This window comes from Nicotiana tomentosiformis, chromosome 1 (genome assembly GCF_000390325.3).
Source record: "Nicotiana tomentosiformis chromosome 1, ASM39032v3, whole genome shotgun sequence".
Lineage (NCBI taxonomy): Eukaryota > Viridiplantae > Streptophyta > Magnoliopsida > Solanales > Solanaceae > Nicotiana > Nicotiana tomentosiformis.
In genome coordinates this window covers 157,028,431-157,089,378 of record NC_090812.1, presented here as the reverse complement: position 1 = coordinate 157,089,378, position 60,948 = coordinate 157,028,431, and the positions used below count along the sequence as shown (strand labels likewise).

Below are 60,948 nucleotides of genomic sequence, written 5' to 3'. Positions count from 1 at the left end.
CCAAGTGCCAGCGCCCCACCGCAGGCAGATGCAAATAGTGTCGCGCGCGCCGACAACACCACACACGCAGACCCTGATGCTAAAGACAAAGTTACCGCCAACGGACCTATTTCTACTTTGTAGAAAACTAAGTCCTTTTCATTGTAAATATAGAGTAGTTTTACTTCATTTACTTTCAATGTGCTTCTATAGCTTAGATAGGTCAAGTCATATAATTTTGATTTATTTTTTTAAGCATTATTAGGGGATCAAGCATTCAAACATTCAAAGCAAGCAAACATTTCTCTATATTGGTCTATCCCCCTCGACGCCGTGTAGCCTTTTGTAATAGCTTTCATTCATTAATGCAATCAACCTTCAATCTCAATTGCTCATTTCAGTTCTCTCAATTGCTCATGACATTGATTTTCCCGTACGGCACTGACAATCTCGTCTAGCGTACGGAGGGGACCTCAATTGGCAGACAATAATCGCACTAACATCGGTTGCTTAGCCTTACGTCGCCCTTCCAAGAAATCTCAGGAAGGCGCCGCGTAACAGTACGCATGCACCAAGCAAGCAAAACTTTCAAACACAAACTGGACATTATATTACTAATAATAGACCGCATCACTGTAAAATAGATGAAATGACTAAACAACATCAAGATACTATTTAAAAAGAAAAAGTTACAAACTATGTTGCTAAAACCTTCAAGAGAGTCTCCAACAAGTCTAACACTTGTCATAGACATGGCTAATAGAAGTCTTCTAGACATAACAAGTTTACCAGATCCACATCATAGAGTCATGGAAAATGCAATACCCACAATGGCCTATTCCTAAGCTGCATTACTCCATAATTAGACAGAACAAGAATTAAAATACTCACTTAGGAGAAGCCTTTAAAAATTCTTCCATCTCTTTCCTGCAAATGCCTGTTAAAGCAAACATGTTGGGACAATTCCTCTGAGTTAGATCCAACCACCTGTACACAGTTCATGGTAAGTTGTAATTAAAATCATGCTCTTAGTCCTTATATGCAGGGAAACCTGGATCTGCAAAACTCATAAAACATGTAAGACTAACTTCCGAAAGCAAATTTCAAAACAAAGAATAGTTGGGAAAGCAACTAGCCTGGATGTGCTCTGGTCAAGGAACCTGACTGCATATACAAGCATTAACACATTTGCAAGATAATTTTAATATATTATCAATGCATGCGGTTCTCATTACAAGACATTCTTAAACAGACCCCTAAACCAAAAAAGAGGACAACCCCCAAGAAGATGAAAGAAACACTTGGGATGGACAACCAAGAAAAAGACTTAGGACAAAAAACTTTAAAATGGCATAGAATTTGCACAAATCTGAATCAATTCAATGATATATGATACCAATGGAAATCTGATCGGGAAGTCCTAATAATCATGGAAAAGTGTGTGAGGTGAAAATGGTAGGCTTAGAATAATCTCCTTTGGTTCCATTTGTTATAACACTTCTTTCATTTTAGTTTGTTACAGAAAGAGTGACATCTTTCTAAGAGAACCTTTGGTATATACCAAAAGTCCTTATTTCTTTTCTAAACTCCGTGCTCAATTAGATACCGAGTAAATGAAACAAAGGGAGTAAAAGATAAAGCTCTTGAAAAGCAAAACTTTACAATATATTGTCCTACTAGGCAATTCTATGAGCAATTCAGACATTTCGTTTATGTAACAATCACGTACAGACACTTCCAGGACTAACATTAGGGAACAAGCATTGACTCAACTGGATAAGGTTACAGTAGCGTGACAGTACATATAAGTGATAGGCTGACCGAAAGAACCTACAACAAATAAGCATCTCAAGTACTCAGGGAGTAATATCATTATGTGTATTTGACAAAAATATATAAATTATGGTTAGTACTTAGTATTAACCAGTATACTATGAGGTACACGTAGACTTACTACACTCATACTAATTTTCTGTAATTTAAAAATGTTCTTCCAATAATATAACCATATAAAACATCTTCTCGTCACATAATAATGGATATGGATGGTGAGAATTAGAATGGGCCAGAAATATTACAGAACTCTAATGTAATTTTAATTTATGACCATTATAATGTCAAATCAGAAACGTTACTCTTAGACCTTAAAGAATACTTATTACTGAACTCCCAACAGATCAGAATTAATAACCAAAAACTGTTCCAGACAGCCACAAAGCAAAAAAAGGACAAGTTTGTCAAAAGACATGAACAAGCAAAGAGCTTCATAGGACGAAGTAACGAACTGAAGGAAGGACGACCAAAATAAAATTTTGGCAGGAGAAGTGGCAGAAAGGTTACAAGGGTAATGATATGACAGATAAAATGCATAATGCACAGAACAACATGTGAGAACCAGAAAAGCATAAAACAAGGGTTGAAATTTCACATTTGATAGCACAGAATTGAAAACCTGCACCACCTGCACAGTGGAAAATGGTAGTAAGGTATATCTCATGGCAGGTGGCCTTTCCTAAAAGACAATGACTTTTGGGAGAAATCAAAAGATCAACCATAAGAAACAAGGAACCAACCTATCCAGGATATACTCATTAGTTTCCATAACCATCCTGTAGTGATGGCTGCTGATAATTATACCCATTACCATTTTGTGCATATCCATGCTCGTTGCTTTCGTCGTTGTAATTAATACCAACTGCATTGGTCTTGCTAGTAAGTTCTGCCTCTTCTTTTTCCCTGTTCCACTGCTCTATTCTTGCGCGCCTCTCTTCACTACTATCCCGAGTTGGACTTCGATCCCTCCTGCCACGAGGGCTCCTGCTCCTACCCCTCCTATGTCCAGGACTTGTAGTATGCCTCCTACTCCGGCTCTCATGATAATAATCTCTATCATCATACTTTCTACTATGACTCCTGTGAGAGCGCTCGTCATAGCTACGATGCCTGTAAGGACTTCGACTTCTGCTTCGGCTTCGACTGTGCCTTCTCCTGTACCTCCCAAACAACTGGTGTCTCAGCTCCCTAAAAATTGTCAGCATAAAAAGGATAAAAGTCAGCAACAATTCAATTTGTAAGACACTGAACAAATGGTTAACAAGTTCTCCAAACAAAGTGAATAGCAGTAACCTGCCGATCCTCTTAAGATGCATAAAGTTGCAATATCCACCACGGTTGCAGCTGTTCTCTTCGTACTGTCTACAGGTGGCTTCACGGAAATCAGTTACAGGAGAGAAATCAACAATGATGGGCCTCCCTGCAGTTTTTATTACCAGCAGAAGTTTGAGGATCATACTTTGAAATATCTAAACCAGGAAAAAAACTAAATAATAGGTGTTGACAAGCCCATTAACCATAATACAGACAAACTGGTTCTCAGCCTTTTTACCATCTTAAGAAATCCCACTTAGTCCAATACTTCTACAAGGAAAGCATTAGTTAAATGAGAAAGTTACCAGCATAAAATCTTCCTGTAAGATTCTTAAGAGCATTTGAAGCCTGCTCTTCTTCTCTAAACTGAACATAAACATTGCCCACCTGCATGCACACATAATGCAAAAAATAAAATGCTTACCAATAATCTAAATCAGTGGAATAAATCCAACAAAAGCACAGATAGCTTACCATGTGGTCCGCCAAATTATCACAAACATTCAGGCTCTCAATCTCTCCGTACTTGTTCAATTCTTCAAATAAATCTTCATAAAAATCCTGTAACAACACCATAATAAGCATATGCCTCAAAACATCCGACTAATGACCCACCGATAAAACATTACCAAAACATGAAGCATGAACCAGTTCACAAAGTCAGTCTTTTTTATTCTAATATTCATAGGATTATGGAAAAGAAGTGACAAATTTGCTAGTTCTTTAGGGATTAGGCAACTCCAAGCCTAGAAACATCCAAATCACAAATCATTACTCAATCAATTAATCAACACCATCTCAGTCCCAAACCACTTGGGATCATCGATATAAATATTCTACGTCTGCTTCGCTCTATTCGGGCATATTTCACTAATTCTTAAAATAACCAACTTAAATGGGCAGACAAGCAGAAAAATTAAGCTAGTTTTCTGAGGATTCTGTAAGAGTTTTTAGCCAAAATTGTCCCTTATGTTTTGGGGTAAGTTTAACTTTGTCCTTTATCTATTGCCCTGAGCACTTATTGTCCTTTAAGTTTGCTAAACTTGAGCAGGTTTAGTCCATTTAAGAGTTTTTAGCCAAAATTGTCCCTTATGTTTGGGGGTAAGTCTAACTTTGTCCTTTATCTATTGCCCTGAGCACTTATTGTCCTTTAAGTTTGCTAATCTTGAGCAGGTTTAGTCCACTTAACAAAAGACCCAAACTAGTGAGTAAAAAAACTTTCAGTACTCAAATTTTGCAGAACCAATGTAGTAAACCTAAAACCTGTTTAACGGGTCGGATTGACCCGGTTCCGGACCGGCCTAGACCGGTAGTAAATCGGACCGGCCCGGACTGGTGGAAAGGGACGGGTAGGGCTGAGTTTGGGGGATTTGGGAGTTAATCCGTATATATTGTTTTACCGATTAATCGGACCGTTCAAACCCGGTCAATGAAAATTACTGTTGAACCGGTTAACCGGACCGACCCGGTTGAGAAAAATAGTGACCGGTTGGTCACCAATCCTGGCCGGTTGCCAAGTTTTTAAAATCGGGCTTAACTAGTCCGGGCCCATCCGATGAAAAATTGAACCGGAACGGTTCCGGGCCTAAGGGCTCGGCCCACCCCTTTGTCACCTTTAAGATTGTAGAAACAAGTGTGATAATTTTAAAAAAATAGTCGTTGAACCGGGTCGGGCCGGTCCGATTAACCAGTTCAAAAGTAACTTTCATTGACCGGGTTTGACCGATCCGGTTAACCAGTAAAAAAATATATACGGACCTACCCCCTAACCCCCCAAACCCAACCCTACCCGGACCCCTTCCAACGGGCCGGGCCGGAACCGGGTCAACCCGACCCATTAAACAGGTTTAGGTTCATTACATCGGTTCTGCAAAATTTCAGTACTGAAAGTTTTTTTACCCACCAGTTTGGGTCTTTTGTTAAGTGGACTAAACCTTCTCAAAATTAGCAAACTTAAAGGACAATAAGTGCTCGGGGCAATAGATAAAGGACAAAGTTAGACTTACCCCCAAATATAAGGGACAATTTTGGCTAAAAACTCTTAAATTGACTAAACCTGCTCAAGTTTAGCAAACTTAAAGGACAATAAGTGCTCAGGGCAATAGATAAAGGACAAAGTTAAACTTACCCCAAACATAAGGGACAGTTTTGGCTAAAAACTCATTTTGTAACTCCAATCCCAAAAAACATCCAAATCATCAAACGTTAATTGATCACTCAAGTAATCAAATAAGCCTCAGCCAAAAGTAGTTGAAGCCAAGTATATCAATAATTCTATATCCTGCTCCACATTATACAGACCCGTTTCACTAAATCATAATATAACTGAAAGAAATCCAGAAATGAGCAAAAAGATTTCCTAGCTTTACTTCAAAATGTTCCAGAATTGAAATATCCAATTCGTAAAATATCAATTAATCAACTAAACCCCAACCCAAACTAACTCAGTTCGACCATATAACTCCTCTATATCTGTTCCTCTTAATTCGGACCTGTATCACTACCAAAACCTCAATGAACCCAAATCAGTTCGCAAGGGCCAATCATAAATAATCAATCATTTATTATATCAGCAGCACTGCAATCCCAAACTAATTGAGCTTAACCATATAAATCCTCTATATCCCTCTTCTGTTACCCATTTCACTAATTCATAAAACATCTCAATCAAATCCAGCATGATTTGCAAAGTCACCATAGTAAAATCACAAAAAATTGATCATTTAATTGACCAGCTATGCCTAAATCCGATAGACTAGTTTAAGTCGAGTACGTAAATCCCCTGCATCCATTCCCTTCTATTCAAACAAACAACACCTATGCCTCAATCACAAACAAGTCGGATTTGGCTATATGAATTCTCATTGACCATATTACTCCATACAAACTCATTTCAGGCTAATATTATAAAAATAAAAATAAAAAGTACTAGAAGTTCATTATATTTTCTGCTGAATCATAAATAAAAGAAATTCATTAACAAGCAGAAAAATTCACAATTTTTAAAATCATATAGATCATAGAATATCAATCAATCAATTAATCAACTATGCTTCAATCTCATAGTACTTTGGGTCTGCTAAGTGAACCCTTCTATATTTATTTATTTGATAACCGAGAAATCCCGAGGGCCAGTAGCACACAGTTTGAAGCTCGGAGGATAGTTGGCCCACCCTCTACTCTTCTCTACTTAAAAAGATCACAAAAAATAATCACTTAATTAATCAACTACACCTCAATCTTACTCCTCTACATCAATTCTGCTCTATTTGGACCCGTTTAACTAAACAGGAAAATAACTCCATAAAATCCACAAACAAGCAGAAAATTTGATAATTTTGATTTTTTACCTCAAAAAGTTCCTGCATATAAATACTCAATATATGTTCCTCTCTGTCGGACTCAATTCACTAAAACATAAGATAACTTAATGAATTCATTAATAATCTTAAGAAAACATAAGATAATTAATGGATTCATTAATAATATTTAGAAATCAATCATTTAATAAATCAACTACAACTTCATCCCGAACTAATTAACCATATAGATCCTCTATATCAATTCCTCAGAACATTACAATAAATCACAAAATAACTCAATGAAATCCAGCAAGGGTCGACCATTAAAAATCAGAAGAAAAAAAATGGATCTTTTACTTTACTGTTACTCATTCTCAAACTAGTTGAGGTCGACTATATAAATTGTTTATAATTGTCCCTCTATTCGACCACATTTTGCTAAAGCATAGCAAATAATTCAAATAAAATACGCAAACGAGCAGACATTTTGCTAGTTCTAAAAACAATAAGATCACTACATATCAACTGACCAACCACGCCTCCATTTCAATAAACCACAAAATAACTAAATAAAATCTACAAACAAGTAGTAAAAAATTTCATAATTGTTTTTACCTCAAAATGTTCCTGCATTTTGCGAGGATCAATGGGCTGACCATGAACATCAACACCAGGAGTAATCATATCGGGCCTTTGATACATATTCGAAAGGAGAAGCGTTGGGCTAATACTGGGCTTTGTATGAAGTCTAGAACAACGATCTCCATGTCTACATGCACCAATTTTAAAGTAAAATGGACAATTCACCCTGTCTTTCTCTGTACCGAAAATCGATGCTAAGTGCTCCGCCATTATTACCGAATTGGATTGTTATAAGTCTCTTCTGCTAGGGTTTTTTGGGTATCAATGAAGGAAAATGGAGGAGGAGGAGAATTTTTATATGGAAAGAAGAAAGTTTCCGCATCTGCTCCTTCTGGATAGTTCTAAAGCGCTGAGTTATTATTCCTACTACTTAGGGTGTGTTTGGTTGGAAGGAAAATGTTTTACTTCCAAAATACTTTCTTACTTATTTTTTGGTGTTTGATTAATTTAGACAAATTCAATATAAGACGAAATGAATAAGGCAAAAGAGGGTGGTAGGTCAAGATCTAGGGATCGTAGCAATGTTTAGGGGGATGAGGGGTGGTAGGGGTAGGCGCAAGGGTGTGGAATAGGGTGAGCATTTAGATGTTAAAGATTGAGAGAGATGAAAAATATTTTATCTTTCCTATTAATAGAAGTCATTTTCCTTTAATTGAAGAAAAATAAATTTATAAAGAAAATATTTTATAAAATATTTAAATCAACCAAACATGAAATAATTATAAAATATTTTCTTTTGTACCAAACAACCCTTAATCTGTTTCAAAAAAAGATTAAATATATTGAACCTCCGATATTGAACCAGGGGCGGCCCAACCCTAAAGCTTTAGGCCCCAAATATTTAAGGGCCCCAAAATTACTAGTATTTCTCTAGATATAGTAATATATTATTTATATAATTTTCTTTTTATTATTGATAAATTTATTTCTTTATTGTCATATTAATTTTTAATAACTCGATTTTTTCATCTAATTAATATAACTAAAATAGTTTTCTGTCAATCTTATTTTACTTTTTTTACTTAATTATATTTCTCTATTCATTAGTTGGTCACGCAACTATATCTAATAATCTAACTTATTATTTATTTTCCTTACATAAATTATACTCTCTCCGTCCCAATTTATATGAAAGTGTTTGACTGGACATGTATTTTATGAAATAAAGGAAGGCTTTGAAACTTGTAATCTTAAATAAATCATAGAAGTTTTTGGGCTAGAAATCATCTCATTAATGGTAAAAAAAAAAAAATCTAAAGTTGAATTGTTACTAAATATAGAAAGGGACTTACTAAAAAAAAAAGGAGTCACTTATGTTTTCTGCGTTATCCCATTTAAGTTGTGATGCAATCAACGTTAAATTTATTTAATTTTCTGTATTTTATAACACTAAGTTCTCATTTTTGTAAATTCCACATCCTCACTTGTCTAATTTTTTTAAAAACGATGTTCATTAATATATATATATATATATATATATATATTAAAGCCTCTTATTAAGATTTTGTTTTAGGCCTCCGATGAGATTGGGCCGCCCCTGTATTGAACCCATACCACTATTAAAGTCTGTTTGAACTGAAAAAAAGTTTACTTTCTGTTATTACAAAGTCTTTTATTAAAATAAAAGTAACCTCTTTTAATAAGATATTGTCATTGAACGAAAAGTCAGGTGGTTTGCCCGAGTGGTAAAGGGGAAGACTAGATTTTCTGCACAGAATTGCGCGTGGGTTCTCGAACCCCACGGCCACCGTCTCACTCCTTCCATTTTTTTATTTCTTCACCTTTACTCCAAGAGACAATTTTTTTCGTTTTCCTAAGAGAAAATAATTCAATCCCTCTATATATACGATAATTCTTATTAAAGTCATTTTTAAATCGTATAATTCTAATATAATTATAGTACTAATATTCTAAAAAGCTTACAATTATAAATTATAACCATTAGGTTTACCGTCTATTAGTGCCAATAGGCATCTCCCACACAAAGGTATATGCGGAAAATTTTGCGCTGCCTTCATTTTTTGAATATACTAGTCTTAAGGTATGCGCATTGGTACACGTACAGTGCGCGTACCCTATATTAACGAATAATTTTTTTTATAAAAAAAAGTATAAATTCTTTAGTATAACGAATGTTATTCCTATTCAGTTAAGTGTACCACATTCTTTTGTATCCCTCTGGTATAATAAATTATTTTGTCGTGAAATTATAAACTCATAGTTATTGATTGTCTTTGTTGCTTAATTGGAATAAAGAATGGTAATTCGGACTTCCATTTTGTGAGAGACAATAAAGAGAATGTTGTACCCGTAAATTTTTTATTATTTTTGGTGAGAAGGAACTTCTTTGCTTTGGCTAAAGGAATTATCATTTTTTAAATTTCAGAAATTTAATGATTAATTATTTTGAAATCCAAACACCATAACTAATTGTTTAACTGTTTAAATTGTCATCTCCTTTCATTTTCTCGAAAATCCAACCAATAATATTTAAGAAAATTTCTCATGTTTGCTAAAATTTCATCCTTCGTTTATCTAGAAAAATTTCATCCTTGCTAAAATTTCATCCATCTATTATTTCCCAATCTTACGGAACTTTAGGAATTAAAAAAAACTTTTCAAGTAAAAGAAAATTAAATATATAACAATGCCCTCTTTATATTGGAAACAATTGTCAAAAAGTGCAAGAATAATATTTGAAAGAAAAAAATAAATATTATATCTAAAATAATGAAATATGTTTGAACTTTTATTGGCAGAACATACATAGATTTTTTACCTCAAAACTAATATTATCCGACACTTCATCCTCTCTTGTAGGATTAAAATAGGACACATGAAAAATGATACTGAAGACATGTGATACTGAATTAGATGCAACAAATCTTGATTATAGATTTAAAAAAATACTCAAACAAAAAGTAAACGAATGAAGATAAATTTATATAAATACACCGTAAAAGAATAAAATTAAGGGAGAAAATAAAAGGTCCAAAAGAAAATTTCAATAGTGGAAGTCCCTTGACGAAGGAAACAAAATCTGCTATATTACGTGCTCTTAGTAAGGAAGAATTTAATATATAAAATTTAATTGATTTCGAAATTTTAAATATTAGAAAAATAAAAAAATGATTATGTTTAAATATGAAAAAAATTAATAAATGACTATTTTATCTGTAATGACAAAAAATATCATCTTTAATTTAAATTTTTATTTCTCTATTCTAATAATTCGAAAATCACTATTTATCATTTCTCGAACCATCCGTATAATTTTCAGAAAAATTTATTTGCACATACAAAACAGAGAGAGCTAGAACATAGAAACGGACAGAGTGAATACATAGAGCAGAAAATTGATCTCCTCTTCGTAACAAACGCACACCTACTCACTTTACCCTTTTCTTACTCATTGAAAACAACCACTCACATGGAGAGGCTAGAAAAGAAAACACTAGATAAATTAGGAGAGCTCCATCGTCCAAAATTCCATAGCTCCCAACTTCAAAAGCCACGAAACACCAAGATCTAAGGAGTTTTTCATAATTTCAAACCGGGTAAGTGTTCTTTATCATATAGTGATTATATTTCATAAATTCATGCTTATATTCATCGTTTATTTTGGATTTAGATGGAAGAAAATTGAAATTTTTGTAAAACTTTCCAAAAATGAAAACTTAGGATTTGAAAGCTAATACGATATCAGAATTCGATAATTTTTGTATGGTTGAACTCGTATCGGAACGGGTATTCGGATTTCGTAAGTTTTTTTGGGATTCGAAATGTGGGTCCCACTGTCGATTTTTAAAATAAATTTCGAATTTTTATCCGAAAATTAGTAATTTCATATGAAATTAATTCCTACGATTCTTTGTTGAGTATATTGAATTGTTTATGACTAGATTTGAAGTTTTCGGACACGATTTTGCGGGGCAAAGTTTTATTGAAAATTTGGAATCTTGAATTTGGTTGCAAAGCGAGATAAGTGTCGTGGTTAACTTTGAGTTAGAGAATAGAACCCTTGAATTATTTGTTAAGTGAATTTCATCTGTAATGACGTGTAGGCGGTGACAAGTGCCTATATGTCGTCAAAATTGATTGTTTGCATAATTATCTGAAAATCATAAATTATTTTAATCATGAATTAATTATTACATTCATTATTTTTCTCATATTCCTTGTCCAATATTATGTTTTGAGTTCATGCTATAATTACTATATGCTTATTTGAATTATGTGTCTTAATTGCTACTTGACATTTAGCATATTAAATTTCCTATTTTCTCCTTGATTTTCACAATTAATTGCTACTTGTCATTACTTATTTTCTAAATAAATCATAATAGTTGTATGCTTTGTTGTCTAATAATTTCTTATTAAATATGATATTTATTGGAGTATTTTTACATTTAAGAGTTACTTAATTATATTGTTGGAGCGGGTTGCACGCCGCAACGGAATTTAATTGAAAGTTTATATTGTTGGAGCGGGTTGCACGCCGCAACAGATTTTATTCTAAGTTTATATTGTTGGAGCGGGTTGCACGCTGCAATGGAAATTAATTGAGGGATTATGACTGCTGAATTGACTTCAATTATTGATATGATCTATCGATCTTACTTTTATTCTTGTTATTATTATTATTATTATTATTATTATTATTTTATTATTATTATTGTTATTATTAGTATAGTGTACAAGTTAATGTAAGCGACATGCCTTAGCCTCGTCAATACTTCACCGAGGTTAGGCTCGACACTTACAAAATACATGTGGTCGGTTGTACGCATACTACATTCTGCATTTCTTGTGCAGATATCAGAGTTGGTCCCAACGGCGTACCATATATTTGCCCAGATTCAACTATCAGAGGAGACTTGAGATATAGTTGCACAACGTTCGCAACTCTGAAGTCCCTTTCTACTTTATCTTAGGTGTGTGTTTTCTTTCAGACAACTTTATTTTATTCAGACCCTTGTTTGTATTATTCTAGAAGCTCGTGCACTTGTGACTCCAGTTCTGGGATGGTATTTAGATATCGTATTATTTTGATTTGCTCATTTAAATTCAGATATTATTTCGCTTGTTGGTTTCTTTACTATTTAATTAAGATAAATTGTCAAAAATGATAAAATTATTCTAACAGTGGCTTGCCTAGCAAGTGAAATGTTAGGCGCTGTCATGGTACCGAAGGTGAGAATTTTGGATCGTGACATTATCCCATGTGAAATATATTTTTAAAGGATAAAAAAGGCGAACGATATTTTGTTAAACGCCTTCGTGCTTTTAGTATAGTATAGATAATTGAAAGAATTTTTATTTTGCTACATATTAACAAACTCTTTACAAAATCATATTTAAATATTTTTCTAGTAAAATCTTTTGTTGTTCCAATAGGTGGCTATTAAAAGTATCTCTGTAACCACCCTACTAAACTTGGCAAATTTTATTACTAATTCAGTTATAAATTGATTACAAACTCAATAGTATGGGATTTAGCAAAAACAAAATTATAAATCAAATTTTAGTTTTTAGGGCAACTGTAAAGAAAATGTTTACCCTTTTGTTTCTTTCCTTACTTGATATATGTACATATGTCTTTTGGGCACGTTTTCTTGTATATGTTATTCACACAATTCAGTAGTTTACTGTCAGACATTATGCATTTCCTACACTTATTTCATGTTTTATCTTAGACATATGCATAAGGGTGTTCGATAGGTAGGCTCGGGCACTCTTCATGGCCCATCAGTTTGGGTCGTGACAAAAGTAGTATCAGAGCAGTTCTGTCCTAGGGTTGTCTACAGACCGTGTCTAGTAGAGTCTTGTTTATGATTGTGTTATGAACTACATTTATAAACAAGAGGCTACAGGACATATAAGATGTTATCCTCTCTTCTTATCTTAGATCGTGCGATATAAGGATTTATTTTCCTAACGATATGTTATGTTTTCAGCGATGTCTCCGAAGGCTACAACCGCTCATAAGGGAAGTCCGTGGCTAACGAGACTACTAGTCGAGCGCCACGAGTTACCAAGGCTCGGGGAGAGTCTAATAGTGAGATTCCATCTTAGACTTCACATACCCCGCCCTCTCTAGAGGAGCTCCGAGGGGCACCAGCTCCAACGCCTGCCCCTATACACTTAGTTCCTCAGCCAGATACGCCAGGTCAGGAGATGAGAGATGCTCTTCAGCTATGACTCAATTAGTAGCTGCACAATCTCGGCATCAGGAAGTAGGTATTGGTCATACAGATAGGTCCATCAGTGCGAGGGTTCGTGATTTCATTAATTTGTTCCCTCCGGCATTAACTAGATCAGATCCAAACGAGGACCCTCAGGTATATATCGATAGGATACAAAAGGCTTTGAGGGTAATGAAGGACACTGCGACTGAGTTAGTTGAGCTAGATTCCTATAGACTTCGGGATGTCGCAGTTAATTGGTATGAGTCTTGGGAGTTGTCCATAGGTGAGGATGACCCTCCAGCGGTATGGCAGGAGTTTACAGAGGCTTTTCTTCATCATTATCTTCCACCAGAACTTAGACGGGCCAGAGTTGATAGGTTATTGACCCTTCGACAGGGTAATATCAGTGTTCGGGAGTACATCATTCAGTTTGATTCTCTGGCTAGGTATGCTCCCACTATTATAGCTAAGAAGGAGGATTGGGTTAATCGGTTCATGATGGGGTTGGAGCCGCACCTGCTTAATGACTGTATGTTAGTCTCACTTCAGCCAAGCATAGATATTTCTCATATTCAGGTATACGCTCAGGGTGTAGAGGAGCGTAAGCAGAAGAAAAGGGCTGATCGTGAGCATTATAGGGGCCAGAGTAAGAGAGCTATATCTTCAGGTCCTTATAGTGACTTTCGAGGTGGTCAGCGACAATAGTACCTGAGGTATCTAGCCCAGCCATCGTCTAGTGCACCTCCTCAGTTTGCCAGTAGGAGATTCGATCGTTACACATATTCAGGGCCCAGTCAGAGTTCCAGGGCCTCTAGTTCTCAGTATAGGGGTGAGTCAAGTCAGATGAGGCCACCCTTGCCACGATGTGCTCAGTGTGGTAAGCAACATGCCAGGTAACGCCTTGTAGGGTTGGGTATTTTTTTATACTTGTAGTTATCGAGGCCACATTATGAAAGATTTTCCAACTAGAGATGGTGCATGTATAGTTCAGTCAGCGAGATATGAAGCCAGTTCATCATCATCAGTACCCCCCTCCCCCTCCCCCCCGGGCAAGGTTCACAGGCACCAGCTGGTCGTGGTAGAGACAGAAGTGGAGAATCTAGCTAGAGCGGTCTTCAGAACCATATTTGTGCATTAGCGGGTCGACAAGATCAGGAGTCATCACCTGATGTTGTTACAGGTATATTATCAGTCTCCTCATATGATGTATATGCATTGATTGATCCAGGTTCCACCTTATCGTACGTCGCTCTGTTGGTTGCTAGTAAGTTTGGGATAAAACCTGAGTTGATTGAACCTTTTGAGGTCTCTACACCTGTTGGGGATCCAGTGATAGCTAGACGGGTATATAAAGACTGTATAGTAATAGTTCATAGTCGTTCTACAGTAGCAGACCTGATTGAGTTAAATATGGTGGAATTTGATGTTATAATGAGTATGGATTGATTGGATTCTTGTTATGCTAACGTTGATTGTAGATCAATGATGGTTCGGTTCCAGTTTCCAGGGGAGCCAATTCTGGAGTGGAAAGGTAATACTACATCGCCAAGAGGTAGGTTTATTTCCTATCTCAAGGCTAGGAAGATGATCAGAAAGGTCTATATTTATCACCAGTTCGGGTACAGGATGTGAAAGTAGAGTTATCGACCCTTCAGTCTATCCCGATGGTTAATGAGTTTCCCGATGAGCTTCTAGGCCTTCCGTCAGAGCGGGAGATTGAGTTTCCTATTGACACATTACCAGATACCCAGTTGATATCTATTCCTTCGTACAGAATGGCACCTGCAGAGCTGAGAGAGTTGAAAGAACTGAGGGATTTGCTTGAAAAAGGCTTTATCAGACCCAGTACATCATCGTGAGGAGCACCTGTGTTATTTGTAAGAAAGAAAGATGGTTCCTTGCAGATGTGTATTGATTACAAGCGACGATCAAGAATAAGTACTTGCTCCCGAGAATTGATGATTTATTTGATCAGTTGCAGGGTGCCAGTTGTGAGCACGTGATTTTTGCCTGGCGAAAAATACTCCTACAAATTCAAAATAGGTTTTTCTAATTATTTTATTTTTTATGGAAGTTTTAGGAATTTCTTGTTAATTGTTGCTTGCATTTAATTGCATATTTAACATTTTAAAATCATGAGAAAAAGACCAAAAATGTCTAAAATATTTCATGCATAGCATTTTAGGTCTTAATTGCATTTAGGATATAATTATATGAGTTAATTGAATTATTAAACAAAAACAAAAAAAAATGGTTGTTTTTTCATATTTAGCTTTTAGTTTTAAAATTAGTATTTTCCTTTCATTAGTTTTAGGTTAATTAATTATTTTAATGTTAGAAATAGATAATTAATTCAATTCTACAAATTAGATTGTTTTAGAACTTAACTTAGGTTTTTAATTAATTTTATTAGGATTTAAAAATTCAAGAAAACAAAATGAAAGAAAGGTCTTGTTTGGTTCCGGTTTGGGACAAAGTCATTTTTTTAGTAGCCCAATTTCCCTTGACCCATCAGCCCCTATCAATCCCTCAGACCCGCCTGTCCAAACCCGCCCCACTCCCTTCTTCAATCTGAGCCCTTCAATCCATCCTCATCCAATGGACACAATCAACTCCCACACACCATATAAAATACCGATTATAACACCCACCAAAAAACCAAAATCTAATCCTTCATCTCCAACGGCGCCCCCACCCCTTCTCCGCCTCTCTGCTGCCAAACGACCCCCAAACTCACGAGAAAAATCAACCCACTCGCCTCACGTGTTCCCTCCTCTCTCCTCTTGCCACGTAGCGTAACTAACTCTGACAATAGAATTATTCCTTCCGGATTTTTGCCTGTCTAGAGTCTTTTTGAGGTGATTTTTAGATTAATGGGAGCCATAGATTAATTGACAATCGATCCATGCCCTCTATTTGTCCCAAAATTGTCCACACAAAGAGTTGAGGATTTTCAGATTTGGAAGGAGGGCAGGGCTATATATATCTAAGGTCTTGAGGAAGAAAAGGAGAAGAAAATCAGAGACAAATTTTCAGGTAAAAATATTTAGGACAAAATTTGAGAGAGGTTATTTTAAATCAGTGAGTTTCTTCTACTTGTTTTTGGTTTCACTGATACAAAAGGGAGAGAGAAAATTTCACTTTAGTTTTGGTCTTTTTCTTGCATTCCGAAAAAAAATTCTGTTTCTCGCTTCTGGGTTTTGTTTTGAGATGGAGATTTAGTTGAGCTGAGGTTTTTCCGGTCGCGGTCCAGGTCATTTTTCTTTTCAAGTTCCGTCATCAATTTTGGATTTTGGTTCCATCTCACAGCTGGTTTGTTAGAGATTTTACTTGGATATTCTTATTAAATACAAAAGGTCTGATTGTTTCCTATCTTCTCGGTATTAAATTTTTCTTAGTATTTTTCTTCAATCTTGTTTGTTAATGTTGGAATTTAAATGTTGTATGATTGAAGTAACTGATTCATGAGTTCAATTTTAATACGATATTTTAGTTCTTTAGCTTGTTGGTTTCCATGTTAAGCAGTTACATCATTTGGGTTAAACTTTTGAATTCTGTGAAGTAATGACGTGATACAGGTCCAGTTTAGTCTTGAAAACTAACATGTTATGTTTTATTGATAAAATCATGATCCTGCTCATAAGTGGAGTAAGAGATTTATTAGCTTTTGTTGATGAGCCTATATGAATTTTGTTTGGGTCTGATTGAGATAAGCACAAGATTATGCATATACTGCTTTCGTTATATTGTCTTTATTTTCGTTTAATTTGTCAACCTCTCACTTTAGATTTTATTCATTCTTGAGCTAAAAGCCACAATGGTCATGGGCCGTTTATGATTATAGTGAGAGTTCTGTGGAGTAAAATCGAATGGTACATTTTCCTTGGCTAAGGAAAAAGAGACCAATTTACATGAATCTATCAAAAGCAGAATGCCTTTTAGCTTGATTGCTTTAGTTTCGAAAAATGTACTGAATATTCTTATTGCCAATCCATCTAATTACCATAGCGATGGGCCTTACGAAAAGTTCAAACCGCATACTTTGAAAGTAGTTGAAGAAATGAATAGCGTAGCTTGCTTTAGGCGCGATTGACAAATCCTCGTGGCCATGGGTACGGTTTCCTTGGCATAGTCACGATACGTAAATCCCATTCAGGTGTGTATTTCATGTGACCCGACCATAAATTCAAACAATAATAAAATAAGCATGTCGTAACTCGCGGGTGCATTTCATGTGGCGCGGTTTACGACGTGCGCCAAAATGACAAGTGTACGACATCGTGACTTGTTCCAAAAATAATTTCATAAATAATTAAAAGTGGTTGAAAAGTAAAAATGCACAATAAGCTTTAAATATATAATAAATTAGATAATTAGGTAAATTAATAATAGTTAAGCGACCGTGCTAAAATTACAGAACCCGAGAATGCCTAACACCTTCTCCAGAATTAACACAATTCCTTACTCGGTCTTCTGATTTTCGCTGACTTTTAACAGAGTCATTCTTTCCTCGATTTGGGATTCTAGAATTAAATTGGTGGCTTGGGACACCATAAACTATCCCAAGTGGCGACTCTGATTAAAATAATAATCTCATTTTGAATAATATCACTTAAATTAGAAAAACTCTCCTTCCCCTGCGGAAAAAGAAGGTGTGACAGCTCTGGCGACTTTGTTGGGGATCGAACCCAGAATCTCTGGTTTCGCAGACCAGGGTTCAGAATTCGAGCTTAGAAAAACTGTTATACTTGGCATTTGTCTATTAAATGATTTTTACGTGTTTGAACCTAATGTGCTAAATGTCACTTTTTACCGCTTTGATATTATGTGAACTGTATATAAATTGCTACGAAACCCTCCTTCTCTTTGAGTCTTCTAAATCTTCTGGGGAGCGTGCGCTTTGCGTGGCTTCTTTTCTGTTAGAGTCATATCCTAATCTTGGAATGAGGTTCAGACAAGTTGCAAAGCCGGTAAAGCTTCTGTATTCCCGATACGCTACCCCCCCTCCCCCGACTCGAGTTGTCCGCTCGGGTAAGCCAGGTCTAGAACAATACACCCAGGATTTAAACTTTGAATAACACAGCCTCATGCCGGATCCCTAGTAAGTACGTTTGCTTGCATCACATGCATTTGACTTAGGGGACTCAACACAGGGGTTGGGTCCGTCTAGGATAGATGTACCCGAAATTAAAGGACCATCCTGATGCATTATTTACGTGCTACTTATGCATTAATTTGCTTGGCTTGTATGTTGATCAGCTTCTTGATAATCCCGGTATTCAAAAAAATCTCATTACTCTGTCAAAATGTTAAAAACAAAGAGAGAAAAGCATTTCAAAACAAATCATATTTTTCTGTGCATCAAAATTGACCGAACTACGCGGGTTTGATTTTCACCGAATGTGAGATACGTAGGCAACCCTCATCGGGTCCGGCCCCGTTTTTGCAAAAATAACCAAAAAATGTGAAAATGCGTCATTTTGTCATAAATAAATTTATGGGATGTCATTTTCTGTCCAAATAGCCAGAAACGTCCCAACGGGGCGCCGGAAGGCTGTTTTGCAAGAATAGCCACCTATGGCTCTTTTTCTAATTTTGGCCACTTAGCAAGTATAGCTTTAAAATCTTCATTTCTGATGAGCTGAAGGGCCGTATTTGCAAAGGTGGCTTTGAGTTGTTTGAGTTTTATTTTGCAAAAATAATCTTTCTTTTGGGGTCAAAATATTCTTTTTTTAAAAAAAATCAAAAAATCACTTGTTTTTAACTAGTCGCCTTAAATTAAAATGTACAGGATGAGCATTGTTGAAAGTATACCTTTTCGAGTCGTAGACGAGATTCCACTAGGAGTACACATGTGGTGGAACGACCTAGGGGAGGTCAGAAAGCGTTCTGTGACAAAGGCTTTAGGTGGGTTCACTGGTCTTCTGGAGATTAAACCAAGGGTTGATATTATCGAAGCTTTGATACCGTTTTGGGACCCGGCACACAATGTTTTCCACTTCTCTGATTTCGAGTTGACCCCCACACTAGAGGAGATAGCAGGTTATGCTGGTTTAGAAGGGAAGCTAAGGCATCAATATCCAGTAGCACCAAGAACTATAACCTCTCATAAGGTTTTGGACCTTCCGAGTATTAGCCGGCAGGTTAAAGATGAAAATTTGGCCGGAGAATTCAGCACATTCCGTTTCTTACACATTCGGTATGGGGACCCCCACAGGTTTGAGGCTCCGGACACTGGTTTGAATCATCAGGGAAATAAAGACAAATGGGAAACACGTAGGGGTTTGGCCTTTGTGATGGCATTTTAAGGCACTCCGATATGCCCAAGGAGTGACGGACATATAGAATTGGGGCTCGCAGGAGTAGCCGACTTTATGGTCAAAAAGGCTAATGGCACTATCATACCGATGATTCTCACATAAATTTATCGAGCTTTAACCGCTTGTCGAGCTAGGACAAAGTTTTTTGAGGGTTGCAACTTGCTTTTACAGATGTGGTTGGTAGAACATCTTTGCCATCGCTCAGGTTACATGAACTACAGTATGACCAGACTCAATTGCATCGAAGAATATGAAAACCGAGTAAACGGTCATGAGTTGCCAGAAGGTACTGAGGCATGGCTCACGTATTTGGGTTCTTTAAACACAAATCGAATTGAGTGGACTTTCGGTTGGCTCTCGATCGACGAAGTTATTTACTTGTCCGCCAGAGTGTACTTTCTTTTATTAATGGGCCTTCGGTCTATTCAGCCATATGCCCCGCATCGGGTCCTACGCCAATTGGGCAGGTACCAAATAGTCCCTTATGACGAAAATTTGAGTCCACAGGTTATTGAACTATGCCCAAAAGCCACATTCCTAGAAGAAAGAGTTCGCCATATTTGGCACCAATGTAGGTTCCTAGAGCCACAGACTCAAGTACGGGATTTTTCCACAGGTGAAGTAGGATCCAACTACGCCACATGGTATGGTAAAAGAATTTGGGTCGATCAAGAACCAGAACAACCCGCCAAAAGGCCCCATGTCCAATAATTCACCGATGGAGCGCGAGAGCAATGGGTTTGGTTAGCTAAAGAAAAGGAATACCGGACTACTATAAGCAAACTAGAAGAACAAATTGAAAAAAATCAAATTTGATAGTAGTTTGCAGGCAGTTGAAGATGAAGGGGAAAAGAAGAGGTTGGCTAGGGAAAATGAAGCCCTTCGAGCCCAAATCCAGAGAATGAAAATAGACGCCAAGACACCGGTAAGAAGTGAGAGAGATGAGGAAATTATAACCAACCTAAGGCGAAAAGTGCATGATTATGGTTTTGACTTGACAAAGGCCGAAAGAGACTTGTTAAATGCTCAAGCAAAGTTGGCCAAAGGTGCGGAAGAACAGGCTAGATTAGCCCACCAGTTGAAGCAGAAATATGACAAAGAAGTAGCAATTTTACAGAAAAAGCTGGTTGCCCTGGAGAATGAAATGGTCAGGCAAACAAAGGATTTTAAGGTAGAAAGAGAGCATTGCTACGCATTGATTTACCAACTACAAGAAAGCATGCAGTAGTTACAAGACCAAAACAACACAGATACACAAGTGTTGGAGGCTCGGGCCCAGCAGATTGGACGTTTGCTTCAAGAAAAGGTGTCATCAGAATGAGGATTAAAGAGATAGCTGATTATGTTGTAATGAAATGCCATGAATGTGAAGACATGACCAGGTCTATATTTTTTGCTTCTGTGATGACATTCGTTCGCCAGGTGATGGTTGACCTAGACTACCTTCAAGAAGATATTGCCCGTAGGCCCGTGCGGAGACCGGCTGATGTCCCGCAAAACCCCCGGAGTACCAGTGGAGGCTCTTATGTATTTTTGAGTCTGTATTTTACTTTTTCTCGAGTTTTGTTCATCTTTGTCAAGGCTATTTATTGCTTTATTTCGAGTCTGTAAATTTTATTTTGTAGTCAATACTACTTTTAAGTCCTTGTAATAGAAAATCCAAAAAGATGTATTTTATTAATGAAGTATTGAAAACCCCCAAAAAAATTCTTTTCTTTCCTTTCGCATTTATAGCTCTGAACTACGTAATAATCTGATTCATGCGGCGTCATGATACATATGCAATCCCCATAGGATTCGATCATAGTCTTAAAATAAAAAAAAAAGAGGAAAAAAATTAGGATTTGAAATTTGGGAAAAGAGCCGGGATGAAACACATAAGCCGTCGCAAAGCACTTAGAAACGTTTAACTGCTCAGGTGCATTGCATCCCCAATATGTGATTCCCTATCTGTCAAATGCTTCAAAACTGACCAAGTTATTGTGTGTGCATTAAGACAGATTTTGTTTAGGTGGTTAGTTTGTTGGCATCCTGACAAGTCACCCCTATAACACCAGATCAAAGCGCAAGGCAGTCATAACTAGAAAAGAATCAGACATGGGAGTTGTTGACCCACCAAGGGAGATGGTAGAATCTGAATCTGGACTGAAAGAAGAGGTCCACAGGTTGAAGCATCAAATGGCAGAAATGTATCAAGCCTGGATCAGGGGGCATCCTCCACCTTCATTCCCTGCTAACTACACAAAAAACCCCGCTTTCATCCCACCACTGTCACAATCCCAGGATCCCATTATCATTGATCTTTCCCCTCAGTATGCACCAGACTTTACCCCTTACCACCACTACTCTAGAACCTTATCCCAAACTTTCCATGCTCTACCAGCCAAAACAACCGCATACCCTGCCCCGACATCTGCTCCTATTTTCGTAGCTCCTCCGCGAGTTACCGTCCACCGATCTTCTAGTGAACCTGTGTTCGAAGCTCCAAATACCCAATATTCTGCTCCAGAACCAACTTTCAAAGTCACAGATCCCTATACCCCTCACTTTGAACCTCCTGTTGAAACTGAGAAACCATCCCGGAGCATTGAATAGGATGAGATATTCAAGAAAGTGAAGAGTTTAGAGCAATCTTTGAAGAACATGCAAGGGATAGGAAGCCAAGTAAGTGTGGCTTACAAGGATTTATGCTTATTCCCTGATGTCCAACTGCCCCATGGGTTCAAGATGCCCAAGTTTGACCTGTACGATGGACATGGAGATCCTGTGGCCCATTTGAGAGGCTTTTGCAGCAAGATGAGAGGCGCCAGTGGGAAATACAAATTATTAATGGCATATTTCAGTCAGAGTCTGAGTGGGACGGCTTTGGAATGGTACACTTGCCAAGACGCTAGCAGGTGTTACACATGGGATGACTTGGCTCAGGCCTTTGCTCGGCACTTTTAGTGCAATATAGACATTGTCCCGGATCGCCTATCTTTGACCAAGGTAGAGAAGAAGCCCAGTGAGAGCTTTAGGGAATATGGTTTCATATGGAGAGAACAAGCTGCACGGGTCAATCCTCCAATGGAAGAAGATGAGATGGCCGAGTACTTTCTTCAAGCACTAGAGCCTACTTACTTTCGCCATTTGATCTCAGCCATAGGTAAGTCCTTCAACGATGTGGTAAAGATGGGAGGAATGGTGGAAGAGAGATCAAGTCAAGAAATAGCATGAGCTACTCCTCCATAAAAGCAACCACACGGGCAATTCAAAGTGGCACCGGAAGCCTTTTAGGCAAAAAGAAGAAAGATGATGTCGCTATGTTTGTCTCTGGATCATGGCATGGCCCAATGGGTTCACCTCACCAGTACACCCAACCTCGACCCCAACCTTAAGCCTATACCCAAGCTCCATATAATCCATCCCAAAATTATTTCCCACTGCAAAACCCTCAATATTCAGTCAGACCACCCCAATACCATGTTCACCATGCACAGTCATATGCGCAACCCCCTCCTTACCCGCAATGGCGTGCTCCAACTCCACAAAATCCTTATCCACCCCCACAACCACACCAAAACCCTACTGGTCTAAGCTTTTGACCAAGGCCGGATTATAGAAAAGAGAGGCAGCAGCGCAAAGAAACCTTTATCCCTCTTGGAGAGTCGTATACCAGTTTGTTTCAAAGGTTGAGGCAGTTGGACGTTTTGAGGCTGATTGAGTCAAAGATACCAAATCCGCCTCCAAGGAACCTTGACTATTCCCTCAGATGTGCATATTGTTCTGATGCCCCAGGGCACGACACAAAGAAGTGTTGGCATTTGAAGAGGGTGATCCAATAGCTTATTGATACAAAGCAAATTGTGGTCGAGAGCCTAGAGGTGCCAAACATACCAAAATCCTTTGTCTGTCCATGCAGAGACACATATGATTGAGATAGTTCATAAGGATGGGGAGCCCAAGAATTCTTCCAAGTCTGTCATGATGATCCGTGCTAGCGAAAGAAATTCAGTTAAGGCTCCAGAGTCAGCAAAAGCAATGCCCTTGACAGTCTAAGGGATGACGGATAAGCTAACCACGCTCAACATCAAGCCACCTGTATAAGTCGTGAAAGGGTTCCCGAAAGATATTGGAGCAAAACAGAAAAAGCCAAAAGTGGTTGTGCCAGGAATCCCAAGCAAGCCTGTCATAATCGTGGAAGGGGCTCGTATTACCCCTGTTGTTATTAAACCAGTGACCCAGCTGCCAGTAGTTGATACCAAGGTTGTTCCGTGGAATTACAAGCAAGTGATAGTAACGTATAAAGGGAAAGAAGTGGAGGAAGAAGTCAATGAAACAGGAGGACTGACTCGTTCCGGGAGATGTTTTACTCCAGAGGAATTGAGGAAAGCCAAGCCATGCAAGGATAGCCAAGTCCCAATAAAGAAATCAGTCACCGAAGAAGAGGCAGAAGAGTTCCTGAAAAAGATGAAGGTGCAGGACTATTCCATTGTGGAGCAGTTAAGGAAAACACCAGCTCAGATTTCTCTTTATCTTTGCTGATACATTCAGACGAACACCGCAGAGCCGTCATGAAGATTTTGAATGAGGCCCATATTCCTGATAAGATCACGGTGGACCATTTGGAGAAGATAGCTAACAAGATTTTCGAAGTAAACAGGATCACCTTCTCAGATGATGAGCTTCCTATGGAGGGTATAGAACACAACCGAGCTTTTTATCTCACAGTGAAGTGCGAGGATTTCATTATTTCAAGGGTACTGGTTGATAACGGTTCTAGCGCAAATATTTGCCCTCTGTCCACTTTGCAAAAATTAAAAATTGGTACTGAAAGGATCCACATGAACAGTGTATGTGTTCGAGGTTTTTACGGAGGAGGGAAAGATTCTGTTGGCGATATAATTCTCGAACTGACAATAGGGCTAGTTGAATTCATTATGGAGTTCCAGGTGCTAGATGTGGCTGTCTCCTACAACTTATTGTTGGGCAGGCCCTGGATACATGCTTCCAAGGCTGTCCCGTCTTCTCTGCACCAAATGGTAAATTTCGAATGGGACAGGCAAGAAATAGTTGTGCACGGTGACGAGAACTTATCTGCTTACAGTGACACATCTGTCCCGTTTATTGAAGCTAAAGATGATGAAGGGCCTTGGGTCTACCTGACTTTCGAAACAGTGTCAGTTGAGAATATTCCTGAGGGAGAATGCCTTCCAGGTCCGAAGCTACCCTCCACGTCCGTCATGGTAGCAAATGAAATGCTGAAGAATGGTTTTGTGCCGGGAAAAGGTCTGGGTTCATCTCTACAGGGTATTATGCATCCAGTGTGTCTACGTGAAAGTCTTGGCACATTTGGTTTGGGATTCAAGCCCACAGGGAAGGATGTGAAGAGGGCTAAAATGTTGAAAAGGAAGGCATGGTCACTTCCTAAGCCTGTTCCACACATCGCCAAGTCTTTTGTCAAGCCAGGGGTCGCACAACGCCCAATATCAGTGGTCCCAAAACCTATGGTCGACTTTGATGAAGAGCTGATCAAAAGGTTCGAGAGTCTATTTGATGAGATTAATATGGTAAAAATCGGGGAAGGTTCCAGTAATGCCGATGTGCAGCTTGTTGGGCCAAATATGAAGCTTAGCAATTGGAAAGCTACTCCTCTCCTCACCCGGAAGGAGTTTTGGTAGTTTGCTTTGTTTTCCTTTCTGTCATATGGGTTATTCTAGGGTTGTAATCCAGATTTTTATTTTTGCTTGTTTTAATGTACAAACCCTTCTATCCTTTTATTTTCAATGAAATACAATTTTTCGTTTTCCGTTATTCTTGATAACGTTTCATTTTTGTTTCTTTTTTTCTCTCTGTACAGTTCTTTTTATGCTGGTTTCAATGACATGACATGCATGAGAAATTTTCAGCCAAATCTTAAAAGCCAATCTAATTCTGAAATAACAATCCAAGAAGTACAGTGTGATGATGAAACAGAATATGATGAAGAAGCGGCATTTGAGGAAATCAGTAGAGAACTAAAACACTTTGAAGGAAAACCCAAGCCTAATTTGAATGAAACTAAAGCAATCAATTTAGGAGATCAAGATAATATTAGGGAAACCAAGATAAGTGTGCAACTGCAACCGCAAATCAAGGAAGAAATAATCAAAGCATTGTTTGAATACAAAGATATCTTTGCATGGTCATATGACGATATGCCGGGTTTGAGCACTGATTTGGTAGTTCATAAATTGCCAACTGATCTTACATTCCCTCCTGTCAAGCAAAGGTTAAGAAAGTTCAAGACTGACATGAGTGTGAATATTAAAGAAGAAATCACAAAGCAACTTGGGGCAAAAGTCATTCGGGTCACTCAATATCCCACTTGGTTAGCTAATGTGGTGTGAGTACCAAAGAAGGATAGTCCAAAGGATAACTTTCCATTGCCGAACATCCATATTCTGATTGACAATTGTGCCAAGCACGGGATCGGGTCTTTTGTGGATTGCTATGCGAGATATCACCAGATCCTGATGGATGAGAAGATGCAGAAAAGACAACATTCATCACGCCATGGGGGACATATTGTTACCGGATAATGCCATTTGGTTTGAAGAATGCTAAGGCAACTTACATGAGGGCAATGACTACCATATTTCATGACATGATACACAAGGAAATTGAGGTTTATGTAGATGATGTGATCATAAAGTCAAAGAAGCAGTCCGACCATGTTGGAGACTTGAGAAAGTTTTTCCAAAGGCTCCGCATGTACAACCTCAAGCTCAATCCGACAAAACATGCATTTGGTGTACCATCCGGGAAACTATTGGGATTCATAGTCAGTCGATGCGGTATTGAGTTGGACCCGTCAAAGATCAAAGCCATCCAAGAATTACCACCGCCAAAGAACAAAACTGAGGTGATGAGCCTTCTCGGAAGGTTAAACTACATCAGCAGGTTTATTGCTTAACTCACGACAACTTGTGAGCCCAACTTTAAGTTGCTGAAGAAGAATGCTGCGGTTAAGTGGATTGATAAGTGTCAGGAAGCATTTGATAAGATCAAGAGTTACCTATCAAACCCACCTGTGCTGGTCCCGCTGGAACCTGGGAGACCTTTAATTCTCTATTTGACGGTCTTGGATAATTCTTTTAGTTGTGTGTTGGTTCAACACAACATCACGGGCAAGAAAGAGCAAGCCATTTATTATCTCAGCAAGAAGTTCACCCCTTATGAGGTAAGTATACTCTTCTTGAAAGGACATGTTGCGCCCTGACTTGGGTGGTACAAAAGTTGAAGCATTATCTGTCATCCTACACTACTTACCTTATTTCTCGCATGGATCCTCTAAAGTATATCTTTCAGAAGCCTATGCCCACAGGAAGACTGGCAAAGTGGCAAATTTTACTCACAGAGTTCGACATCATCTATGTGACTCGGACCGCGATGAAAGCCCAAGCCCTAGCCGATCACTTGGCCGAGAATCTAGTGGATGAAGAATATGAGCCACTGAAGACTTATTTTCCTGATGAAGAAGTGATGTATGTTGACAAGGCTGATCATGATGAAAAGCCAGGTTGGAAACTCTTCTTTGATGGAGCTGCTAACATGAAAGGTGTTGGAATAGGGGCTGTACTCATTTCTGAAATAAGGCATCACTACCCCGTAACAGCTCAGCTTCAATTTTATTTCACTAACAACATGGCTGAATACGAGGCATGCATTCTGGGTTTGAGGCTAGCTATAGATATGGGAGTTAAGGAAATACTAGTTTTGGGAGATTCAGATTTTTTGGTTCACCAGATTCAGGGAGAATGGGATACTCGAGATTTGAAGTTCATACCGTATCGACAATGTCTGCATGATCTTTGTCAACGATTAAGGTTAGTAGAATTCAGGCATATTCCAAGGACTTGTAATGAGATCGCCGACGCTTTGGCTACTCTGGAGTCAATGTTACACCATCCAGATAAGACTTACATCGACCCTCTGCATATCCAAGTCCGTGATCAGCACGCTTATTGTAATGTGGTTGAAGCGGAAATTGATGGTGAACCTTGGTTCCACGATGCCAAGGAATACATCAAGTCAGGGGTATATCCGGTACATGCCATAAGTGATTAAAAGAGAACCATTCGACGTGTGGCTAGTGGATTTTTCTTAAGTGGGGAATCTTGTACAAGAGGACTCCAGATCTAGGATTACTAAGGTACATAGATGCTAAACAAGCTTCGACTATCATGGCCGAAGTGTATTTCGGAGTTTGCGGGCCGCATATTAGTGGGTATGTCTTGGCAAAGAAGATTCTTCGAGCAGGTTATTATTGGCTCACCATGGAACGAGATTGCATCAGCTTTGTTCACAAATGTCATCAATGCCAGGTGCACGATAATTTGATTCATTCCCCGCCATCTGAGTTGCACATAATGTCTGCACCTTTGCCCTTTGTTGTTTGGGCATGGATGTCATTGGACCAATTGAGTCGGCAACGTCAAACGGGCATAGGTTTATTCTGGTGGCCATTTATTACTTTTCCAAGTGGGTCGAAGCTGTAACTTTCAAGTCCGTGACCAAGAAGGTGGTGGCAGATTTTGTTCATTTAAACATCATTTTGCCGGTTCGGAATTCCCAAGGTAATCATCACAGATAATGCTGCTAACCTCAACAGTCATTTGATGAAAGAGGTATGCCAACTGTTCAAGATTATGCATCGAAACTCCACTCTGTATCGTCCTAAGGCAAACAGAGCTGTTGAGGCTGCTAACAAGAACGTAAAGAAGATACTTCGTAAGATGGTGCAAGGTTCCAAGCAATGGCATAAAAAGTTACCTTTTGGTTTACTAGGTTATCGCACTACTGTTTGCACTTCAATAGGTGCAACTCCCTATTTGATGGTATATGGAATTGAGGCAGTTATACCTGCGGAAGTTGAGATTCCAACCCTGCGGATCATTGCTGAAGCTGAAATTGATGATGATGAGTGGGTCAAAACCCGGCTAGAGCAATTGAGTTTGATTGATGAAAAAAGATTGGCAGCAGTATGTCATGGTCAATTGTATCAGAAAAGAATGGCAAGAGCATACAACAAGAAGGTGCGTCCCTAGAAATTTGAAGTGGGTCAGCTGGTATTAAAATGCATCCTTCCACATCAGGTTGAAGCTAAAGGCAAGTTCGTCCCAAACTGGCAGGGGCCGCTCATTGTGACAAAAGTGTTGCCCAATGGTGCTTTGTATTTAACAGATATAGAAGGCAAATGTGTAGATATGGCTATCAATTCTGATGCACTCAAGAGATATTATGTATGATTTCTTTGCTTATCTTCGATCGTTTTTTGTACTTGGCATGTTCAAAGTTGGAATGACGAAGGCATTTTATTCTGCTATCCCAAACACTTTTATCCTTTGTTACCCCTTTTTGAGCCTTATTTATTTTCTTTCATACCACTCTTTTGGAATCAGAAGTAGAGTTAGAAATAGAAAAGAAAAAAATAAGAGAAAAAAAAAAAGAAAAAAAAAAAAGAAGAAAAAGAGAAAAAAAAAGAGAAAAGAAAGAAGGAGAAGAAAAAGAAAAGCAAAGTAACAAAAACAAAACTCTTATGTTTGAACTACATTCGACCTGATTCCTTTTAAGGATACGTAGGCAGCCTTACACGGTTCGGTCCCATCAAAATAAAAATCCAAAATTCCCCAGATTCAAAGAAACTGGGGCAGAAGTTTTAGTTTTGTAAAACGATCTGATTCCAAAAGTTGTAATTTTGAACCCTTTCATTTTAAATTTTCTTGAGCCTCCATGCCACTCTTTCTTTCTAACCCTGTCCAAAAGCCTACACTACGGTCCAAAGAAAGACTTTCTGATCAATCTTTGAGGATGCCAAGTCAAGCGAGATAGAGGTATGATTTACATCATGGGTAACACTTTGTTCATGGGCACAAGGAAAAATGAATAAAATGAGAGAGTCTTAAGGATGAAAACTCTCTCGGGCACTGTAAGGCGATGTTGAGCTGAGACAAAATTTAAAATGAGAGAGTCTTATTGGTAAAAAGCCTCGCGGGCACCGTAAGGTGACGGTGAATTGAGAGATGAACAAGTGAGAGAGTCTTGTTGGTGAAAACCCTTCGGGGCACTACAAGTCGAATGAGGTTCGTGACTTTACAAAGAAGTTGGATCATTGGAAGCCTGGTATTGAAGAATGAAGACATGACATGAACTAGAAATGTGATTGGTTGGACGGATTAGGCTGATCAATCTGAAATGCATGTCATGATCATTGGAGCCGGTTGCTTCTCTCAGATAAATCCCTTTCCCTCTCTCATCCGAATAGGATATCTTCATTCAGACCTTTGTTTGTTCCTTTTTGCCAAAAATCATTTCATTTTGTTCTTTTGGCTCTATTCCTTTATGTTTCTTCCAAGTCAGTTTTCTTTAAAAAAGAAGAAGAAAGGATTTCAAAGCCTACTACCGGTTTCTTGACTGTGAAGGCAAAGTTTGGTCAAGCACATCATAAATAAGATGATTCAGAAAGAGTAATATGGTGATAACTAAAGTTTAGGTGATCAGGTGAATCTTGAATTTTGAGAAAATATAAAGGTTTAATAATTGTCTGAATGAAAACGCAATACAACTAGTGAGTGAAAGGGATCGGGTCATTCAGAGGTTTTTGTGGTCGAGGTTCGATCAAAAGGTCAAAGAATTCTTTGTTAGCCCGAAGCAGCTAATTAGAATGAAGCATTGTAGTGGCAGAAGTAGACTAACCACCACATTTTCAAACTGACGAGATTTTCTTTGATTGAAATAGTGGCAAAAAATTTTGCTCCCTATGTAGGAATACTCCATGAGGAAAGCATGTTCCAGATAAGTTCAGTTTTAAATTTTCAGGACCCTCCTGGATAATGGGATTTAATTTAAAGTCTTCAGAACCCTCCTAGATAATGGGATTCAATTTCATATTTTCAGGACCCTCCTAGATAATGGGATTCAACTAACACTTATGAATGTTCCTGGTACAAACTGGGGCAGAAAATCTTCTCTGTTTTGTCTGTGTTATTGTGGTTGCAGGCACCCACCTGGAGAATAAGGGAATTTATTTCAAGTTCAAGTAACTATCAGGCGCCCACCTGGAGAATGAGGGAATTTATTTCAAGTTTAAGTCAGCATCAGGCGCCCACCTGGAGAACGAGGGAATTCATTCAAATCTTAAGTCAGCATCAGGCGCCCACCTGGAGAACGAAGGAATTTTATTTCAAGTTTAAGTCAGCATCAGGCGCCCACCTGGAGAATGAGGGAATTTACTTCAAAGTTCAAGTTATTGACAGGCGCCCACCTGGAGAACGAGGGAATTCATTCAAATCTTAAGTCAGCATCAGGCGTCCACCTGGAGAACGAGGAAATTTTATTTCAAGCTGTAAGTCAGTCATCAGGCGCCCACCTGGAGAATGAGGGAATTTATTTCAAGTTTTAAGTCATCAGGCACCCACCTGGAGAAGGAGGGAATTCATTTCAAGTTTTAAGTCATCAGGCGCTCACTTGGAGAATGAGGGAATTTATTTCAAGTTTTAAGTCATTAGACGCCCACCTAGAGAATGAGGGAATTCATTTCAAGTTTTAAGTTATCAGGCGCCCACCTGAAAAATGAGGGAATTCTTTTCAAGTTTTAAGTCATCAGGCGCCCACCTGGAGAATGAGAGAATTCATTTCAAGTTTTAAGTAATCAGGCACCCACATAGAGAACAAAAAAATTTATTTCAAGTTTTAAGTCATCACGCGCCCACCTGGAGAATGATGGAATTTATTTTAAGTTTTAAGTCATCAGGCATCCACCTAGAAAATGAGGGTATTCTTTTCAAGTTTTAAGTCATCAGGTTCTGAGGGAATTCTTTTCAAGTTTTAAGTCATCAAGCGCCCACCTGGAGAACGAGGGAATTCATTTCAAGTTTTAAGTTAGCATCAGGCGCCCACCTAGAGAACGAGGGAATTCATTTCAAGTTTTAAGTCAGCGGCAGGCGCCCACCTGGATAATGAGGGAATTCATTTCAAGTTCTAGTCATTGGCAGGCGCCCACCTGGAGAATGAGGGAATTTATTTCAAGTTCAAGTAAGAGGTAGCAGAAGTTCGCTCAAGAATACGAGTCGATAGTTCGAGATGCACAACAGAATTGTAGAAGACTCAAAATCAAGTTTTGAAGACATATAGGTAGGAATCTTGTAACTCATAGCTGATAGACTTGCTTAGTTTCTTTTCATTTTGATTTCGGTGTAATAAGGGGTTCAGCAAGCAGTAGCAGCAGTAACAACAGTGAAATTACAGCTTCTCGATAGTCCCAACTACCAAAACTTCCAGAACTACACTAACCTGATTCATTTATAGCCGAGGATATGTAGGCAACCTCGGAAGCAAGGTTCGCTCAAATCTTTTTAAAACGCTTCCCATGGAGTATCCAAACGGGTAAAAATCGCTCGTATTCGCTCATTTTATCTTTGCCCAAAAACTCTTCGTATTTCCGAGCAAAGAGGGGCAGCTGTGAGCACGTAATTTTTGCCCGACAAAAAATACTCCTACAAATTCAAAATAGGCTTTCTAATTATTTTACTTTTTTATAGAATTTTTAGGAATTTCTTGTTAATTTTTGCTTGCATTTAATTGCATATTTAACATTTTAAAATCATGAGAAAAATACCAAAACTGTCTAAAATATTTCATGAATAGCATTTTAGGTCTTAATTGCATTTATGATATAATTATATGAGTTAATTACATTATTAAATAAAATCACAAAAAAATGATCGTTTTTACATATTTAGCTTTTAGTTTTAAAATTAGTATTTTTCTTTCATTAATTTTAGGTTAATTAATTATTTTAATGTTAGAAATAGATAATTAATTCAATTCTATAAATTAGATTATTTTAGAACTTAACTTAAGTTTTTAATTAATTTTATTAGGATTTAAAAATTCAAGAAAAAAAAATGAAAGAAAGGCCTTGTTTGGTTCCGGTTCAGGCCGAAGCCATTTTTCTAGTGGCCCAATTTCCCTTGACCCATCAGCCCCTATCCAATCCCTCAGACTCGCGACCCGCCTGCCCAAACCCGCCTCACTCCCTTATTTAATCTGAGCCCTTCAATCCATCCCCATCCAATGGACATAATCAACTCCTACACCTCATATAAAATACCAATTATAACACCTACCAAAAAAACCTAAACCTAATCCTTCATCTCCAACGGCACCCCCACCCCTCCTTTGCCTCTCTGCTGCCAAACGACCCCCAAACCCACCAGAAAAATCAACCCACTCGCCCCACGTGTTCCCTCCTCTCTCCTCTTGCCATGTAGCGTAACCAACTCTAACAACATAATTATTTCTTTCGGATTTTTGCCCGTCTAGATTCTTTTTGAGGCGATTTTTAGATTAATGGGAGCCATAGATTGATTGACAATCGATCCATGCCCTCCATTTGTCCCAAAATTATTCACACAAAGAGTTGAGAATTTTCGGATTTGGAAGGAGGGTAGGGCTATATATATCTGAGGTCTTGAGGAAGAAAAGGAGAAGAAAATCAGAGACAAATTTTTGGGTAAAAACATTTAGGACAAAATTTTGGAGAGGTTATTTTAAATCGCTGAGTTTCTTCTATTTTGTTTTTGGTTTCACTGATACAAAAGGGAGTGAGAAAATTTCAGTTTAGTTTTGGTCTTTTCTTGTATTCCGAAAAAGAATTCTATTTCTCGCTTCTGGGTTTTGTTTTGAGATGGAGATTTAGTTGAGCTGAGGTTTTTCCGGTCGCGGTCCAGGTTGTTTTTCTTTTCAAGTTCCGTCATCAATTTTGGATTTTGGTTCAATCTCATAGCTGGTTTATTAGAGATTTGACTCGGATATTCTTATTAAATACAAAAGGTCTGATTTTTTCCTATCTTTTCGGTATTAAATTTTTTTTTTAGTATTTTTCTTCAGTCTTGTTTGTGAATGTTGGAATTTAAATGATGTATGATTGAAGTAACTGATTCATGAGTTCAATTTTATTACGATATTTTAGTTATTTAGCTGGTTGGTTTCCATGTTAAGCAGTTAAATCATTTGGGTTAAATTTTTGAATTCTGTGACGTAATGACGTGATACAGGTCCAGTTTAGTCTTGAAAACTAACATGTTCTGTTTTATTGATAAAACCATGATCCTGCTCATAAGTGGAGTAAGAGATTTATTAGCTTTTGTTGATAAGCCTATATGAATTTTGTTTGGGTGTGATTGAGATAAGCACAGGAGTATACATATACTGCTTTCGTTATATTGTCTTTATTTTCGTTTAATTTGTCAACCTCTCACTTTAGACTTTGTTCATTCTTGAGCTAAAATCCACAATGGTCATGGGCCGTTTATGATTATAGTGAGAGTTTTGTGGAGTAAAATCGAGTGGTACATTTTCCTTGGCTAAGGAAAAAGAGACCAATTTACATGAATCTATCAAAAGCAGAATGCCTTTTAGCTTGATTGCTTTAGTTTCGAACAATGTACTGAATATTCTTATTGCCAATCCATCTAATAACCATAGCGACAGGCCTTACGAAAAGTTCAAACTGAAAATTAAAACTTGAAAACAAATATCTAATAAAAGCTTAACTTAGTCACGTAGCTAATTTCTAAGTCCCCGGCAACGGCGCCAAAAACTTGTTGCGACCAAACACACTCACGCAAGTATACGCGGTCGTCAAGTAATAAAGTGACTAAAAGTCGGATGTCGAACCCACGAGGACTTATGATTAACTATTAACTAAATTAGACTATCCTAATTATCTAAACAAGAATTAAACCTAAAAATATTTTATTCTAAACTAATTAAATAAAAAAATATAAATAATAAACTTTGAACAGAGAAAGAGCAGATTTTTATGATATCAATGTAATGAAAACGATCTAGGGTTATGGGCTATCTAATAATCCTATTGTATTCTTCAATTGAATTGACCGACTAATTTATCTAGCTTATTGGTTGACAGGGTTAATATTGCTCATAAGAATCTGTCGAGTTCTTACTCGCCTATTCAAGCTAACCTAACGCCTATATGTCTATGGAGTTAGAATCAACAAGAACGCATTTATAATTCCTGTAAATCAACCAAGCAAGGCAATTAGGTATATGTCTATCCTAACCACGAATCCGTTCCCCGATGCCCGAGTTCAAGAACTTGCCCTACTCAATCCTATATGCAATATAGAATTCCCACTTTCGAGTTCAATTCTAGATTCGTAGATAATATTCAATTGGTGATCAAGCAATGAAATAATTAAGTGCAAGATTGAATAAATAAACTAATATGATAAATCAAGAAGTCAAAATCAATATCCGAATAACAATAGTCATGAAAGAACCACAACCCTAGAATGTGAAGTTTAGCTCCATATAGACATGGTAGCCAAACAACAAATCATACAAAGAAACATAAAGATTACTAAGTTTGGTGGGAGAAAGATGAAACTTGATGAATTCCGGCCTCCACAGCTTTGTCGTGGCTTTTCCCCCTTCCCAATATGTTAGATGCCCTAAAAGAGGCATTTTTGGCTTATATATTGCGTACAAAAGTCGTGGGCCAAAGTTCTCCTATTTCTAGTCCAAATCAGCTTCAGGGATTGATGCTATGGTGGATGCGTCGCATCCACCTCGTCCTCCACTTCTCAGCTTCGCATGCTAGGGTAGATGCTTCGCATCCACCTCGTCCTCCACTTCTCAGCTTCGCATGCTAGGGTGGATGCTTCGCATCTACCTCGTCCTCCACTTCTCAGCTTTGCCCAGGTGCGGATGCTAAGGCAGATGCTATGGGCCGACTTCACTGCTAAGGGTGCACGAAATCTGATTTTTTCTAGATTGGATGCGACACATCCAACCTCTCTTCCTCTAGCTAGAGCACCTTTTCTTCATATTTTTGCACTCCAAACACCCTAATTCATCACACACAACTAAATTAGTCATAAAACCAATAATTAAACCATGTTGGGCATTTTAAGGATCAAATAGTATCAAAAAGCGGTTAAAACATGGGTAAAGTAACATCAACACATATCGAAATATGCCCAACATCACCACCCCACACTTAAACCTTTGTTCGTCCTCGAACAAACCATCAATATAGTAGACGAAACAAAATTAAGCTCTTATCATTCAAACCACACTACACATATGACCATGGTTATTTGCTACAATTAGGCTCTAGAATGTGCATCACATACACTTCCCTTTACTTATGTCATTCTTTAAAAATATTCAAACAAAGACAACATGCTCACAACAACCCTAACCTCAAAAACCGACTCAATGTCACTATGCACTCATGGCTTGAACACCCAACATCATAGAGAAGTCTAATAACGTTACCTATCCCTCGTGAAACCATGTGCCCTCACAACAAGAACAAGAGAGCGAGTTCAATCCACACATTCGAATCTCATGATCAAATATATTTTAATGACTCACATATATCAAAGAAAATCGCTCACTCTCACAAAGAAGTCACATTTCATGCAATTGGTACCATAGGTTTGCCCTTAATGTAAATCTCTACTAATGAAAGCTCGCTCGATCTAAAATCAATTAGGACTTTTTCATGGTTGTAATGTGGGCTAAGGGACGGGTAGGATATATTTAAGGAATAGTGACTCACCCTCCTAAGCACTTTAATACATCACAAAATTACTTTAAGCATTTTTTTTCTTCAACCCCACTTCAATTTCACAAATAATATCACCCCCAATAGTCCCTTTTTCTTTAAGCACTACTTTAGTTCATACCCACTAGCAAGAACAAGATAACAATTTATTCATTTCTATTTTTCCTTATTTTTTTTTCCAGATTTTTCTCTTTTTTTTCTTTCAATTTCCGCTAGTGGTGTATTATTTTACAAAATAAGTGCACCCTTCTTTCTTTCATTGGTTCCACTCAAAAGGCACCCCACACTTAGTCCCTTCTTACTTCTTTTAGCGCTCATCTAACAATTAAAGTGCTTTAAGAGGTAAAAGGATCAAAACAATGTCAATTAAGAATAAAAGGGTATAGGCTTGTAATGTGGGTACCAAATAAAAGGTCTACAGGCTCAAAAGGGTTAACTAGGGATAGATTTTATTTGTGATAAGCAATAAGCTCAAAAAGATCAAAGAAAGCCTAAAATTATTTTTCAAACCGAGCATCACCTCAAATTTCGCTTCAACTCACATACCGGGCAAGTTCTAGACACAAGTACAATACGTGGACTACACAAAAACCTCATCACACATGGCACATGACTCACTAAGGACGATCACATTCCGACTCTCAAGCAATGCAAGTATTCACGGAGCCACGAGATATTAAGTATTAAACACAAGGTGAACATAAGTCATATAAACGAGACATAGGCGCCACAAAACATGCTATCCAATTTAACAAGGCATCATCAATAAATTCAAATCATACAGAAGATACTACACATGCGAAAGCATAAATATGTTACTATCAAACAAGTCAAGGGCGCCTAGGTTCATCATTCTTGCTCCTTTTATTCCCTAAATTCCTAATCTACTCAGAAAGAAAAAAGCTACCCGGTTCAAACTACATCCCATGGAAAAGAACCGAGGCACAAAGAAAAACCACAGGGGATTATTACTACCTAAAGAAAGCTAAAAGACATATTTTGAATTTTTGTTTAGACTTTAATCCCTCAAGAAAACTGTCTAGGAGATCAATCGTCGGGAAAAATCCAATTTTTCTACTTTTTCATTTTTTTTTTAATTTCTTTTTTTCTTTTTTTCTTTTTTTTTTTTCACAAAAGCTACTACACTTAAGAATGAGTACTACAACTAAGCTAAAATAGCACAGAAACTCATCCAAACGATCTCCTCATCCCACACTTAAAATTTTGCAATGTCCTCAATGCACATTATAAATAATAAGAGGGTAAACGAGACTCCCTGGTAGGCCAAAGGCCGAAGCAATAGCGGCTCACGAGGTACTCAGATTTTCCCCAGGCATCGTCCTTTGTGTGGGCACCCCACACTTAGTCCTCACCATCTAGCTTGCTTTTGCACTCTTCTAATGGCTTTGCTTCCTATGCTCATAATCCTACAAAACAAAAATAAATACTACAAAATAATAAAAATAAAATAAAATAAAATGTAAACAAAAATAAAAGAAAGCAGTAAAGCTGGGTTGCCTCCCAACAAGCGCCTGATTTAACGTAGCGGCACGACGTGAACCACTTTTTGCCTCCACCTCGAACTTATGAATTGAGCCCCTAACATGGCATCCAGTTTGCGGCTATGCTCCAGTGGTGGGGCTACAAAGATAACCAGGCCAAGTAATAAATTTTTCACTCTACACTTCTCGGCCTTTAGATGAGGAATGTATTTTTTGCTTTTTGGCATGACAAATTCAAAAATATAGGCATCATGTTCCTCTTCCATTGACTCCTCCAAAGGCTTAGATGACTCGATTTCCATGTCATCATCCAAATACAATGTCGAAAAATATTTAGAATGAGGACCAACACGCCCCAACTTTAGAATTGTATTACTATTTATATCCTCATATGTGCACACATTAGAGTCTTCAAATATAACATTATCTGCTACCTCGCATGGCTCTAGTGTACTTTTCTCAACATGGGCATCATCAACAGAAATATGCTCGAATGATTGGCTCTCCACTTTTAGCTCCTCAATTTGGCGTATAAGCTCCTTTTCAGCTTCTGACAACTCATTACTATTTTGTTGGGCGATAGACGCAACAACCTTTGCATTTAATTTATCTTGCAAGTCGTGAATAGTAGTGACAAATTTATCAATTTTATGTGCAAGATCATCTCTCTCCTTAGACCAATCATTCACCAAAGTTGTCAAAAGACAACGTCGTTCCGCATATTCCCTTAATCGAGAATATTCGTCCCAATACCAACCCTTACTCCCATATTCAAATTCAGCTTTCCAAGAGTTCAGGTCATGACAAGCCCAAAATGACGGGCCATATAAGTCTTTCCTCAACCAAGAGTCTTCATCAATAACCTTACCTCCATATATTTCATCCCCAGATGTCATGGTGAAAGAACTAGAAACACACTAAGAGAAAAATCAAATAGTTATAAAAATAAAATATTTACAAAAGAGAAGAAAAAAAAACTTGTAAAGATAAAAGTAAAAGCCTACTGTAGAAAAATGGTTAATTTCTAAGTCCCCGGCAACGGCGCCAAAAACTTGTTGGGACCAAACACACTCACGCAAGTATACGCGGTCGTCAAGTAATAAAGTGACTAAAAGTCGGATGTCGAACCCACGAGGACTTATGATTAACTATTAACTAAATTAGACTATCCTAATTATCTAAACAAGAATTAAACCTAAAAATATTTTATTCTAAACTAATTAAATAAAAAAATATAAATAATAAACTTTGAACAGAGAAAGAGCAGATTTTTATGATATCAATGTAATGAAAACGATCTAGGGTTATGGGCTATCTAACAATCCTATTGTATTCTTCAATTGAATTGACCGACTAATTTATCTAGCTTATTGGTTGACAGGGTTAATATTGCTCATAAGAATCTGTCGAGTTCTTACTCGCCTATTCAAGCTAACCAAACGCCTATATGTCTATGGAGTTAGAATCAACAAGAACGCATTTATAATTCTTGTAAATCAACCAAGCAAGGCAATTAGGTATATGTCTATCCTAACCACGAATCCGTTCCCCGATGCCCGAGTTCAAGAACTTGCCCTACTCAATCCTATATGTAATATAGAATTCCCACTTTCGAGTTCAATTCTAGATTCGTAGATAATATTCAATTGGTGATCAAGCAATTAAATAATTAAGTGCAAGATTGAATAAATAAACTAATATGATAAATCAAGAAGTCAAAATCAATATCCGAATAACAATAGTCATGAAAGAACCACAACCCTAGAATGTGAAGTTTAGCTCCATATAGACATGGTAGCCAAACAACAAATCATACAAAGAAACATAAAGATTACTAAGTTTGGTGGGAGAAAGATGAAACTTGATGAATTCCGGCCTCCACAGCTTTGTCGTGGCTTTTCCCCCCTTCCCAATATGTTAGATGCCCTAAAAGAGGCGTTTTTGGCTTATATATTGCGTACAAAAGTCGTGGGCCAAAGTTCTCCTATTTCTAATCCAAATCAGCTTCAGGGATTGATGCTAGGATGGATGCATCGCATCCACCTCGTCCTCCACTTCTCAGCTTCGCATGCTAGGGTGGATGCTTCGCATCCACCTGGTCCTCCACTTCTCAGCTTCGCATGCTAGGGTGGATGCTTCGCATCTACCTCGTCCTCCACTTCTCAGCTTTGCCCAGGTGCGGATGCTAAGGCGGATGCTATGGGCCGACTTCACTGCTAAGGGTGCACGAAATCTATTTTTTTCTAGATTGGATGCGACGCATCCAACCCCTCTTCCTCTAGCTAGAGCACCTTTTCTTCATATTTTTGCACTCCAAACACCCTAATTCACCACACACAACTCAATTAGTCATAAAACCAATAATTAAACCATGTTGGGCATTTTAAAGATCAAATAACATCAAGAAGCGGTTAAAACATGGGTAAAGTAACATCAACACATATCGAAATATGCCAAACATCACTACCCCACACTTAAACCTTTGTTCGTCCTCGAACAAACCATCCTATAGTAGACAAAACAAAATTAAGCTCTTATCATTCAAAGCACACTGCACCTATGACCGTGGTTATTTGCAACAATTAGGCTCTAGGCTATGCATCACATACTTCCCAAATTAATAATAGTTAAGCGACCGTGCTAAAACCACGGAACCTGGGAATGACTAACACCTTCTCCCGGTCTTCTGGTTTTTGCACACTTTTAACAGAGTCATCCTTTCCTTGATTTGGGATTCTAGAAATAAATCGGTGGCTTGGGACACCATAAACTATCCCAAGTGGCGACTCTGATTAAAATAATAATCCCATTTCGAATAATATCACTTAAACTGAATAAAACTCCCCTTCCCCTACAGAAAAAGGAGGTGTGACACCAGGTGTTTGTCGAAGATAGACTTGAGGTCTGGGTACTATCAGGTAAGGATTAGAAAGAAAGACATTCCGAAGACAATATTCAGGACCAAATACGGGAACTTTGAGTTTCGAGTTATGTCGTTCGGGTTGACCAATGCCCCAAAAATATTCATGGACTTGAATTCGTTCGGTGATGTTCACTCCCGTTCAGAGGCTGAGCATGCAGATCATTTACGTTCTGTACTCAAAGTTCTACAAGAAAGTAAGTTGTATGCAAAATTCTCTAAATGTTAATTCTGGTTGAATTTTGTAGCCTTCCTTGGTCATATTATTTTAGGTGAGGGTATACGGGTTGATACACAGAAGATTGAGGCAGTGAAGACTTGGTCTAGACCCACGACACCGACGGAGGTATGTAGCTTCCTGGGTTTGGCAGGTTATTACAAGAGATTTGTAGAGGAATTTTTTCTCTTTGAGCACCATTGACAAAGTTGACTCAAAAGGAAACTAAAGTGGACTGATGCTTGTGATCGGAATTTCCAGGCATTGAAGGACATATTGACTACAGCACCGGTTCTGACACTTCAAGAAGGGACCGAAGGTTATGCTATCTATTATGACGCTTCGGGCATTGGATTTAGTTGTGCATTGATGCAGCATTTTAAGGTTGTCGTTTACGCTTCTAGACCACTAATAAACCACGAGAAGAATTACCCGACCGACAATTTAGAGTTAGCGGCGGTGATTCATGTACTAAAGATGTGGATGCACTATTCGTATGGCATTCATATTGATATCTATACGGACCATAAGAGCCTTCATTATATATTCAAGCAAAAGGAATTGAATTTACGTTAGAGGCGATGGTTGGATCTACTGAAAGACTATGATGTTGATATTGTATACCATCCAGGGAAGGCGAATGTAGTAGCCGACGCCCTCAGCCGTAGATCTATGGGTAGCATATCATATTTACAGCCAGAGAAGAGTGATATAGCTCGTGAGATGCATTGGCTAGCTAATCTTGGAGTTTGATTACTGGACTCAGGTGATACCAGAGTTACTATTTAGGACACGACGACATCATCTCTAGTAACTGAAGTGAAGGAACGCCAGTATGAAGATCATGTATTAGTTCACTACAGAGATATAACCCCTCAAAAGGAGAAGACACCATTTGAGATTACAGGAGATGGAGTCCTCAGATATCAAGGTCGATTATGTGTTCCTAATGTGGCAGGGTTGCGCCAGCAGGTTATGGGAGAAGCTCACTATTCTCGTTATTTTATTCATCCAGGAGCGACGAAGATGTATCATGATATCAGTGGAATATACTGGTGGGACAGAATGAAGAAGGATATAGTAGAGTTTGTTTCTCAGTGCCTTAATTGTCAGCATATTAAGATTGAGCATCAGAAACCAGATGAATTATTGTGGGCTATAGAGATTCCAACTTGGAAATGGGAAGTGATTAATATAGATTTCATCATAGTCTTACCTTGTACCCAGCGTAAGTTTGATTCTATATGGGTTATTGTTGATAGACTTACAAAATCAGCCCATTTTTTACCTACCAGGACTACGTATTCAGTAGAGGATTGTGCAAGGCTTTACATTAAGGAGATAGTACGACTCCATGGTATCCCTATATATATTATCTCAGATAGAGGTGATCAATTTACAACTAATTTATGAAGGTCCTTACAAAAGGATTGGGGACTCAGGTAGGTCTTAGTACAACATTTCATCCCAGACAGACGGTCAGGCTGAGCGTACTATTTAGACACTAGCGGATATGCTATGGGCTTGTGTGATGGACTTCAGGGGTAGCTGGGAGGATCATCTTCCACTTATTGAGTTCGTATATAATAATAGTTATCATTCCAGCATTCAGATGGCTCCATACAAAGCTCTTTACGGACAAAAGTGTAGGTCTCCTATCGGATGGTTCGAGATTGGGGAAACTAAGTTATTAGGACCAGAGTTAGTACAACAGGCAGTTGAGAAGATTAAGCTTATAAGGGAAAGACTATTAGCAGCTCCGAGTTGTCAGAAGTCCTATGCAGATAATCGACGACGAGACTTGGAGTTTCAGGTAGACGACTGGGTATTCCTAAAGATATCATTGATGAAAGGCGTTATGAGATTCAGTAAGAAAGGAAAGCTTAGCCCTCGGTGCATTGGACCTTATAAGATTATACGCAGAGTAGGCCAAGTAGCATATGAATTAGACTTGCCTTCCAACTTGGAGTTTGTACATCTAGTCTTTCATGTGTCTATGCTCCGTAAGTGTATTGGAGATCCCTCTAAAGTCATTCCAGTTGACGATGTTCAGGTTACAGAGCAGCTATCATATGAGGAAGCTCCCATTGCTATACTAGATAAACAAGTTCATAGATTGAGAACTAAGGATGTAGATTCGGTTAAAGTACTTTGGTGAAACAATAATGTGGAGGATATGACTTGGAAAGATCAAGAAGAAATTAAGACTAGGTATCCTCACTTGTTTCTGCTTCCGGAGGAGGATCGGACTGAGACATCACAACCTTTAGGTACGTATATGATACTTGATTCTTATGTTAGTTATTGTTATTGGTCGTGTGAGGCCATTGGTGTTATTGATAATTGAGGACCTATGTGGATTTGTGTTGTTGGGTTTGTTGTGTGACAGGTTGGTAGTAGTACCGTTACAGATGAGACTCTGCCAAAATTTATATAGATTTCTGGGAGTTTAACATTCGAGGACTAATATTTCTAAGGGGGTAAGATTGTTACACCCTATGCATCCCAAGGTGATGTAATAAATATGAGACTTGTTAATAATGAATTAAATGATTTTAAAGTCATAATATGGCTATCTTTGATGTTTGGATGAAAATATTAAGTTTGGAAAAAAATCGAATTAAAGTTGCGAAAAAACCGACTAAGGATTTGCCTTGTAATAGAAATTTTTGAAGATCTACGAGTGTAGTTTCCAAAGCATTAAACCGTTAGTTGATACGACGTGGGAGTAGAGAGATATTCGCGTTTTCGCAAGACTGTGCAACCAGCTCAGTTGGGACCCACTTGAGATAGCCACCGACCCTACGTCTTTTAAAAGATGTTTAGCCTCATTTAGGGTCATTTATGACCCAAATTTCGTCCAAAATCTCTCCAAAACCCTCCCTAACATATCCCAAGATACCAAGAACCAAACTCAAGGGGAATCAACTCAAATCATCATCAAAGTTGTTAAATACTACAAGAGAATGCTTCTATGATATTGTGGTGTGATTGAGGGATATTGTGAGCTAAGTTGAGATAGGGTTTCGAGTTGTATCTTCTGTCCAAGGTATGTATAACATCTTCTTGATTGTGCTTAAGGTTAATCTTGTGTTGGTTGTGTTTTTTGGGTGAAAAACCATAAGATAGCACTTGCAAGAACATGGGATATGGTTGTTTTTTGTGTTAGACTATTTTGTGGCTAAATATATGGTTTGTGGTGGCTGGAAATTATGAAAAATAATTTGATAATGTTTTGGCTGCTATTGTTAAGCTTTTCTAGGGGTTAATTAAGTTGATTGAAGAAGAAAATATGAAAAACAAGTGATTGACGATACAAATTAAGGTGCTAGATATTTGGGGCTGTTTTGAAAGGCATTTTGTGGATGTTTTGAACTAGAAATAATATGGTACATATAGGTATGATCTTCTGAAGGTTGTAAACTAATTTATGGAATAAGATTTAGATTCAATTTATATCTTGTTATGAGTAAAAACAAGTTTGCCTCTCAATATGATTGTTAAGATAATCGAAAGAACTCATATTGGATTATATTATTGTTGGTTCTATTGTTGGTTATAGTTGTTGTTGTTGGGCTGTTGATGACCTTAGTGGTCTTTAAGATGTATTAAAAATAAGGGAGTTGCTGCCCGATTTTCCTTAAGCCATACGACTAGCCAAATATGATGGTACGACATTATATGTTAACGACAATATCATTTCACTTGTTGTAGATGCAAGAAGTTGTGTTGAGCTTGGTTGACTAATAAGGAAGAGATCATATAGGTATGTTAAGGCTATCCCTTCTTTCCTTTTGGCATGATCCATATGATACAACGAAATGAGCAAGCACATCACTTTCACGAATGATTCTATTCCTAGAAGTACTAGGGTTACCTATGTTCTTGATTCCCCATATGTCCTACTATCATATCGTCTGTTCATGGGTCTCAACATATTCTGAGAGATCTTATTGACTTATTTCATTATGCACTGCATTCATTTATACATGTATATTAATCCATGACCAGATGGCGTTATATACGCGAATAATATATGTATATGGGGTATGGGGGAAAGGTTATGGAATTATATATGCACCACCACCTAATCAGCTGGTATACGTTCATGATTTTGCCCACAGATGCTGAGATGATATGATGGGATACCCTCAGAGGCTTGATGATGTTATGTACACATATACCTATGCATGATATGATATTTATATGCATACGCATGACATTAGAAATATTTTCATGATTCACAAAACTATTGAGACTTACAGGTTGAGTTCTTTACTCCATGTTTCTTTCATGCCTTTTATATATTGATTTTTATGCCTTACATACTCGGTACATTATTCGTACTAATGCCCTTATTGCCTGGGGGCTGTGTTTCATGCCTGCAGGTACAGGTAGACAAGCTGACGGTCCCCCTCCTTAGGATCTTAGCTCAACGAGAGTTGGTGTGCTCCATTTGATCTGGAGCTGCTATTGGGTTGTGGTACGATACGTTTGTATATATATAAGGATATGACGAGGCCTAATCCCGTCCTTTATACAGTTTTACACTCTATTAAAGGTTTGTACATAGTCATCTATAGTTGGATAGTATGTGGCCTTGTCGGCTCTCCCTACCATATTCCGTATATATATGTACATATTTCTTTTGGGCACATTTTCTCACTTATGTTATTCACACAATTCAGTAGTTTACTGCTAGACGTTATGCATTTCCTACAGTTATTTCATGTTTTATCTTAGACGTATGCTTAGGAGTGTTCAATAGGTAGGCTCAGGCACTCGTCATGGTCCATCGGTTTGGGTCGTGACAAGAGTGATTGCTTATAATTCGAGTCAGTTGAAGACACATGAAAAGAACTACCATGTTCATGATTTAGAATTGGCTGCCATTGTTCATGCATTGAAGATTTGGAGGCACTATCTCTATGGTATGTCTTGTGAGGTATTTATATATCATCGGAGTCTCAAGCACTTATTCAAACAGAAGGATCTAAATTTGAGGCAACAGAGATGGTTGGAGCTGCTAAAAGACTATGATATTACTATTTTGTATCATCCCGGGAAGGCCAATGTGGTGGCCGATGCCTTGAGTAGAAAGTCGGTGAGTATGGGTAGCCTTGCATTCATTCTTTTTGGTGAAAGGCCTCTTGTAGTTGATGTTCAAACCTTGGACAATTAGATCGTAAGGTTAGATGTTTCGGAGCCCGGTCGGGTTCTAGCTTGTGTGCTTTCTCAGTCTTCCTTATATGACCGCATCAGAGAGTGCCAGTATGATGATCCCTAATTGCTTATCCTGAAGGACACAGTTCAGCACGATGATACCAAAGATGTTACTATTGGATATGATGGGGTGTTGAGAATGCAAGGTCGAATTTGTGTGCCAAATGTAGATGGGATGTATGAATTGATTCTTGAAGAAGCCAATGGTTCGCGGTATTCCATTCATCCGGGTGCCGTTAAGATGTACCAGGATTTTAGGTAGCACTATTGGTGGAGAAAAATGAAGAAAGATATAGTTGGGTATGTAGCTCGGTGTTTAAATTATCAACAAGTGAAGTATGAACATTAGAGACCGGGCGGATTGGTTCAGAGACTTGAAATTTTGGAATGGAAATGGGAGCGTATTACCATGGACTTCGCAGTTGGACTCCCACGGACTTTGAGGAAGTTTGATGTTGTTTGGGTAATTATGGATCGGTTGACCAAGTCCGCACATTTTATTCCAGTTAGGACTACTTACTATTCGAAGCAGTTGGCTGAGATTTATATTCGCGAGATTGTTCGCCTTCAAGGTGTGCCAGTGTCCATTATTTCAGATCGGGGCACGCAGTTTACATCACAGCTTTGGAGAGCAGTGCAACGAGAGTTAGGCACACATGCTCATTTGAGTACAACACTTCACCCTCAGACGGACGGACAGTCCGAGCACACTATTCAGATATTAAAATATATATGGTACGCGCTTGTGTTATAGATTTTGGAGGTTCTTGGGATTAGTTTCTTCCATTTGCAAAGTTGTCCTACAATAACAGCTACCAATCGAGCATTCAGATGGCTCTGTATGAGGCTTTATATGGGAGACGGTGTCTGTCTCCAGTGGGTTGGTTTGAGCCGGGTGAGGCTAAGCTATTGGGAACTGATCTAGTTCAGGATGCTTTGGAAAAGGTTAAATTATTCAGGAACGACTTCGCACGATGCAATCTAGACAGAAGAGTTATGCCAACCGGAAGGTTTGCGATGTTGCTTAAATGGTAGGAGAGAAGGTACTACTCCGAGTTTCGCCTATGAAGGGCGTTATGAGGTTTGGGAAGAAGGGAAAGTTGAATCCTAGGTATATTGGGCCTTTTGAAATACTTAAGAAGATTGGAGATGTGGCTTATGAACTTGCTTTGTCACCTAATCTATCGTGTGTTCATCCAGTGTTTCATATATCTATGCTTCAGTAGTATGTCGGAGATCAGTCTCATATTTTAGATTTTAGTAAAGTGCAATTGGATGGTAATTTAACTTATAAGATGATGCCGGTGGCCGTTTTAGACCGACAGGTTCGAAAGTTGAGATCAAAGAACATAGCTTCAGTGAAAGTATAGTGGAGAGGCCAGCCAGCCGGAGAAGCCACCTATGAGATTGAGCGAGTGATGCGGAGAAAATATCCATACCTATTTGAGGCTCCGATTATGATTCTAAACCCATTCGAGGATGAACATTTATTTAAGAGGGGGAGAATGTAACCACTCGGCCGGTCATTTTGAGTATTATGGCCCCGTCCCCCCAATTTACTAGTCAATTTGTGCTTTACAATTGTTATATGACTTACTGGGGAAATTGGTTCGTGTCCGGTGAGGTCTTGGAATGAATTGGAACACTTAGTTCTAAGGTTTAAAGTTTAAGTTGAAATAGTCGACTGAATGTTGAGTTATGTGTAAACGACCCCGAAATAGAGTTTTGATGATTCCAATAGCTCTGTATGGTGATTTTGGATTTAGGAGCGTGTCCGGAAATATTTTTTGAAGTCCGTAGTTAAATTAGGCTTGAAATGACGAAAATAAGAAATTTAAGTTGGAAGTTTGACCGGAGAGCTGACTTTTTGATATCGGGGTTGGAATCCAGTTCTAAAAATAATTCTGGTTCCGTTATGTTATTTAAGACGTGTGTGAAAAATTTGAGGTCAATCGGACTTGATTTGATAGGTTTCGGCATCGAATGTAGAAGTTGGAATTTTTTAGTTTCATTAAGCTTGAATTGGGGTATTATTCGTGTTTTTAGCATTGTTTGATGTGATTTGAGGATTCGACTAAGTTCGTATGATATTTTAGGACTTGTTGGTGTATTTGGTTGAGGTCTCGGGGGACTTGGGTGAGTTCCGGGATGGTTTCGGATAATTTCTCCATGTCTTGCCACTGCTGTTGCTGGTTCTGGTCTTGTTCTTTGCAAACGCGAAGGGATTCACGCATTCGCGAAGAAGGAATTTTGGACTGGGCCATTTTGTGCTTCGCGTTCGCGACTGAGGGCACGCATTCACGAAGGTTCGAGGGGTAGAGCTACGCGTTCGCGATTGGAGCTTCGTGTTCGCCAAAAGGGAAAGTCGACATGGGGGAATTTGGTCTTCGCGTCCGTGGTGGAGAGAACGCGTTCGCGATTGAGCATCCTAGTGAAACATCGCATTCCTGAGGCCAGTCTCGCGTTCGCGAAGAAGGAATTTGGGCAGAACATTTTTTGTGCTTCACGAACGCGAGGCAATGGCCGCGTTCGCGATGAAGAAAAGCCTGGGCAGAGAGTTTAAGATCTCATTTTTACCGATTTGGAGCTCAAGAAGAGGTGATGTTTGGGAGATTTTCAAGAAAAATAACGGGGTAGGTGTTCTTAACTCAATTTTGGTGAAATTACTCGAATCAATGGTTGTTTTTAACATTTAATTAGTGAATTAAGTTGGAAAATTTTGAAAAACCATCTTGGTTAAAGTTGACGATTTGAGGGTCGAGTTGATGTCGGAATTTGGTAAAATTGGTATGGTTGGACTCGTGGTTGAATGTGCGTTCATATTTTATAACTTATGTCGGGTTCCAAAACATGGGCCCCACGGGTGAATTTTGAGTTAAACTTCTGATTTTATTGAAAAATTAGTATTTTCATAAGGAATTAATTCCTATAATTTGTAGTGACTGAATCGAATTAATTGTGACTAGATTTGAGGCGTTCGGAGGCTGAATCGCGAGGAAATGGCATAGCGGAATAAAGAATTACACGGTTTGAGGTAAGTAACACTTCTAAACTTGGTTCTGAGAGTATGAATCCCTGAATTACGTGTTGTATGAATTGTATGAAGATGACGCACATGCTATGTGACGGGCGTTCACCATAGAAGTTGTGACATAAATAAATTCTGTGGAGTTGTAAAATTAAAGAATCATGTCAATATCCGCATATCCTCCACGTGTTAGAGAAATTGAGCTGAGGCTCGTATTAAAGATCATGTTTAGGCTACGTGCTGATATTTTGGGACTCATAGGTTCATGTTGCTGTTGAATTAAATGTTTTAAAAATGCACATTTCGTACTCAATCATGTTCATCCATTGTGAGGATATTCATGGGATCGAGTTGCGTGTCGCAGCAGGCCATATTGGCTTTATATATGTTATTATTATATGGATCGGGGTTGCACGCCACAACTGGCCGTATAGGCTTTATTATTATGGGATCAGACTGCACGCCGTAGTAGGCCATATCGACTTTATATAGCTCTTGGGCTGAAGGAGCCCCTCCGGAGTCTGCACCCCCCACAGTGAGCGCAGTTGATATTTATATTTGGGATGGACTTCCCAGGGCATGGATTTGCCTTATTTATTTATTTATTTATCTTAGGGATGGACTTCCCTCGATATGGATCTTGCCCAAAGCATTTATATATTTGGGCTGGATTAGCCATATATAGTGATGAGTGATTGAGTATTCTGAGAGTGTGAATACATGAGGGTTCCATTGTGGTACATCACATACGTCATATATTTTGGCGTGTAGATATAGAGATGTCATATTCCTCACATGATGTAGAGTTTATCTATTTTATTTTTACTGAGTTTAACTGTTGAATTTGGAAGCATGCCTACATTTCCGTAATGTCATTTCTATACTGGATTGTACTTGTTAAGCTCGTCACAACTTTTAGCCCAAAGGTTAGTCTTGTTACTTATTGAGTTGGTTGTACTCATACTATACTTTGCATCTCGTGTGCAGATCCAGGTACTTGCGGATATGGCGACTGCTAGATATCAGAGTTTCATCTGTTGGAGACTATCATGGTAGCTGCTTGGCGTCCGGAGACCTTGACTCTCTTTCCCATTCAGTTGTTTGTACTGTTCTATATTTTCAGACAGTATTTTATCAGTCAGACTATGTTATCATTTAGATGCTCATGCACTCAGTGACACCGGGTGTTTTATATCCGTATTTGTGAGATCTTCTTGTAAATTTAAATATTATGTTATCAAACGTAAGAGATATTTTTTGTGATTTACTAAGGTTATCGGCTTACCTAGTATTGATATAAGCGCTATCACGACATTTGAATTTTGGGTCGTGACAAGTTGGTATCAGAGCCTAGGTTGCCTAGGTTACATAGGTCTCACGAGTCATGAACAGTTTTAGTAGAGTCTTGTGGATCGATACAGAGACGTCTGCACTTATCTTCGAGAGGTTGCCGAACCCTTAGGAAAAAATTAACTTTCTTGTATTCCGTCGTGCGAGTTTGTTGATTCTGGAAACTAAATTTCTGTTATTCTATTCTCTCAAACAAGGTGAGGGCACGTACTACCGGATTGGATGGTCAACCATCAGTGCCACTAATTTTGGCCGCGAGAGGCCGGGGCCGTGGTAAAGGCTGAGGTGTAGCTCTCACAACAGTTAGAGCAACACTTGTAGTACCACCAATTGCTCCAGCTCAGGAGCAGGTTCCGGATATACTTGAACTGGCTGGGCCAGCTCACGCACCAGCTATGCCAATTGTGATTCCAGTCCTTTAGGAGGCTTCAGCCCAGATATTGACTGTTTGTACTGTCCTTGCTCAGGTGGTTTCAGCTCAGGACACACCAGTCACTTCTCAGGCCGGGGGAGGTACTCATACCTTTATCGCCCGTACTCCAGAGCAGGTAGTGCAGAGACTTCAGATACCGTGGGCACTACCAGTCCAACCGGTTGCAGCTGCTCAGGCTGGACACAAAATATTTTAACACTTGTACTTTTGTCACGATCCAAAATCTGCATGTTGTGATGACGCCTATCTTAATACTAGGCAAGCCGACAACCTCAATAAACCACAAATTCTTTTAAGTTTGAAAACATCATATTTAAATTCAATATAAAAATCTCACAAATATTGATATAAAAATACTCTCAAAACCCAGTGTCACTGAATACATGAGCTTCTAAATGAAAACATAGTATGACTAATACAATCACTGTCTGGAAATGTAGGACAGTACAAATAACTGAAAAGAAAGAGAGTCAAGGTCTGCGGACGTCAAGCAACTACCTCGATAGTCTCCAACAGATAAAAGCTCCGAAATCTAGAAACCTCAGTATCCGAAAGTACGTGGATCTACACACGAAGTGCAAAGTATAGTATGAGTACAACCAACTCAATAAGTAACAAGACTAACCTTTGGGATGAAAGTAGTGACGAGCTCAACATGTACTGTCCAGTATAGAAATAAGCGCACAAAAATGTAAGCATTGCTTTCAAGTTCAACAGCTAAACTCAGTACAAGAAAAATAGATAAATTCTGCATGATATGAGGAATATGACATTTCTATATCTATATGCCAAACTATATGTTGTGTGTGATGTACCACAATGGAAACCTTATGTACTCACACTCTCATAATACTCAATAACTCAGTATTATATATGGCCAATCCAGCCCAGGAAACTTCATCCCATATATACATATAAATTAACTGACATGCATTCACTCAGTACTGTACAAGGACAATCTAGCATAGGGAACTCCATCCCAAGTATAAATAAATAAGGTAACTCCATGCCTAGGTAACTCCATCCTAAATATAAAGAAACAGGATAACACCATGCCTAGGGAACTACATCCCAAATATAAAAAAACAAGGCAACTCCATGCCTAGGGAACTTCATCCCAAATATAAAGATAACTACGCTTACTGTGGGGGGTGCAGACACCGGAAGGGCCTCTTCAGCCCAAGCGCTATAATAAGCCAGATCCATGCATAAATAAATATAATATGTTGCGACGTGCAGCTCGATCCCATAAATATCACTCAAAATCTCCAGTCTCTCGGGCTCTTAATGACATGAAAATCAACCCAACATGATGATATGATGTATCAATGAATGACAAGAGAGACTAGGATATAATATGAAAATGATGGACGTGACTGAGTACACAATTTACAATTTAAACAAATAATTCAATAGCCGGACGACCCTTATGGGTCCCAAAATATCGGCACGTAGCCTAAACATGATCTTTAATATGAGTCTCAGCTCAATTTCTCTAATACGTGGTGGATATGTCGATAATGACATTTATTTAATTATGCAACTCCACAGAATCAATTAAGTCACGATTTCTACTGTGCAAGCCCGCACGCCTTTACACACACACACACACACACACACACACACATATATATATATATATATATATATTAGGCCGAGATTTATCACTTTGAGTTGTTGACAAGATATTTGATAAACGTAAAGGGGTATATTCACTATTATACACATGTATCTGTGTTGTAAGCATGTGCCTCGTGATTCAATAAGTTTCTTCCTTTCTTGTGGAGCGGGCCGAATGCCTCGGCAGTATAATAGATGCATCTATTATTCGTGTTGCTCGACCCTCTATAGTGTACACATTATTCTAGATCGGGCCGTACGACCTCGGCATAGTCGTGCGTTACATCGCTAGCAGTCTGAATATTCACGAGATTATCCTCCCACTGTTGTTTGGCATTTCACATGGTATTCCTTATTCATTTGATATTGGCACTTGATATTTTCCGAGCTGTTGAGATAGAATACGAGATTGAGAAATTTATATCGTTAAAAGAAATTTTGAAAGATTATGTTGGTTACCGTTTTATCCCACAATTACCGTCGTGTTTCATATTTGTTTAGGATTTATCATATTGCTTTATTGGACCTCTAGTAAGTGTCGATGTCAGCCCCTCGTCACTATTTCTCTGGGGTTAGACTAGATACTTACTAGGTACGCATTGATTTACGTATTCACGCTACACTTATGCACTAAATGTGCAGGACTTGACAGGTTCATTTGGTGGACATATGGGTGCGTCGGTGCAGCTGCTGAGGAGACTTTATAGTGAGTTGTATTCCAGTCTACGAATCGCAGCCCAAAGATTCTCCGTCGTACTATTTACTTTAATCTGTCTTATTAACATTCTAGACAGATGTTGTATTATTATTGTACTCCTTAGTAAATGCACATGCACTTATGGCATCGGGTTTTGGGGATATTCTAGTTGATGCTTACATATTTGCATATTATTATCACCTTTTATTTTATGTAATACTAATTATGTATGTACCCGTGAACTTCAAAGGTGTAAATTTCCTTACTTAATAAAATTTATGATTTCAAAAGTAATAAAATGAACAATCTACATGATAGTTCGCCGTTGACTTGCCTAACATCGATGTTGTGCGCCATCGCGGCCTATAATGAGTTATGGGTCATGACAGCTTGGTTCACTTGGGTTTCACGAGTCATGAGCAAGTATATTAGAGTCTTGCGGATCAGTATGGAGATGTCTGTACTTATCTTCGAGAGTATAGAGGGCTTTTAGGAGCACTTCCCTTCTTGATTCTTTATCATGCGATTTGAGTACATTGAAGCTTATGCCTTCATTTCCTTCCGACTCAATTGTATGTGACGTGGAGAGCTTGTTACCAATTGGGCATCGATGAGTTATCATGGTACTGCAGATGTTGTGCAGGATGTTTTTCCCTGCTCCTTTGATTGGGCTGTTGTCGTTGCCTCATGGAGGGATATTATGTCATTTCAGCGCAATGTTAATGTTGCCTACGGTTTCGCGGCTATGCACGGTGCATTATGATGTTCATGAGTGGTTAGCACGCAATTGTTGGTGTAAATGGTAAGGTGCTTATTTATGTGTTACGACAATGAATGATTCGAAATGAGAACTACTCGGTTCATGTTTTAAAGGTTCTACATTTAATTCTAGCGGAGGAGAGGCAATTGGACTATGGATGTTCAAGACTCGGTTGACAGAGTAGCGAGATCGAATATTTTCGAACTTGGTGAAAATTATCACTTGTGATGTGGTGTCGTCGTCCTTGTTTGAACGCATCAAGGCTCGTCGGTGTTATGGTCTTCTTTGATTTTCCTTCGGGGTAGGGTATTGTGAACTGGTGCCAGAGAAGCGATTGTCAGAGATGGTGTGTAGAGGATTCATAATCAAATCGGTGTTTCTAATATTGATGGATCGAGAAAGATGGTCCTCTAAGAGGCTTTACAGTTGGTAGCAATTTGTTTGTTCAGTTGCTACAGAGATGGATTTTTATTTGAGGTATCTCGCAGTTGTTGAATTGCTAGCAGGCCAAATATGAACAACAGAGGCCGAGAAGTTTCCTTAAGGAGAAGGGTTTATCGAAGTGGGAGTGCCAGAGTAGCGTATGGATTCCGTGGTAGGATAGCCACATACTTAGAGGAAGTTTAGAGTGATTTAAGGTTCATGATGGTCAATGACTAAGTCTATAAATTTCATTTGGGACGGTGGCTACTGTACTGAGGAAGATTGAATATGACAAAGAGGAGTTTGCTTGAAAGGAAGAGAGGTGTGAAATGTTTTATTACCGTTATTGGGTGCAGCCTGACTTCGAGTTTGGAACGTATGGCTGGACTTTCAGTGAATGCTAATGGGGAATGAACATACTATTATAGTTGGTGGACGAGCATGAGATCAGGAGGGTTTGCTGATTTTGTGGTTGTTGTAACGAGGGCAGTGTCGTTGGAAGATATAGAAATGGAATTCCATGGGTGGGCTATCTCTTGCGTGCAGGTTAGCTGTTGCATAATTCTTGATGAAGTTCTACGAAGAGTTATACTTTCTACACAGCAGGAGGCATGTACTGGGATGTGAGCTTGGATCGCTTGAAGAAGATGGTGCGATTGTCAGGAGGTTGAATGTGCGAGTGTGGTTGATAATTCGGAATATTTCATAAAAACATATAACATGAGATTGCTAGAATTTGGCAGGTTAACAGTGTGAGATCATGGTAATTGAGAAAGAGAAGTCTTTGTGGGTTCTAGATTTATGTGATTATAGCTTAAAGTTAAGCGGGGGAGCCCACCGTCCACGATTGGATCGCGTGGTTGTCTGCTTGTACGGTTTCTGGTTATCGGTGCATTGGTAGATTATTTATGACTAAAGGAAGAAAACATCAGGGGTAATTCGAGCAAAGAACTTGATGAATGTGTGCTATATTTCTCCTTGTCGATTCATGTAGTTTTGGGAACACTTAGAGTTTATGCTTCTTGAGGATGTGATGTACAAGGAAAAGAATTCATCTGGTTGCTTATTTCGGAGTGTTCATGTGCTAACAGAGCGTTGGAGTTTAATTATATTTGGGACCAGGTCAGAGAGGGTGACTCTCAATAGTGGTTCTAATGGGTTTAAGGATGTAAGCGTGGTGTCTAAGGATTTTGGGTTCGTTGCGTGGCTGAAGACCGGGATTTTGCAGCAAAGTGTGAAGAATACTTGGGGAATTTTCTATGTTATCATCGGGTCTGTGGGGTAGTATTGGAGGAATGGGAGAAATATCTTCAGATTCGCGGGAGGTCTTGTAGAATGGTTGTACCAGTGGTGATGTTATTGTGCGCTTGATGAGGATATTAGATGGTTCATGGATATTGAGACGATGTGGTCTCGTAATTCGGGTCATTAGGGATGAGTGCCGATTGAGTTTGTTATGTTTTTTTGAATGGAGCTATTATTATTTCTAAGGCACGTCAAGAGTAAATTGAAAAACGTTGGGTCGGTTAGTAATGGTTTGAATTAACATGATTATGGCAATGATCAGTTCCTTCGGTGCATTAAGTTATACAGGTGGTTTGTGGTGGAACGTGCGGGATTGACAGCCACCATAATTTGATCGATTGGAGGTATTTGATTATGATGGCCATGCTATGGGTAAATGGATCCCGGAATAGTTATGGCGGCTTAGACCACGACTTAGGTTCTGTGTCTTTCGTGGTTATGAGAAGTTGGTTGTGTGTTACGATTCGTCTTCTGAAATGAGTTAAGTGAAAGGTTTCTAGCCAATGAAGTATTTATTCTACTAGTAATTCAGGGGTTGCGATGCATTCTTGTACTCTCGCGTAGCGGCATGATAGGTGCAGTGAGTGGCATGATAGGTGCAGTAAGCGGCATGGGAATTGGAAGTTGAGGATCGAGGTTGCGGCTTGGTGTTGATAAGAATGTCACGAGCTCGAATGAGTAGGGGAGAATTCAGATGTTCAAAGCAAGCTGTCATTTTCTTTAGTGTCACCTGAGAACGTTGTCCAGTGTAAGGGGCATTGTGTATTGATTTGCGGATTCTTGATTTTCTTTACAGAATTAGTACGGTTGGTAGTATGGAAATGCAGACTTTTCTATCTGGTGCGGAAGGTCGTGAGAATGTATCCCATGGGGAAATTTGTATAAGTGTAACATGTTAGTCACTTGATTGTTAAAGATTGAAACCAAGAATGGAGATTCTGGTACTATCGCTAATGTGAGAGTTTATGCTTGAAAGGCGCTCTATTCATTTCGTTGCGGACTATGGGAGTTTGGTCCGGATTGGACGTCGCTCGTGTGTGTCATAAATAAGGCCATTGTGGATCCTTGAGAGGTTGTTGGCCCAATATGGTATCAGGATCGGCTTGAGGTTCGTTGGTGGGTCTAATGTGAATATTGAAGATAACTAGAACTCTTCCACCATGAAAGAGTATAACATTAGAACTCTAGTTATTTTCTATTCTACTAACTCTATAAATTACAGGATGTTCTCAATTTACATGTACGCACAAACGCTGAAGTTAAACGTGAGTTGAGGCAAATTAGCAAGGCATTTTGCAAACAATTCTTGTATGATTCAAGTGTGCGAACCTGAAGCTACATGAACCAGATAGAAGAATCAGTTCCAAGTGTCTGTATTTTACTCTAGTTTCATTGTAGTAGGCATTTCAAATTGTACCTTTCAGCTTTATCTAGAAGCAATTGTATTAGGTACTCTGAGTGTTGAATTCAAGTTAGAGTTGACTTGAAGTTGTCGCAAGAACTAGAGGTTGGTTTACACAAAGGGATTAGAGGTAATCCTTAGGTTTACAAAGAATTTTGTAAATGCTGTTTTGGCACAGTGATTTAGTGAAGTGTTGGGAAAAATCCTACTAAGTAGTAGGTCGTGATTTTTCACCTTTTGAGCCAGGTATTTTCCACGTAAAATACTTTTGTTCTTTACTTTCTACATCTATTATTTCGCAACAGTAGTACAAGGAACACATAGAAGAACCATATCCTTTTATAATTTGTGCATGTGAAAAATTAGACACCACACAAATCACCCCTTCTTATGTGGTATTGAAGTACAAAACAACACGTAAATATAAGCATTTTTGGCTTGATGGGGGCTTCCTTATTGATTGTTATGTGTGGATCGGGTGGCATGCTGCCACGAATACGTTGTTTAGGCCTTGTTTGAAAAGAGCTCTTAATTCTTTGTTTAGGCCTTGTTTGAAAAGAGACCATAAGCCAAGTTTCATTTGTTTTTGAAAATCTTTAATATCTTGTTGTACAGTCTCTTCAGAATAATCATTGTCCAAAATAAACATTAAACATTGAGGAATCAAAATTGAGCTGTACGATAATTTCATTTTCATCACGTTGTCTTCTCTGCTAGCACGCCAATCGTCATCTCTTATTCTCGTGGTCAGGGCTGTAAATAGGTCGGGTTGGTTCAAATTTTTCAATTACTAAACCAAACAAATGATATCTGATTTTTAAATTTATAAACCAAACCAAACCAATAAAGTCGGGTTTTACAATCTCGAATTTTTTTAATTTTTTTCTGGTTTTTCCCCGGTAAAATCCTAATAGCACAAAATATGTAACTTGTGCTCCAAATATTTATTTTAGTCCTAGTAGGATACAATTATATAATATATTATTTAAGAAAATAAAATAATAATATGAGATGAGTCATAACATTGTACTAAAATATTCAATAACATAAATAATAAAATACCACAAAGAAAATATTACTAATTAATACACCATAATAAAAATTAACATAATCTAAAAATACTATATAGGTCGTGCTAAAATAAGTATAACTAATAAGTACTATTAATTACACAACTGAACATAAAAAAATAAAAAAAAGATAAACTAGGTTATACAGTTTCATTATAAATCAATGCAAAACTAAAAAATAAATATCCAATACTATTGTCATTCCTAGTGTTGAATTGAATTTCCTTTATTAGCATTAGTACTGATTTGAACTTTATTTGACTTACAACTTGTTTGGATGGTTTTTACCTATTGTATTGTATCGTATTGTTACTTTAAATACAATGTTTGTTTTGATTGTTACTTAAATTTTATTGTATCGTATCGTTAAATCCGTCGTTATGTAACGACGAAAAGTGTCACTTTATGTAACAATGAATTTGGTATGGTGGTATCATTACCTTAATGTTTTCACTCATTTTGCCCTTCTTTATTATTAAATAAACATATTTTATTCTTTACCTTACTTTTATATAATGATTTTATGTCGTATCTTATTTTTTTTTAGTAATGCTGCATGTTTATTCTTCATATTTTTGGTACATAACATCATGAAACGGCGGCAAACGATACAATCTACCCAAACATTGTATTCATCAAATAATATAATACGATACAGTACAATACAATATAATGCATTATGAAACGATATGTAACAACCATCCAAACAAGATGTTACTACCTTTATGGGCTATAAAATTTATTTGACCATTCAAGAATGTTAAGTCCAAACTTTAAATAATACTTTTAAAGATAAAATTGTGAACAAGTTTAAGAAATATTTTACAATAAATATTTATATGCATAAAATATTTTTTAAATTTGTATAAATATAATGTCGGGTTGGTTTGGTTTCAGTTTGACTTTTTTTTAGTTAAAACCAAACCAAACCAATTATGGTCGGGTTTTTTCTTCCAACACCAAATCAAATCAAACCAATCCACAATCGAGTTTTTTTTCTCGATTTGACTCAGATTATCGGGTTGGTGCGATTACTTGTGGCTATAAGTAAGGAAACACTCCTTACATTTAAAGAGTCTCCACTTGCTATCATATGATAGTGAGTGATTTCACCGCTGAGCCGCGATTCGGTCGAACCCAATAGTTTTTATTCGAACCATTTATTTGTCTTTAAAAATTTATGTGAATATATATAAATTATTCATTTTGAATCCAGTAACTTAAAACGATTAGATTCCCGAATTTATAAACTTGAAATTCTGGATCCGCCTCTACGCTGAGGAGTCTTGATACGATAAATAAGATTTTTCCACCCTTGATTAGATATTTCAGGTTCGAGCTTCGTGAATACAAAAAACTGTGTAGAAAAGCTTCCCCTTTTATGAACCCCACTCGTAGTGCGAAAATAAATTAGTCAAACCAGTAAATTTCGAATATTTAATAATTATAAAAATAAAAATAAAAAGATTGGTTTTACCAGTACTATAATAATTCATATAAGTGTGAGTAGATAGAGAAGGAGAGGCTCTTAATGTAGACTAGACTACAACTTCAACTTCAACTTCGACACGAGCCACTTGCATTTTAACTTCTTTGACTTTTTTTCATTTTTGTTTGTTTGTCTAGGTCTAAGTTATATACACAAATAGTAAAGAATTTTTTTATAAAATTAACATCGTTCAATTAATCATAGTAAGTTATTTCTTTATTTATAGATTATTATATTAGGTTTATTATGAAAATTTTCTGATATTATAGGTCAACTTGAAATGATGACACAAAATACTTATAAACGGCTAGTGAACAAAAACTTAAACTCATTTATCTTTCTCAGAGTTTGGTGGGGTGGGTTAGGAGCAGAGAGGACTTTGAAAAGTGTATATGGACCATTAACAAAATTAATTTGTAGAAGATAAGGTCACTTTAATTTTGTTGAACTTTTCATTTAGGCCCTCAAAAATTTATGAGTTTGCTCGCTGTACAAACTGTTAATTAGTTGGCTTTGGTCTTCTGGACCTGGTTCACTCTAAAGGGTAGCACAGTGCACAAAGTATCTTGCGTTCATGCAGTTCGGAGAAAGGCTACACCCAAATAAATGTGATATATGCAGTCTATCATAATACAAGAATTAATGATTGATTCTACAACTCGAATCTCTGATTTATACGTCACAAAGAGACAACTTTAATATTTGCTCTAATAACCTGTTTGGCCAAGCTTCTCCCAGAAAAAAATTGTTTTTTTAAAAAAAAATAGAAGTGTTTGGGCAAACTTTTAAAAGGAAAAAAAATACTTTTGAGTAGAAGCAGAAGCAGTTTTGGAGATACAAAAAAAATAATTTTTCCCCAAAAGTATTTAAAAGTTTGACCAAATACTAACTATTGCTCAAAAGTATTCTTCTAATTAATTAGTCAAACACAAACTGATTTTCATCGAAAAAAGTACTTTTAAGAAAAAATATTTTTCAAAGATTTTAAAAGTTTGACCAAACGAACTATAAGGCTCCCTTTCTAAAATGAATATAAGAAATTGTGTCCCACTCCCTCTCTGCAATGTTGAATTTTAGATCGGTTGGAAAATACGATTAGGTCTGCTACGTTTATTAGGGGTGCTAGTTAGTTTATTAGGTCATTAATTAATCTTCGAAACTGATGTTTATATATACATTTTATATATTCATCAGTCTAGCAATTTATAGGATAAATAGGATCTGCGAAAATGACACTCAGTTGTCTGAATTTTTGTTATTTACGTAATGATAATCATATGATTAAGACAATTTCAGATTTATACTCTATTTTT

General features: G+C 37.9%; 2 protein-coding genes and 2 long non-coding RNA genes across 7 annotated transcripts; 3 read left to right on the top strand and 1 right to left on the bottom strand.

Annotated features, from left to right (window-relative positions):
* Window positions 1–629: 629 nt before the first annotated feature.
* LOC104113076 (splicing factor U2af small subunit B-like) lies at window positions 630–7,399 on the bottom strand. 4 transcript variants are annotated; one of them, XR_690158.4, is made up of 7 exons: window positions 7,044–7,399; window positions 3,601–3,687; window positions 3,432–3,513; window positions 3,106–3,232; window positions 2,553–3,000; window positions 2,408–2,440; window positions 630–966 (listed from the first exon to the last, which is right to left on the bottom strand). XR_690158.4 is itself a non-coding variant. In XM_009623169.4 (6 exons), exons 1-5 carry the CDS (start codon window positions 7,278–7,280, stop codon window positions 2,571–2,573), a joined length of 963 nt encoding a protein of 320 aa, XP_009621464.1. In that variant the 5' UTR covers window positions 7,281–7,399; the 3' UTR covers window positions 630–2,440; window positions 2,553–2,570. The 4 variants fall into 4 exon arrangements, 2 of the variants coding, with proteins under 2 accessions (XP_009621464.1, XP_009621465.1); XR_690157.4 differs by having other exon boundaries at window positions 2,408–3,000; XM_009623169.4 differs by having other exon boundaries at window positions 630–2,440.
* A 2,977-nt stretch (window positions 7,400–10,376) lies between these two features.
* Window positions 10,377–12,144, top strand: LOC138904144 (uncharacterized). Its single transcript, XR_011413381.1, has 2 exons — window positions 10,377–10,627; window positions 11,886–12,144. It is a non-coding gene; the product is annotated as an uncharacterized lncRNA (long non-coding RNA).
* A 1,123-nt stretch (window positions 12,145–13,267) lies between these two features.
* Window positions 13,268–13,963, top strand: LOC117280751 (uncharacterized). Its single transcript, XM_033660499.2, has one exon. The coding sequence runs from the start codon at window positions 13,268–13,270 to the stop codon at window positions 13,961–13,963; it is 696 nt and encodes a 231-aa protein (XP_033516390.1).
* A 1,714-nt stretch (window positions 13,964–15,677) lies between these two features.
* Window positions 15,678–45,483, top strand: LOC138904143 (uncharacterized). Its single transcript, XR_011413380.1, has 3 exons — window positions 15,678–16,294; window positions 44,550–44,601; window positions 45,224–45,483. It is a non-coding gene; the product is annotated as an uncharacterized lncRNA (long non-coding RNA).
* Window positions 45,484–60,948: the final 15,465 nt, after the last annotated feature.

What these genes read in the sequence shown, in the direction of transcription:
- LOC117280751 (XM_033660499.2), top strand. Translation starts at nt 13,268, where the DNA reads ATGACTCAATTAGTAGCTGCACAATCTCGGCATCAGGAAGTAGGTATT.
- LOC104113076 (XM_009623169.4), bottom strand. Translation starts at nt 7,280, where the DNA reads ATGGCGGAGCACTTAGCATCGATTTTCGGTACAGAGAAAGACAGGGTG. An exon ending in AAATGCAGGAACATTTTGAG is followed by an intron (nt 3,688 to 7,043) that starts GTAAAAACAATT and finishes GTGTTGTTACAG; the next exon opens with GATTTTTATGAAGATTTATT. An exon ending in TACAGGAAGATTTTATGCTG is followed by an intron (nt 3,233 to 3,431) that starts GTAACTTTCTCA and finishes TAAAAACTGCAG; the next exon opens with GGAGGCCCATCATTGTTGAT.